This window comes from Trachemys scripta, chromosome 1 (genome assembly GCF_013100865.1).
Source record: "Trachemys scripta elegans isolate TJP31775 chromosome 1, CAS_Tse_1.0, whole genome shotgun sequence".
NCBI lineage: Eukaryota > Metazoa > Chordata > Testudines > Emydidae > Trachemys > Trachemys scripta.
The window spans coordinates 260,075,913-260,148,001 of record NC_048298.1 but is presented as its reverse complement, the minus strand read 5'-3'; the positions used below and the strand labels follow the sequence as shown (position 1 = coordinate 260,148,001).

Sequence of the window (72,089 nt, the reverse complement as noted above, 5' to 3'; positions counted from 1 at the left end):
ACAAATCAAGACAAAATCAAGACAAAAATATTGCTAGACACAAATAAACATAACCACCCAAAAAGCAACACAACCAGCAGATACAATAACTCCATACACACATAGCCCCTCTTATTTCCTATCAACACAAATCTCCCTAAAGACTAACAGATTTATTTGGGCTTATGCTTTCGTGGGTAAAATAACATCTGAAGAAGTAGGTTTTTTACCCACGAAAGCTTATGCCCAAATAAATCTGTTAGGCTTTAAGGTGCCAACGGACTCCTTGGTGCCACAGCTACCCCTACAAATCTCCCTGCACAATCCCCCACACACAAACACAGCTCAACACAAATCTTCCAATACAACACACACACTGTCCCACCATGACTCATACTTACCATAAAACCACGAACTTCAGAAGTAAAGCCACGGGTCATCACTAGTCTAGTATAACTGCCGTGCATATGTGGTCAGGATCTTACCTTGCTGATTTTTGATACCCTATAGTTTTGTCTTTATGGTATGTATGAGTGATGCTGAAACAACATATGCTATATTCATATAAGGCATATTGTTTTAATTATGCAGAAAAATTGTGCAAAGTCCTCAACAACATTTCTTTCACTACCATAGGGACTTTGGTTTTGCCATAGCAATACAGAGCATTGGTCTAACAAATTTGGTATCCTGACTAAAAATAGTGATACTTAAAATGAAAAAAAAAAAAGCCCCAATAATAGAAAGTCCAATTATTCAATACTTCATATAAGAAGGGGAAGAATTTCATGAACACTTTATGTCCCCACTTTCTTGTCCTTTCTGTCCAGGCAAAGAGAATGCAAAATGGGTGAGAAATGTTATCATTCTCATATGGTAGTATGTTTTATTCATGTTATACAGTGTAAATGACTAAACAGGGTGGTAGGCAGTAGAGAATCAAGCCTTAGAAACATGTGTTATTGGATGAATCGTGGAACCTTTTCAGTTTATACTGACATAGTGATGTACAGTACAAGTACAGGCTGATTTAAAATATTTATATTTAGTATTACACAGTAATTGTCTAAAAACTGTAGTATTGTGGTAAGCTAAAATGCTTTAGGCCACTAATACTGTAGACTTAGTTTTTCCTCTTTTCTCTCCATGAAAACAAAACAGTAGCAGCAAATAAAAACAAATTAAAATTGGTTAAGGTCTGGTGAGTTACTAATTTATTAATACAAACTTTGAAACATTTGAAAAGTGAAAGTGCCAAAGGCACAGCTGAATGTATGGATTTATAAGACCAGTAAGTATTTTTATTATTAGTTTTAAATGTAACTGCCAATAAACATGCATCATAACAATTAATTAGAGTTACAGTGACTTAATGATGACAATTCAGCAGCATGGAAATAATCATGTTGAGGAAACAAATTCAGCCAGCCATGCTATCAAAGCAACAGAAAGCCTCTTTTACCTCCCAGGAACATGCCCTTAACCTTTCTCAAAAATCTATCAAATAAAATCTTTCGCAGTCTGTTGTTAGTTTGTTTCCCCCCAGCTCCAATAGAAAGGAGGGAATGTCCAGCATTTATGAGACTAGCCCATGACTTCAGAGACCCAGGTTTGATTCCTTGCTCTGCCACAGCTTTCTTGTGTGACCTCAGACAAGAGTCTAGGCTAGAGACACAAAGCTTTGAGATGTAATTCGCAGCTCAGATAGCTGTACAAGTGCTAACTGTGGTCGAACTAACACCTCACAATAGCGGTGTGGCCACAGGGCCACCCAGAGGGGGGGGCAAGTGGGGCAATTTGCCCCAGGCCCTACAGGGGCCCCCACGAGAATATAGTATTCTATGGTATTGCAACTTTTTTTTAATGGAAGGGGGCCCCGAAATTGCTTTGCCCCAGGCCCCCTGAATCCTCTGGGCGGCCCTGTGTGGCCATGGCAGCTTGGGCTAGTTCCCTGGATACATATTTGGGCAGTAAGTCTGAGCAGCTGCCACACTACTTTTAGTCACTAACTTGAGTACAGATACATGAGTGCAGTGCATGGGGAGCACTAGGTACCTAAGAATGGGGTTCACAGAAGCAGACATGCTGAGCAGAGAGCCACCAAGACTAGTCAGTAGGAAATGATAAGAAAAGGGCTCAGCCTGACACCTCAGGGACTTGGGTTTCTGACTCCGGGGCAGAAAGATTCTCCCTTGTGAGGCTGTGAACCCTCTCCTGAAGACAGGGCTGACATACCTTTCTTGCAAAAACAAAGAAACAAGCACGGTGGTGCTCAATTTTAATAAGGATGGAAGAATTTGGCCCTATTCTATTAAAAATGAAAATAATACAGAAGCTAAATATCAGTCCCTTATAAATACTTTAAAAAGATAGCACCTCATTTTGCACTTCTTAACCAAGCAAAACTCTCCTTTAGATCAGAAATTGAGGATTAAGCGCATATAATGGATATATTTCAGTGTGACACAGTGGAGGGTGGTAAATAAGTTTCATGACATACCATAAACAACAGGAATGTCTAATAAAGTGGGTGTAGTGGGTAGAGAAGATTAAGATTGTGAGTTTAGTTAGGAACACTTGTGGAAAAGTGCACTACCACATTTTTTCACACTTCAGTTCCTTTAAATTGAAATTGCCCTGCATAGTAATTCAAAATATGCACCTGGGGCTTAAACTACAGTTGCTGAACTTTCATTATTGTTGGACATTAAATTTGGATTTCCTTGTTTCTGTGTGATCTAAATTTCATTGTTAACATTGTATCATTTAGTATGTGTGTGTAGGGTTAAAATTATTATTTATGTACTGAAAAATTGTGTGTAGGGCTAGCGTGAGGTCAACAATGTACCTCCACCCATGGATCACCTGATCAGGCTACATAGAGGTAAAAACTACAGAGCCTTGTCTCCACTAGGGCTCTACAGTGGAATAGCTAATGTATATTAATTATCTTACTGGGGTTTTTTAAACCAAGAAATTTATATTTGCAGTGAAGATGCAGCTAAAATGTAAGTGGACTAGCAAGCAGCTCCATGTTTGAGAGGTCAGTCATAGATCTAATTTCTCAAGAACAATAGAAACAACATATGACCCTGAAATAAATTAACCCAATGATCAGATTCTACAAAGAAATGTGTATATATCCATGTGAAAGGTTGTATTGCAGTTAATGGACTACTGTATAAGTAAAATTATGCATGTGCATAATTTTTGTATGTTTGGACCCTTTGTCTTTCGATCACATTTAAATAATTTCAGAACAGCATCATCAACAATTATTCATTAATATAATTATAATATAAGAATGTATTTCAAAAAGCTGGCTTTAAAGAACTGGATTCAAAAATAATAATTTTAGTGCTAATAATAGTGTTAACAAATATTTCCTTCTAATTTCATTCTAGTCTTCTAGGGGATAATATAATGTTCCATTCCTGTGTCTTCTGGGAATTTTTCCTTAAAGTATTCTCTTAATGAAAAAAAAATCACTGATTTCCCTGGAGATCATTTCATAGAAATACAATGAATTAATATTATGCATACTATTATTATTTATTTAGGGCTAGATTATGACTAGACCTAACACAACCTTTCATGGGACTAAGGGGCCATAAACCACCATTCCCTAAACTCCCTAGTTAGGATTACTTGGATCCTGGGGCTTGGTCTTGAGGATGAGGGGGAGGCAGAGAAGGGCAGAGCCTTGTCTTTTATCCCTCCTACATGCCAGTCAGCAGAACTTCCTCCAAAATTCCCACCCTTTCCTCCACATGAATGGAGAGTTTACTCATGAGTTAGATAAGCAGAGGTCTTAGCAAATCTCTTGCAGGCATCATGGCAGAAGTGGGTCTACAGGAGGGATTTGTATGAGAAAGAAGAGAGTGAGGTTTTGTAAATGCATTCCATACAGACAGAGCAGCATGGAAGAAATATATTTATACATTTCTCGTGCTTTTCTTTTCTATTCCCATGGGAAGTCCTACATTTCTAGTAGTAAAATTTTATCTTTGGGAAAAGACATGTATCTAACTTTTTGATCTACTCGGTAATATCTGACCTCAAGAGGTAGTTTATGCTATTAAATATTATTTTCTTAGCAGCATTGCTGTTTTGTGATGTTAAAAAACATTGCAGTGTGGAACAATACATGGAGAACATCTGCAAAAGAAGATGCATTTTAAATGGTTTTGTGAATATATGCCCTGCGGGTCAGACATAACTGTAGAAATCTCTTTGAAAGAAACCTGTGGTGACAGCTGAGGGAGCACACTAATTTAATAACAGTTGATGAATTAAGAAACTGTATTATTTTTTAAAATCACTTAGGAAGTCTCCTCTCAATCCCCTTGGTTCCTTGGTTGATTCTTCTGGACAGCATGTCAAAAAGATTTGGAAACACACAGCCTGTACAAAGCACTGTGTCTGGTTTAGCCTCTTTTTCACTTTCTAACAAGAATTACATCAAAGCTTTGTATTTCTGTTCCAGTATATGCTGTCCATATAAGATGTAATCCCTTGTGGGGAAAATGTGGACGATGACAGGAGTCTTTGAAAAATTGCTCATTTTAACTGAATATGTAATCTTTTGAAACCTGTAATTTTTCAGCAGATGTCTTATTACAGGAAAAATAATGTTTTAATGATATAAAAGACAAAGATTCCCTAATGATGATGATCCTCTATTTTACATTTAGGTATAATAGACCTCTCTAAAGCCTCTATGATTTTCAGTATAAAAGATAGCTCTGAGGTTGGTAATTTAGTCTGGGTAGAGCAGCATGTTCCAATAAAGATTAAGGTAGATGGTATTTGCTCTCTTTCTGGTAACTGGAGGGAGGGGGGAGTGTTGTTATTTTTATCCCAATGTTTGTAAGAATTGAAAACTCCAGGTACTTTACATTCTTCTCTACTTTTCCAAAAGTTGTGAGTTATAAATCTCTCATAAGGCTTTTCACTTTCTGGTAAAGGTGATTCCAGGGCCTGGATTACTTGATATGGAAGTAGTATTATCTAGTGGTTAGAGCACAGGACTGGGAACCATCCAGACTCAGCCAAGGAGGTGCATCTAGGCAAAATGGAGGTGATATTAGTGGAAAGGGGAAGGCTCTGGCAAAAGTGATTCCTGCCACATTTTTGAGGGACAGCAGGGGTCATCCACCATTTGTCCATGATTTGGGGTTTCATGATTTGGGGTTGCTTGTGTACCTCCAACTGTTTCTGAAAACTCAGGTGGAGTTAGTGGCCATATTTTTTTCCACTTCATAAAATTAAGCAATTTCATCTTTTTCTATTGGACCTGGATCTCATCAGTGTTGTCTTTGACTTTTTGATTTCTAGAATGGATTATTGCAAGAAACTCTTCATGAGGCGATCAAACACTAAGGTGAGTAAGGTGGCTGCTATCTCATTGAGGGATGTAAAAAATAGGGAATGTCATTATATATACCTTCTTAAACAGGAGGTGTTTATTACAGAAAACAGGAACAACTAGAGACACAAACAAATGTTTCTATGAAGTTTGAGTTACAACTTTGTCTCCAGTGTTTACCAGAGACGATACTCTGTCTGGACCTCTGTACTGCACACAGAGACATGTAGGGGTTCAATAGTATACTGCATGTAAATATATAATTAAAAGGAGCATGTCACACCAATTCTCAGTTGCTTTCAAGCTGTTGATATTGGCTTGAGTCATGACTATCTGAGATATGAACTACCTCCTCATCTACCCTGTTTCCCCGAAAATAAGACAGTGTCTTATATTAATTTTTGCTCCCAAAGATGTGCTAGGTCTTATTTTCAGGGGATGTCTTATTTTTCAGAAATGAAAAATGCCTTATTATCGGTGGATGCCTTATTATCGGGGAGGTCTTATTATCGGGGGATGCCTTATATTACAACGAGAGGCAAAACTGTAAGTAGGCCTTATTTTCGGAGGATGTCTTATTTTCGGGGAAACAGGGTAATAACTGTATTAATACTTAACACTTACATAACAACTGCAGCACAGAGCTGACCAAGTTCACACAGCAAAAATCAGTGGCAGAGTTGGTCTCCTGCCCCCCCCCCCCCAGCAAACATGCTATTCATTAGACCACAGCTGCTCCTTAGCTATATTCCCACCACTTCTGATGTCAGTTTGGGTGTGCAAGGTGGGGGTGGGATTTTCAAAAGCACTCAGTGTTGCCCTGAATCTCCTTCCATTGATATAAATAGGAATTCTTCCATAGGTTTCAATGGGAAGAAGTGAGGCCAATGCTGTATTTTTGAAAATCTCATCTGAAATATCCAGTATTCAGAAAATCCTAAGATAACTTCCTTTCCCTGTCCCACTTTTCTGCTCACTATCTTTACCTCAGTAGAATCAGGGAGACGAGGGTAGCATGCCCCCAAGGAAGAAAGCACCCTTGTATGGCTTCAGTCTCTTTTCAGATACAAAGGGAAATATGGTGCCCACAGCTATTACTTTAAGGCATTTTCTTTATTTCATATATAAATAGAATCATTTTTATATTCTGGTTACTCTTTGACACGCGTTCATTAGAGTATATTTAGCAACTACGTTATTTTTCATAGTATGAACGAATATAAATAGCATTGCAGTAAAATATTAATAGTGCTACAGTACTACATTACTGTAAATTAAATACTTCAAGTCTCTCAGTGAATGTAGTCTGCGAATAGGAAATAGAATCATAACACATCACAATCCTTTAAGGTACAGAGCTGCCAAATCCTCACCCTTCTGTCCCTACAATAGCTGAAATCCAATCCTCAGAGACAATCTAGTTCCTAAACAGACAACTCCCCTCCAACTATTTTTCACATCTAGATGCCATCCCTTTACTATCCGTAGTCTCCATCCCTAATCTCCCTCTTTGCCCATTTCTCTAATCTGAGTTAATGTTCCTTGAGCCTACCCTGCCATTATTATAATGTGCTATTTACATAGCACTCACAGTGATCTAGGCACTTTGCAAACATGCAAGAGGACAACGGACATGCCCCAAAGAACTTCCAACCTAAAAAGACAAAATGTAGATGACAGGAATTAAAACATAAAATCAAACATAAAATCAAAGCATAAAAAAGTGATTAGGTTCAGTAGTGGCTTGTTAGGTCTATACCTTTGCTCAGTGTTGTTTTTGTTCTTCCTATTTATAATTTTGCATTTAAACAATAGGGAACATAAACCATATTTTTGGGGTGATTTAAACTTCTGAAGTTTCTATTTAAAATGCTTTTGGTTTTTATCGTGGTCGCCACCTAATCCCAACTATTATAAGACAACCAAAGGCATGCAGCTGGATTGGTACTGTGGGCTGTTAAAAATTCACAGATGAGTAGGATCACTTATGCCAGGACTGTGAGGATCTGCTGCTACTGTAGTAGCTTCTTCTGATAGCAGCAGACAGTTCCTTCTAACTGTTTCAGGATTGGACTTATAAAGGGACTGTCTCCACTACCTGGTCTTATTCATTCTTCTCTCCAAGGCTGGCGGTGGCAGAGGATGTGGGTACCCAGTGCCTGGAGCAGCTTCTAGCAATGGAGGAGGATCTCCTATTCTTCCGTTTCTTCCTGCTCAATGCCAAGAGCATTGCACAGGAGAAAGAAAAGCAACTATGGCAATTATTATCTGGATGATATTTTTCTTGGGAAAAGAGATAATCAGAGCTGGGTAGGAAGGAGAGCACATTTTCTATTCTTTAAGTGATCTCAACCAAAAAAAAGTAGGTTTGACCTGAATATGTGGAATAACATGCATGAGGCCAATTCAGATTTCTTTTTTCCTGTAATGGTTTATGAGTCTCTGATGGGGTGTGCAAACCCCTACTGGTCAGAGAAGGATAATGAGCTGCTGTGGACTCAATCAGTCCCTCCCTGCTTCCACTGTAAGACCTGTAAATTTGGAGGTAGGTAATTAAAAAGCACACTGGCAGCTCAGTTGGATCCTGAATGGGAATGAGAGCAGATTTGCAGCTCATATATCGTGTGAGAAACCCAGGTAGAGCTAGGACTTGATGGGAATCTGGTCAGCCAGAGTCTCCCTGAGAAAAGGTATTCCTGACACAGACTGTTGATTTGTTACCAGGAACCTGTTGGTGGGTGTTAAGTCAAGCTCCTGCATTGGGACCAGTCTGAAAGGAAGGGTCTGGAAACTGAGCCCAATGTGGCTGGAAATTCTTTTGGTTTGTGTTTATGCTGTACTTTGACTTGGGGAATCTGCTATCAGTGAATTGCCCGGAGGAATAAGCACATCTGTAGCTGAAGTGTGCTTAAGACCATTGGGGAAACTGAGGCACGACTGCTGCAGTGCTCCACCACACCATGAGGAGGCATGCAAGGATGACCCCTCCTCCACAGTTTCTCATATAGTAACACTGATATTGTGTCCATTATGTTCAAGTTGCACGCTGCATAACAGAAATTTGCTAATAATATATGAAACAATAGGATTTTCAAGTCAAGTGCCCAATTTATTCATGGATTCGGAACCACGTTAAATATGAATGTTAAAATGGAAATTTCAAAAATTTGACAGAGAACAGTTTAGTAACATGGATAAAGGTTATCTTTCCATGTACTTGTTTCATGAAAGGGACACTTGTAATTTCTACACAGCTTAGAAATGAGAACAAAGAATTAAAGATGAAAAGACATGAAAACAGCAGTAATATCTGGAAATTAAAGGATAAATTATATTTCTTATTTTAAGACAAAAATTTTTAGACATAAGGCTAAGTTGAAGTTGGTATTTAATATCATTACATATTTCTTCGTGTCCCCTAGCCTAGAGGATGCATAAGTCCATTCTCTGACCCATGTTTAAAACTTGAATTGTGCAAAATATTTACTAAAAGTTAAATATTTTTTCTTCCATCCACCATTGTAGTTGGAAAGGAGGCTCTAAGGCGTTGTTTTCTGTCTGTACTAGTATCTGCCTACTGTGTGTGTACACGCACGTGTGTATGTGTGTCTATCCATTTGTGCATTAATCTTGCTGATGATTCTGGTGTACTCACTGCTCAGTTCTTACTCTCCAGCAGCTATTACACAGGTGCACATCAGTCATGCCTCACACAAAAGCTGTTGGGGTATACAAGCTGCCTGTTATGCCAGCAGTATAAGCTTCAGAACAGGGAACTTGAAAAGAAATTCCATTTCTGGCACCAGTTCTGGATTGTGTATAGGACACAGAAAGTGGGGAGAGGAGATGCACTATGAGACCAAACACTGTCCAGGAGGCACTTATGATGGTGGATAGTGTGAGTGGTACTAGAGTATAATGTTATTGGGTGTCATCCGATGACATTATTACAGGTAACCTTATAAGTTCTGTTTAGTTTAACTGACTGTATGACCAATTAGATCTTGGAGAATTGTTTGTGGGTGCAACTCTGTTTAGGAGTGGAATATTTTATTAGTAAAAATAGTTTCTCTGACTGAATAATTGCTGGAGCACAGAGCTGCTGCTACAGTTTAGTTTCTGACAGACTATAGACTGCAAATAAATTAATGTTTCATAACCAGCACTCATGTCGGAGGTGATCTTCAGCTTCAGAAAAATCAGATAGATGAAACTACCCTCCCCAAGAACAATAGGGAATAATCGCATCACCAAATAATCAATTGGTGGGTCAGACAGCTAGTCACAGTGTGACCTGTGGAATGCTAACCTGTAACACACAGAAGCAGGGAAACTGGGGTGCAGCATGGAGGGAGAAGGGTGTCCTGGCTCAGGGGGTTAGAAAATACCGGGTTTTAGAAGAAAGGGGACCCCAGCTAACATGATAATGATTTTTTAACACCTCAGACATTTAAAACAACCACCACCAGGAACTATCTGAGGGGAAAGGTTTCTTTCTGTGGATAGCCTGGGTTTGGAATCTCACATGAGAGTTCAGAGCCAGGGATTACTATTGCAATATATACAAAATTTGGTTTCATTTCTACAGCTAAGCTAAGAATGCCTCATTATGTACTGTGTGTTATGTTTGAGAACCAAAGACTAATTACGGGCAGTTGGCCAAGTTTTTAGTTTGACCAGCTGATATCTACCCAGGTTTTCACACCCTGACTGACATTGTTAATCAGACCTAATTTTCTAGTGTAGACCAGGCCTCAGAGTGCCTTAGCTGTGAGTTGAGACAGGTCTGAATAAAGGAGAGAACATTTATGGGCATTTTCAAACATGTACAGCAGTAGAGCATTGTGGGGATGTATCTTTCCCTTTAATGTTGAACAATGGAAAGCATCCCAAACTCTAAATTGTGTGTATACCATTTTAGGATATAGCTGGATGCTTTTCTGGGGCTTGTTAATGTTAATCAGTAATCAGCCTCTTCACAGGCCCCGTCTTGTACAATGTGTTATCTATTTTCTACAATCTGAAACTTCTCGCCACTGAAAACGTGCAGTATAAATACATGCATCATTGACAGAGGAGGATGAAGATCTCATAGACATTGCTATAATTGGCAATGATTTTTTCCTGTATGGAAAACTTTGCAACTTTGCATGTCAACTTTGCACAAGAACTATTGTTTGAGGATTTATATTAATAATGTAAACTGAAATGTTGGGAAGCAATGAGAATTTATATGGACTTCTACTGAAGCAGGTATTTAGCTGGCCATCTGGAAAGTGCCAGAGTCCAAATGGTTAAAATAATTACAGAGAATGAAGCCATAAAAAGTTAATGAAACATCTGTTACATTGGTTTAAAACACAGACACAAGCAAAGAATTAGCAACAAAATGCTGTTTATCCTTACATGTTAAAAGCATACAGTGAACTTCAACAGGCAATTTGCAGATATGAATATCAGTGAGGATCACCATTTGGTACACATATTGTTATTTGAAAATGTATCCCTATTAGCATTTGAAAATTTCCATCCTATATCCGAAATGTTTTATGGCATGTATTATGGGTTTCGGAAACTGAATAGATTTATTGCACAGGTTTATGTAGTTTTATGTTAACACTGTGGGTTGAATCTTTTGCCAGTTTTCTACAAAGGAGTTACTGTGCAAAGACTGAAGAGTACATGCAGTAGTTTATCTCTACTTTGGAGGGGGGATGAAACAATAAAGGATAAAATGCCAAGTTTTCTATGAAGAAAAGACTATTGGAAGAGGATTTCTACCATCCCTAGCTTTATGCTTTTGTTACTTTCACACATCCTGTAATGACTTACCATCATGTAGGGTGTTTATTTGCTTTCATAAGTATAACATTACGACCCAACACACCTCAATTTTATCTTTTTCTTGTTCCTGTTGACACTCCCCCACACAACCCAATGGCCATACACCACACTAGGAAAGGACAACTTTGCCTTTGACTGAGATTGAGCAGGTGGTTTAGGTCCCATAAATTCTTTACACTTTAGTACTTCTTCGTGGTTGAAGGATTCTTTTCTCCTTGGGGACAAGCTGCTTGTAACACTCACATAACAGGAGAATTCCTTAAAAGAAGATTTATTAAAAACAAATAGGAAAAAGTAAATAAAACTAAAACTGGCTGATAATTTTGCATCAGAATGTTTTCTAATGGAAAAATGTGATTTCTGAGGGCATGGCTACACTTGCAGATGCAGAGCACTTTGACTTAAACAAGCCTTCGGAGAGAGTAGTAGGGAAAGCACTGCAGTCTGTCCACACTGACAGCTTCAAGCGCACTGGCATGGCCACATTTGCAGCACCTGCAGTGGCATTGGGAGTGGTGCATTATGGGCAGCTATCCCCGCATGCAAGTGACTGCAATGTGCTTTTCAAATGGGGAGGGGAGGTGGAGTGTGACAGGGAGTGTGTTGTGTGTATGTGGGGGGAAAGAGAGTGAGGTTTTCGGGGGCTGAGAGCATGTCAGCATGCTGTCTTGTAAGTTCAGTCAGCAGTAGAACCCTATTCTCCCCCCCCACCTCTCTCTCTCTTACACGGCATTACCACACTAATGGTTGCTTTGTCTCGAAGCAGATAAGCATGCCGGCTATCAGAAATGGTGCTTTGAAAAGGCATATCCGCATTCCTGCAGCGATTCAAAAACAATGACAAGAGTGGCCAATTGACTTAAGGGGATTATGGGACATTACCAGAGGCCGATCAGAGCGCAGTAATGCAACACCTCATTCACACTGATGCCCAGGCATCATAGCCAAGGTGCAGCAAACATTATTCCACTCACCGAGATGGAGTACCAGGAGTGCAATAGCTGAGGAGTCAGAGCACTCTACGTGCCTTGCCAGTATGGACGGGTCGGGAGTTAGAGCACCTGGGGCTGCTTTAATGCGCTTTAACTCGCAAGTGTATCTAAGCCCTGAAAAACTGTAAGTTTCCACAGGCACATTTTGATTTTCCCAAAATTTTTTGATTTTTTTTCTTAGGAAAATTAAAATAAAATATTTTGTATCAGGTCAGGTCAATTTGATATTAATCTGATAATCTCCTTCAGCTACCATGGAGCCTGATGGGATTTGTTGTACAGTGCCTCATGCCCCCATTTTTCCTCTTAGCTAAAGTCCCTGGTTGGACTACATCTCCCATGATACATGACAGGCAGATACTGTTCCCTGTGGAAATAAGCCAAAATGAAAAGTTTTAATTCTGTTAGACAAACTATAATGAAACTATAGTTTCAATTTGGGAATGTCTGAACATTCCATTTAGAACTTTGGATTTTTTTGTTCCATGAAATACATTTTATGTTTTTACTTTTCATCCTGATTTGAGATGAAAAAAAGTCAAAATATTAAATATCTTGCTTGGCACAAATTTTGATTGCGGACCAGCTCTAATTTAAACAAAAATAATGGTTTGCTTAGCATATCTAAACTAAACTAGATAAAATTGTATGCTTTTGGAGACAAGGACCATCTTTTTCTACTGTGTATAACACAATGCACAATGGTGTCATGGTTCATGACGGGGTTCTAGGCAGTTGCTCATGTAAGAGAAATAGCATATATGGGAATACAGACATTATATAAATTACAGTTATTTTATTTCTTACATAGGCTTCTTTTGATAGAGAAAAGTCAATTTAGAACCTATCAACATGAAGAATCCAGAAGAGATTAGCTGTTTGATTTATAATGTAGTTTGCATATAGAGAAAAAATACGGTATATTATCTTGTTGTGAGAAGAATGAGGCACTGATAATATGATGTACACACTTATTTTATTTTCTGATGGCTGAACATACAGTGGAGGGTTGTTGCCAGCATCTTTGCAATAATCTGTTTTTATAAAATTTTGGGGAGGTCAAACTTTCCATGAACTGGTGACATTGTGTTATCTCAAGACTTTTTCACCTGGATGAGTCCATGTTAGCTTGCTCAAAAGTGGTCTCATGTTCTATATTTTTGATATTTTTTGGGGGGGGAGGGAGGATGAGTCATATAGTTAATCTCTGTGGTATGTAAACCTCAAATATATTTTAAATTACTGGATTAAATGGGACTTTTCCAAATTAATGATAACCAAGGATGACCTAATATGAACTTGACAAGATAAAATGGCATGGCTTTAAGGTAGGCCTCTGACCTAGGCCAACAAAATAAGGCAATGCGTCCAACAAAGTGGGCATTCACCCACGAAAGCTTATACTCCAATATATCTGTTAGTTTTAAAGGTGCCACAGGACTCTCTGTTGCTTAAGGCAAAGAAGGTTAATCTTTTGGATTAACAAGCTAGCTGAGGGAAGACTGACATTCAGATACAGAATTCCTAAGATCAATCACCTTGGGAAGTCACATCATCAACAACCAAGTCATTGCAGTCTTTGACCTGTCTCCCCCGTACCTGCAAAAGACCTGCTAGCAAGAAACATTGAGCCAGCAACATCATTGTCTGACTTCTTAGTCCCAGTTCCTCCTCTCTGACAGTTAGAGTCTGCAACCCCCCTGTTATTTTATATGTTTTCCCCATTTTTTCTATTGTTGTTATGCTTTTATTAGGTGAAAGATATCCCAGTCTTATTTCTTTAATTTTACAGTTGTGAAAGTATGGTTGTGTGCATGCATAACTACCTATAATGTCCACAAGGGAAACATGCCAAAAAGAAAGCTCCCCAGGTTTAAACTGCCCTAAGTATAATCTCATAAAATTATTCATTATAGCATGATGTGTGCCATATGTTTAAACTGCCATTTGTACATTTTTTTTTTAGAAAAGAATTGTCAAACTTCTGTTTATAAAACCTCTGTTAAATTTTCTATTATCACATTTCTGTTGGGGGGCAGGGAGGAAAGGATTAGCTGCCACACAAGAATAGAAAGCTAAGGAGGACACTTCATAATTGGTTGGGGTGGTTAGAGTTAGGGTTTCAGTATTAAAAATATGTCACCAGTTCCAAATTATAGATCTAATCAACATTAGTACCTTATTTAATTGAAGTTGATAACCAAATGGACAGCCACCTCCTATATCCCTTTTTAGGATTTATAAGGATTTTGGCAATTTAGGCAATTATTTGACTATTTAATTCCAATCCAATTATGAGGCTAGTTTGTTGGTTTGCTTTTGATTTGATAGCTGGAGTATTTTATTCTTAATTATTAACTATAACAATAATTATTAGTAATAAGTATAAATATTAATAATAGTTTTGCTTTGGTGATATGTTTTCTTGACTTTTTTAATTAACAGTTTTAATAAAATTTATCAAGAGATACTGAATCACATTTCTTTCCATAAGTAACATGGAAAAAAAATCTTCCACTGAATTAGATACTGCCTCTTGGGGAGGATTACCTTTGGAGTAACTCCTCGCTTAACGTTGTAGTCATGTTCCTGAAAAATGTGACTTTAAATGAAATGATGTTAAGTGAATCCAATTTCCCCATAGAATTAATGTAAATGGTGAAGCCGTGGGGGGTGGGGAATAGGTTTCAGGGAATTTTTTTCACCAGACAAAAAACTATATATTATATAGATATACACACAGTATATGTTTTAAACAAACAATTTAATACTGTTCACAGCTACAATGATTGTGAAGCTTGGTTGAGGTGGTGAAGTTAGAGGGTGGAAGAGGGAGGGATATTTCCGAGGGAATGCCTTGCTGCTAAATGATGAACTAGCACTGGGCTGAGCCCTCAAGGGTACACACAGAGACAGACACACAACTTGTGTGTGGGAGAGAGAGAGAGAGATGCACACTACCCCTTTAAGTAAGCTGATCCACTCTTAAGTGCATTGTCTTTTTAAGCATATCAGGAAGTTGAGACAGCAGCTGCTGCCCCAAGCTCTCTATGTCTCTCTCCGTCCGTGTCCCCTCCCTGCTCTATATGGAGAAAGGGTAAGCGGGGCAGAGGAGCAGGGAGGAGGGGGACACCCTGACATTAGCCCCCACCCCACCCCCCTTGCTCAGAAAGCAGGAGTCTCTGGGAGCAGCTCCAAGGCAGAAGGCAGGAGCAGCACATGGCAGTGGGGGGACGGACAGCTGAACTGCCGGCAATTGATAGCCTGCTGGGCAGCTGCAGCACAGGGAACTTAGGGGAGCAGGGAGATGATAGGGGGAGCTAATAGGGGGGCTGCCAGTCCACCCTGGTTACAAGCCCCCACCAGCTAGCTGCAACGGGCTGCTCTTCCTGCAAGCAGTGAACAAAGAAGGCAGCTGCCAAATGACGATAGAAGGTAGCATTGCACAACTTTAAAGTCGTCCCGGTTAACGTTTTGTTATTATGTTGCTGATCAATTAGGGAACATGCTAATTGATCAGCAACATAATAACAAAACGTTAACCGGGACGACGTTAAGTGAGGAGTTACTGTACCAATGGGTGCAGCTGCTGCATTTTAAGTGCAGACAAGTATTAAGAAACCAGGGGGTTATTTTGATACAAGCTAAAGTAAAGACCCTGATTTTGTTGTCCAATGTAGGCCGAAATCCAATTGAAACCAAAGGAAGTTTAATTCAATCCTGCAAACATCCAAGTAGGTTTACTCCCTTTAAGTAGTCCCACAGAGGGGCTGCAAGGCTGAGTGGTAAGTGAGGGCTGCAGAATCAAACATAAATGGTTAAACTTGCTTTCTGTTAAGTCATCCTTGTAAACGTACACTGCTTAGTCTTTTTGAAACTAAAGATGTACCTAATTGTCTCTCTCCCCCTGACATAGTGCAGTCCACCCGGCACTTCTGTTGGTGTAACTTATGTCACTCAAGGAGGTGTTTTTTCCACACCTCCGAGCGACATAGGTTATACCAACAAAAGACATGGCCTACACCTATATATGGGAAACAGTGAAACTGAGTCACCAAGTCCCAGATTGTTAAAGGTATTTTGCCCCTGATTCCAATTGATTTCAATGTGAGTTAAGTGCCTAAATGCCTTTGAGGATCTGGGCCCAAGTGCTGTCAAATGCACAGAGTAACCAAACTGAAAAAAATATATATATTTTTTGCTAGTTTATTTTAGTTATACAATCTTAAATTTCACTTATAACTAGTAGGTACACATTTTTCAGAGAAAAATATGATTTGCGACTTGACAAATCCCTTTAAGCCTCTGAAGAATCTCATTGTGAATTAGTTGATTCTAGAAGACTGATACAATTCTGTCTGAGCTGAGCACTTGTACATTTATTAAAAAAAATACTATGTCTTGTCTCCTGACAAATCTGATTCCTGTGCACTCACTCAAGATTACAGCAAGGGTCAGTATGTTGATGGCTAGATTACAGACCCCTCTCCTTCCTCCCGCAAGTAATAAAAGCAGGGGAGGGAATACTATCTCCTACTGTGTAATTAGTCCTCAGACATGATTCTCATATCTCAAAGGAATTTCATTAGTGCCACAATTTACCTATTAGGATATTATTCAAAAGCTGCATTGGAGTCACAACACATAACACTGTCAGAAGCAGCATACACCGCAGAGCTGACTGAATTGCCTTATGATTCTTACCACTTTAATTTCTTCATGATGTCAGATACAGACTGAATTTATCTAAATTTGTCCGATCTAGAAGCAAGGGCTTTCCTCTAGATACTGCCTATATTTCCATAATGTTTCAAAGATTGAATGTTATATTTCATGTAAATACTTGTTTGTTTGTTTGTTTGAAAATTTTTAAATTCGCATAAATCAAGCACCTTTGGTCACTGACTGCTTAATGATCTGACTTTTTCACAAATGCAATATAAGTATCTTGGAAAATATGTGGAGCCTCAAACACCGGAGGAAAAAGTGAGATCATTAGTGTTTTAAAAATACATATACAATTGCTGCACCAGTCTGTCAGGAAAACATATTTCATGAATTCAGTGAATAAATAAATGGCTCACTCCCTAAAAGATTGATAGTTTCAGCATTTTAGTTGGTGAGTATGGTTTCTGTTTCCTTCCTTAACCCTATATTCAAAAAGCCTATGTTCTGTGTCTAGAAAAAGAACACTCTTCTATTTTCTCCTCAAAATGCTTCCAGATCTATGTGATTGATATTAGCATTTTTAGCTGTGTCATGTTATGGTTTACATGGTCCATGTTGTAGAAAATTAACCAAGCCAGAGAAAGCTTTAGTTACCTTAGCAAAATATGGCATAGACATCTGGATAATCATTGCTGTGAAACTAACATAGAATGTTAAATTCATGGTTGGGCCTGATCCAAAGTCTGCTGCAGTCAATGGAGGTCTTTCGATTAGGCCAAAAGTCTAAAATTAACAAACGTTGAAAGCATTTCTGAAAGGGATGACTTACATAGATATTTCTATGTGTAAATAATAAATATTTTGTACATATTGTGGACATGATTGACTAAATATAACAGCATGAAGTCTGAACTGCAAGAACCCCTTATTGGCATCAAAAGAATGGGCGAGGCAACATTGTGACAGATGATGTGGAAAAATCTGAAGTATTCAATGCTTTTTTTGCCTTGGTCTTCACATACAAGGTCAGCTCACAGACTGCTTCACTGGGTAACACAGTATGGGGAGGAGGTGAGCAGCCCTCAGTAGTGAAAGAACAGGTTAAGGAATATTTAGAAAAGCTGGACATGCACAAGTCCATGGGTCCAGATCTAATGCATCCAAGGGTGCTGAGGGAGCTGGCTGATGGGATTGCAGAGCCATTGGCCATTATCTATGAAAACTCCTGGCGATTGGGGGGAGGTCCCAGACGTTTCGAAAAAGGCAAATACAGTGACCATATTTAAAAAAGGGAAGAAAGAGAACCCAGGGAACTACAGACTGGTCAGCCTCACTTCCGTCCCTGGAAAAATCATGGAGCAGGTATTCAAGGAATCCATTTTGAAGCACTTGGAGGAGAGGAAGGTGATCAGGAACAGTCAACATGGATTCACCAAGGGCAAGCCATGCCTGACCAACCTGATTGCATTCTAAGATGAGATAACAGGCTCTGTGGATATGGGGAAAGCGGTGGATGTGATATATCTGGACTTTAGCAAAGCTTTTGATAGGGTCTCCCACAGTATTCTTGCCAGCAAGTTAAAAAAGTATTGATTGGATAAATGGACTATAAGGTGGATAGAAAGCTGGCTAGATTGTTGGACTCAATGGGTAGCGATCAATGGCTCAATGTCTAGTTGGCAACTAGTATCAAGTGGAGTGCCCCAGGGGTCAGTCCTGGGGCTGGTTTTGTTCAACATCTTTATTAATGATCTGGATTATGGGATTAATTGCACCCTCAGGAAGTTCGCAGATGACACTAAATTGGGGGGAGAAGTAGATATGCTGCAGGGTAGGGATAGGGTCCAGAGTGACCTAGAAAAATTGGAGGATTGGGCCAAAAGAAATCTGATGAGGTTCAATAAGAACAAATGCAGAGTCCTACACTTAGGAAGGAAGAATCCCATGAACCGCTATAGGCTGGGGACTGACTGGCTAAGCAGTTCTGTGAAAAGGACCTGGGGATTACAGTGGACAAGAAGCTGGATATGTGTCAGCAGCGTGCCCTTGTTGCCAAGAAGGCCAACAGCATATTGGGCTGTATTAGTAGGAGCATTGCCATCAGATCAAGGGAAGTGATTATTCCCCTCTATTCAATACTGGTGAGGCCACACCTGGAGTATTGTGTCCAGTTTTGGTTCCCCCACTACAGAAGGGATGTGGATAAATTGGACAGTTTCTAGCAGAGGGCAACAAAAATTATTAGGGGGTTGGGGCACATGACTTATGAGGCACTGCTAAGGGAACTGGGGTTATTTAATCTGCAGAAGAGGCGAGTGAGGGGGGATTTGATAACAGCCTTCAACTACCTGAAGGGGGGTTCCAAAGAGGATGGAGCTAGGCTGTTCTCAGTGGTGGCAGATGACAGAACAAGAAGCAATGATCTCAAGTTGCAGTGGGGGAGGTCTAGGTTGGATATTAGGAAACACTATTTCACTAGGAGAGTGGTGAAGCACTGGAATGGGTTACCTAGGGAGGTAGTGGAATCTCCATCTGTAGAGGCTTTTAAGGCCCAACTTAACAAAGCTTTGGCTGGCATGGTTTAGTTAGTGTTGGGCCTGCTTTGAGCAGGGGATTGGACTAGATGAACTGCTCAGGTCTCTTCCAAGCCTAATATTCTATGATTCTATGATTCTATGAAATGGGAGCACTGATGGTTCTTAGGCCCATGATGTGCAATTATTACAGGACCTACTAAGCATGAGTCAGCCTTAATTATATTACATGACACAGTATAAAGATAGCTATCCTGAGCACAGAATCTCCCGTTGGGGAGTTCTATATTCATGAATGGCTAATGCAGGGGGGGGCAACCTGTGGCTCCGGAGCCACATGCAGCTCTTCAGAAATTAATATGCGGCTCCTTGTCTAGGCACCGACTCTGGGGCTGGAGTTACAGGCGCCAACTTTCCAATGTGCTGGGGGGTGCTCATTGCTCAACCCCTAGCTCTGCCACAGGAACTGCCTCCACTCCACCCCTTCCCGCCTCCTCCCCCAAGCCTCCTGCATGCCACAAAACAGCTGATTGGGAGGTGTGGTGCTGATCGGCAGGGCTGTCGGTGGATGGGAGGCACTGGGAGCCGGGGGGGGAAGGGAGGGAGGGAGCTGATGGGGGGCTGCTGATGTATTAGGGTGGCTCTTTGACAATGTACATTGATAAATTCTGCCTCCTTCTCCGGCTCAGGTTGGCCACCCCAGGCTAATGGATAGGGATTTTTTTTTCAAATGCATCTCTTTTAGTTGTATGTTATTTAAAGATATGTATCTAATCCATGAGACAATTAAAGACTTCATGCCTCGTTCACCACTCCCTAGCCCCTAGAGTAGTCATTTACATATATGCAAAGTGGGTATAAAATGCTATCCTTCTGATTTGTTAATGTTTTACACCCACCTGGAAATCATCAGGTGCAAAGCAGGTGACAGTCAGATTCTTCGTCCATAAATGCATCATATCTCTTCATTCTCAATTTAAATCTGGATCTCAACCTGATGAGAAATAGTGCCACCATGTAAATCTACAGTATCTCGGGTACTGATACTTATCTGAACCTTAGGCCTTTTCTTAATCAGATTCAAGATTAAGCTATTTAATAATATTTAAACCAAAATGTGTATCCCTTATGAAAATGCCATATTAGCTTCGGACTTAAAACAATGTGAAAATGCTGTGCCGGCTCTTATCCAAAACAAAAATTGAGATTTAGTTTTATGAGCTGACAAAACCCAATTTTATTGCTAATTTAAAATGCTAATTTATGGTAACAGTTAAGATGATAGATTTTATCATATATAAGGGGTTCCAGTCCTCTATTTGCTTGAAAATTATCAGAGGTACTTCTGTAATCTAAATGGTAAATTAACTACATCTGCCAGATTTGTAAGATTCCTAAAGCAAATGACCTCAAATACAAACCAATCTAGATAAGTGTATCTGCAATGAGACTAGGCTAAAATAAAGATAAACCAAGATTTGTTATGCAGTTCCCTTCTAAAATAATAATGATAACAAAGCCAAGGCTTCCCTCTCCCCCCATCTTTGTTCCTTCCTAAAAGCACGAATTACAAGTAAGTGGTTTAAAATGTTGACTCGGGCCTGGATGCACAAAAGGAGTTACGTGCCTAAGTTCCAGTTTTGGCTCCAATGCAATGCACAAAACTCCCGCCTAACCCCTGTAGGTGCCTGAATTCACTCAGTACCTAAGTTTTCAGAGTAAAGGTTCCTTCTGCACCTAAATTTCTGCCTCTGGGCATGCATATTTTTGCCTCATTCTGGGCATCTGGGTATCTGTCTCACATCTAAGCCCCAGAGAAATTCACAAACCAGGGAAGAATAGGTGTTTGGCTGCATGATGGATTGGATTTGGTTGGCATGCTTAGAGACCACCTATTGGACTGCGTCCCATTCAAAATTTTGCCTGGGGTGGAAATGGTGGTGGCAGTACTCACCTTATAACTTTTAGCCTGGTGATTAGAGCATTTGCCTGGGATGTGTAAAACCCAGGTTCATTTCACCCCCTCTACGAGAAGTGGAGAAAAATTTCAATAGGCGCCTCCTACCTCTTAGGGGAGTTCTCTAACCACTGAGTAATGGGATATTCTGATGTAGGTTTCCCACAATGTCTCCTGTCGGAGCTGTTCCCCTATGGATAAATAATCAAGTGATTGAAGCAGGGGGAGTGCTCCTACAATCTTCCACCTCTGACGTGGGTGCACTAACCATTGGACCATAGATTCTCTCTCTCTCTCTCTTTCTTTCTGTCTGGCCCATGACTTTTCCACTCTGAATAGGTACTTAAATAGTCACTGGGCCAGACAGAGAGAGAGAGTGTGTGAGAATGATTCTGTAGGCCAGTAGTGAGGGCACCCATGCAGGTCCAGTCCCCCTGCTCCAATCACTCTTTCATTATTTATCCAGAGTACAACAGCTTCACCGGCAGAGATTGAGGAGCCACACATCAGACTATGCCATAGTTCAGTGATCACTTGAATAAGAGGTGAGAGATTTGTATTCAAATTCTTTCTCTTTGGGCAGAAGGGGTGAATTGAAGCTAGGTTTCCCAGACCCCAGGCAAGTTCTCTAACCAGTGGGATAAATGTTATAAGGCAAGCAGTGGCCTCCACCTCCTGCTTCTTTCCAAACAGCATAGGTGCCTTACTCCAAAGAGGATTCCTGCCTGTGAATCATAAGCAGATATAGATGCCTCCCTCCATCCTGGTCTTAAGCACCTATCTCTCTGAGGAGGCAGAATTAGTACACTGCCCTGCTGTCAGCACCTCCCACTGGCTAGCTTACGCTGGCTTTTCAGGATTGCAGTCTATGGTGCCTATCTCTCCCCATTCATTGTATAGGAGCCTAACTCGGGCTTTGTGAATTGCAGTGATTTTCCACATGCCTAAATGTAAGGTGTTGTGATGCTCAGCATAACTTCTTTTGTGAATCCAAGTTTCTGGCACTTCTGTATTGCAACACAAACCCTAGGTGCACATTTCAGGAGTTGTATCATGCATATATATTTGCACCCTATTCTTGAGTGACCCTATGAAAAGAAGTCATTTCAACTAAAGAACAATTGTCCATCACATCATACCATCAAGAACCTGAACAATATATGATGTTTTCATTCCTTTCTTGTTCTTGAGGTTAACTGGTTTCTATCAAGTTGTGGCTGTTTCAGAAATTGCTCTGTTATATTAAAAAGCCAAGGCTGACTGTTAGCAGATGAGCAGGAAAGAGAATGTCATGCTGTATCTTTTCAGTATGGCAATTAACTTCCCAGTATTGATTCCAGTGGGTAGCTAATGTTATCGTCAATTTCTGATTCAGAGCAAGAAGGATTTAACATCTGTTACTGGGGCATGATCAAGAGTATCACAAACCTAGAGCACCATTAAGGGACAAATCCTTTGAAGCAGCACACAGCCTCAGTAGCTGATCCCTCTTCTCTGCCCCTAGTCCACCCTGATGGAACCACACAGTGAGCCCTCACAGACCTGCAAGGAATGTACAAACCTCGTGGAGCCTCTCCAAACTCTGCAAATTCCTGTATACTGGGACAACAAAAGGGGAAATAAAAAAGTGATGCCTCTTTAGAGAATGTCACATTCTATCTCGTCATCTTGAAGGCAAATGTTTCCCCACCCGATAATGGTGTGTTTAGCATCTCTACAAGACTAGCAAGTCATGTTGGTGTGCATGAGAAAGTGCATTGTGATTAATTTTCCTCATTTCACTATTATTTTCCCCTCTGAAACATTAGTTTTCTCTGTAGGAAATGCCTCTCTCCATTCATATACCAGGAAGTCCTCTGGCACAGACGTTTGGCCTTCCCAGTCAGCCTCATCTCTTCATTTTCTCATTCTTCCCAGGTAACAGATCTCTAGGTAGGTGTCACACAACACCTGCTGTTATGGAAGGATCAATTTTTGGCTTTTATTTCATGTAGAGGTAGGCCTTGCCAAATCCTCAGATTGCTATCATACCAAACACCGCTGATCTTGGGGAAAGCTTGGTTTCAGGTCTGGAACTTGTGGCTTGGATACATTCCTGTAAAAAGTGTGAACTCATATTCAGTTTGGAAATCCCTTACAAAAAAGGTCAAGCAACCACGTTAAAAGAGAAGAATGGATTGAAAATATTTGATCAGTCACATTCAATGAGCCACTAGACTAACAGTAATTTTATGGTTGAGTCTTTTCTGTTCAGAAGCTTGCAGGGACATCATTGTAGGTAATATATGCGTGTGCCATTATTTAAGAGGCTGTCAGGACACCTGTAGTAGGAAGAAAAGGGAAGAAAACATGAATTTGATTTTTATGTATGTTAAAAGATAAGAGGCAGATTAAAATAAGTATCTGCAAGAGACTGATGTAAGCTGTGTTTCTTGAGAGAACAGGCCCCTCTTGTTATTTAATACATTTTGTGTGCCAAACTGTCAGAAAAAAAATAACAGTGTCAGGTGCCTTGAGGTGCCCTAACAACATAACACTTATATACCTGCCAACTGCACCAATATGTCTGCAGATGTACTGTTCTTGCACTCAATTATTAACTACAGAACTGACATGAGAAAAAATGAATCCACTTTGTTTCAGACTGTCAGATATGCTGCACTTTCTAGCCTCCAATGTGTTGTCTCAGTGAAACATACATAAACCATTTAACTTTGCCTGCCTCGTGTGGAGGAGAACATGCCACAACAAGAGGACACTCCATCAGACCCCATCCAATTCCCCAGAAGAGATGCATTTCTGATTGCTGTGATGGAAACATTCCAGAGAATCTTCAGGCACAGGTTTTTCACCTATCATTTTTTTCTAGCTAGTTTTGTATTTATTTATTTGTTTTTAATCAGGAAGGGTTGTGGATGACATATGCTTTACTCCAGTGATCCTTGGATGCTACAACAGCTACGTGGGGCCATTACACACCTCTCTAAATGAGCGCATCTCTGAGGCTGCCCTAATTTATGCAGGGATTGAACTAGCCCCCAGCAGACCTAGGCAGGGAGGAAGATCAAAGTTAGTCTAAAGCTCCCCTCCCCCCAGCTGTGGTGAGTGGAGCACTGACACAACTGAGTATCTGAGTTGCCATGACATAAATTGTACTCAACATTTTTCTGATGCTTTCAGTCTACAGTGAAAGAGCCTATTTTCCAGCATAGTTGTCCTCCACATTCTGCTAAGAAATCTTTAGCAGCTAAATAAAGTGTCATCTATGCATGTGGCACTTGTCTGTAGTCTGAAAGCATTTCCCTCAAACAGAAGCCTCAGGGCCTGATTCTCCACTGCTCTGCACCATAGCAATCAGAAGGCAGCATTATACACCCACGTTGCACTGGTGTAAATGACCATATAAGGGCAGAGAAGAATTAGGCCCAATTTGTTCCTTATTGCTTCTTTCCCTCCCCTCCCCTCACCCCTGCTCTGACTTTGAAATCTCTGATAGTCCGGAGGTTTGATGGAAAAATATGAGTGTGAGGGAACTAATCCACCTATTCAAACTTATTTTTTAATAGAGTACTATATATCTAGGCCCTGATCCAAAGTCCACAAAAGTCAATTCCATAAAGTTCATTAGATTTTTAATCAGACCCTTAATGATATTATTACAGCTATCAGTACCTCTTACTACAATATGTTTTGTGACAGAATTTAGTTGTCAGTTTTCTATAATGATTTCTTTTGAGTGAAATGATGATAATATGACTGTAGCTGTAGTCTAACCAATCACTGTTCCTCACTCTCCTAGAACGCACTGTGGATGAACCTAAACTATGATAGGTTTTAGTCATAGCCAGAGCAAACAGCACTTATTGTCTGGCTACTGCAGTTTGATTCTTGGGAGCCAACTAGTTTTACTGTCATGGCAACATGATGATATCAACAAAATGTTGTTACGGAAGTTTGATCAGATAACAGAAAGGATACAGGGCCAGATCCTCGCCTTGTGTAAATCTGTATAGTACCACTGAAGTCAATAGCACTATGCAAACTTAAGAGCCAAGAAAATATAGTTTTCTATCGGATATTGCGTTCCTTCAGAAACTCATATATAAGAAATGTGGAGAACTCACAGCTAGGCAAGAAAACTGCAGTAGGATAAATTAAAGGAAAGGAATCTTTTTTATTTATGTATTTATTTATTTGGCTCTGAATTTATCAAGTCTACAGTTGTTAGTTTTAATCATTATATTTAGAAATCTATTAATTGATTCAGCCTTTCAATAGCTGTGCAATTGGAAATCAGAAAAAAAAAAATTCATGTGTAGTTGATTTACAAAAGATTTGTTTAAAAAGGAGGAGAAATGCAAGTCAGATTTTCAGTTTGGCACTGTGTCAGCCGTGCACAGAAACTGAATGGCCTTATTGCACAGTGAACAAGATGCTTCTGTCCACATGACAACAGAGAGAAGCTTCGTGTTTGACTCCTGAACAGATCTAAACTTGTGCATGCAGGTCTTGCTGTCTTGCTCTTTTTTAAAAAAGACTTTTAAGAAAATGACATTTTTTTTAAAAAAAAAGCTTTATTTCCATTTTTGTTTATAGTGAGCAGTTTTGATTTGCTTGAAAGGCACCCAAGAATTATTTCTTGTTGTGAACTGAAAAAGAATACAAAACTGTACAGAATAAATAGTTAATATAAATCTAGCTAGACTTTGTTGTAAAATAAAGCTGCAGGGCTCCACACTCTAAGCCACTTTTACCTCTTAACAGGAGAAGTGTCTTTTTGCTGTTAATGTGTAGCAAAATGTAGAGAATTGATACAAACAACAACAAAATATTCCCCCCCCCCCAATATCTGGAAGTTACTGGCCATAGTGTACTTATTTCTGTATTTCAGCCAGGAATATTCAAAGCCGCCACAGGAGCCAGTCATATAAAAGAAATCAAACTCATTAGGTGCACTAATGTATTTACAGCTGATTCTCAGTAGCTTTCAGAATTGCCCTGGCTTATGAGTTGAAACACCAGTGATGCACAACATTTTATAGCAGCAGAACAAGAGAAGATTGTCCAAATTTGAGTAAAACAGTCAGATAGGGAAAGTAGCAGAAAGCTTTGTTGATATCTCTTAAAGTGTTGGTAATTATCTTTATACATATATTTTCCATCCACATACTGTAATAATATGATAAATTAAGTCCCACGTAAAAGATACTTAAATGTTTGCAGGCACTGGATGCCTATACAATTAAATATCTTTTTTTTCTTTTTTTTTTCTTTTTAACTGACATTTAATATGACAAAGCTTCATTTCCTTTTGTATTTATTATAAGGGTATGGTAAGTGCAGTTGTAGACAATGTTCACATATGTAGTGCATGTACTAATACCTAACCAATACATATTAACCTTTATAACTATATAATCATGTACTTAAAAATGTAGTCCAATTAAATTGAGAGAAAAGAAAGAAATACAAATAACATAAAAGGTTTATCCTAGGTTAGGTACAGAATGGGGAGTGCCATACAGACCTTTTAACACCCCACCTCCCCCAAGGAATATGGCAGTCTTCCTCCCACAGTTCAATCACACAGAGATCATGTTTCAATTGGGGTAAGACATATTGCCTGCAAACTTCCGCATGGCTTCCCACAGTGATCCCTGAGTTTTTTGTTAGGATTACTGCTGTGCTTTAGTCCTGATGGATGATACATTATTATAAGGCACTTTTATTTACAATGTTCTGACTTAATATAGAATTACAGATTTTCTGTCCCAGTCCAAAGTTATATCATTTTATGTTTGCTGTTCCAGAACTTCCAGGTAGTCTGGCTCAGCATGTAAGTTAGCTTTGAGCTCAAAATACTCATTTTTAGTCTGCTCAAGCAAAACCTTTCTTGGTCTGGAGTACATTAATGTCTCCATTAACTTTAGCTCCTCATGTGTTCCAGGATAATGTACTTCCATGTCAGGCTGGAGCTGGACAATATTTTTCCTTAGATACTCAGTGATCCCTAGCTGCTGGAGTTCTCTTTCTTTCTCAAGAATGTTTCTGTATAAGGAGCTGGCATCCTGAAAGGTCAGAAATTCAGCTGATTGGTCTGTACATTTGTATTTGACATTTGAACCTGTGAGAGGAGAATTGTTCTCTCTTTCCAGAAGATTTCTGCGGAGATGTCTGGAGTCATTCATATCCTTTTCATTTCCTTCCTCCTGTTGTTCTGTCTGTTTGGGGCTGAAGGATGGACTTCGATAAACTTGAACCATGGGACTGATCATGCGTTGCTCATAGAGAGTTGGTGCTGGACGCTCAGTTGTGTGGTGTGTTGTTTTGTGACCATACATGCTGTACTGGAGATGAACTGGGCTACTGTCCCTCATGTGTTCATCTGCCTGTTTCTTTTTGTGTCTTCTCCGCCGATGCAGAACAAGGACAACTATTCCTGCTGCACAAAATACAATCGTAATAAACACAATTAGGAGCCCTAGGATTAAAACAGAAAGTGGGACAGCATCTGTAAGTGATCGAAGAATAGTGTCTGCAGTATTGGTGGTTGTAGAAGAAGTTGTCACAACTATAAAGCTAGCATGGGTTGGCAGGGCTGGGCTATTTATTAGTCCTGGGCATAAGACTTCACTGTTCAGAGATTTCAATTCTTTTTTTGCTAGGTGCCCTGGGGATTTACAGAAAATGTCACCCATCATGATGTTCTTACTCAACTTTTGTATCCATTGCTGCAGCCCAACTGAATCACAAGTACAGTCCCAAGGGTTGTCCTCAAGTTCAATTTGTACCAACAAATCCAGTTCATCCAAGACAGTGCTCACAGGCAAATGGGTAAACTGGTTTGTTTTAAGGTTTAGCCTGGCTAGTGGCACCCCTGAGAAAACATGGGGTGGTAAAGTTTGAAGAAGGTTGTTGTTTAAATATAACACCTTAAGTTTTGGCATCATGTTAAATGTCCCTGGCAAAACTTCCTTGATGGCATTGTATTCAAGATACAAATACTCAAGGTGCTGAAGACCAAGGAAGAGACTCTGACTTAACTTTGTAAGATGATTGCCATTTAGATATAGCTTCTGCAATCTTGTTAGATTCATAAATGATCCTTCTTCAAGGATTTCAATACGATTGTTTCCCAAGTGAAGCATTTCCAGGCTAGCATAGTCCACCAGATCTGATTTCAGCAATGTTTGAATAATGTTTCCAGCTAGAATAAGCTTTCTAGGGTTTGGAGGAGGGGGACCTAAATCAGACAAGCTTTCAATATTTCGCTCCTGGCAGTGAATTAGAACTCCTGACAGGATATGGCTGGTGCAGTGACAGGGTACAGGACAGTATATTCCTGGAAGCTGAGTAGCTGGCTTTGTGGCATGAAGCACTAAACCTGGTTCCTTGGTAGGAGCTTTCAGGACAGGGATCACCTTGGCTGGTAGGTGGCTATCACTTATAGAGGTGGTTACTACCAAGGGCAAGGACCCTGAAGGATCTTCAAGTTCATTTATAGGGTGAGTGGGACAGAGCAATTCTTTTTTTAATCTTCTTAGGATGCTGCCTTTGATAACTGGAGGGCTGTTGCACACAACATCACCTATTATAGACTGGGGAGGCATGTTTTCAAGCCATATCTTCAGCTGCAGTAAGTCACAATTACAGGCCCATTTGTTGTCTTCCAGCTGAAGGTCCAGTATTCGACCAATATGCTCTAAAAAGCCAACATATGGCAGTGTCTGTAACTGGTTTCCACGAAGATCTAAGTGGGTCAACGGTACAAAGCGAAATATGTTAGAAGGGAGAAACTCAATGGCATTGTCATTTAAAATAAGCACTTTAAGTCTGTTGAGTTTGCTAAAGGCACTTGCTTCAATCACGGTGATGAAATTGTTGTCTGCTTGAAGAAACTCCAGATTTTCAAGTCCCTGAAAAGTATCCTCTTTAAGTATTTCTAATGAATTGTGATTGATATGAAGTTGCTTAAGAAGACTGAGACCATTAAAAGCTCCAGGTTCAATATCTGCAATATTATTAAATCCAACATGTAGTGAGATAGCATTGATGAGGCCAGCAAAATCATTCATGTGTAACGTGGTCAAGCCATTGTTCAGCAGATTAAGATGGAAAGGCTGTGATGGTGGGACATTTATTTGTGATAACATTTTGATACCTCTTTCTTCACAGTTTATAATCAAGATATCATCCTTTTCTTCACAAGAACACAGATTTTCACAAGATCCTCTCGCTGAAGACAAAGAAGTCTGAGATTGTAGTAAATCCGAGGCAACCACAACTGAACATAACATAAAAATCCAGAGCTTCATTGTTGCCAGTAGGTCCTGTAAAATAAAAATGAATTGAGTTTATCATTTCAGATTTGAAAAAAAAAAAATACTTGAAAGTTCCCCAAACTTACCTAAAAAATTTATCCTTAAAAAAAGATATTGTGTTCTATCAAATATTTTAGTGATTCTTTAAGAAATGCAACACATGATTAGTTCTAACCATTAAATATAGCATGAAGGTCATAACACAGAAGCACTTCAGTATTTTTATGTTGCAACAACACAGCATGCAGGGCTCATGAAAATTATGTTCTTATTTATGGAGTGCCATATATGTACATGGTGCTTTGTAGGAAAACAAACAAGCAAACCAAAAGACATTTTCACCTTTGATAGGCATGCAGTGTTGCAGTTTTTAGGAAATTGCAACAGATAGATATTAACAGTCTATATGACTGAACAGTTTCATAATAAACCAATCTCGGTTCAGTTCCAACAATCTATTATCTGTCAAATGTTTATTCAGCCAGCATGTGGAGGGCTTTTTCTTTGCCTGTTTCTGCAACTTATCTGTAAATTGAAATGGAACTTCCTCTGCAATGCTAATACCCCAAAATTGAGAACAATTAGTGATTTTTCCCTTTGTTTAAATATGTATGTGCTGTATTTATATTTTAAATATAGCTGTGGGTAGATACACATACACACCCTACCCACACATTCATATCTTTAGGGAGATTATACATGAACATGTTTTATTGATATATGTATAATATATTTGTGCATTCAATATGTAAACTAAGTTTACTAGCAATAAAAGAATAAGAGTGAAGTATAAATAGAAAGAAATAGGTTGGCAATATACAATATATTGAATTGGACATTTTTCCTCTTAATAATTAATATTAGTATCATTCTAAAATGCACACAGCAAGAGATTTGTCATTAACAATTAGCAATGATGGATGACATCATCTGCACTGTGTAATTTAAGCTATTACTTTGCAAACCATTGGTCTCAAACTTTAGGATGCATGAAAAATGTATCAGAACTGTCCAACTATTAAATCAGGAACAGAAACTGGTGAACATTATATATTTTCAATTAAGTATCTGTTTGGCACAGGTCTCACTGAGATGAGATTAGTTTGTTACTGTTCATATGAGGGTTCTGTGTATTTCTTTTTTTATAGTAAGGTTGTCTTATTACCAAAGAGCAAAGATATTTATTTTTGCATTAGATGAAGTCACATGTCTGTTTACAATCTATTATTAAAGTAAATACTTCCACATTTGCAACAAGAAAAGGATGATTTGAAACACATTTCATGCAAGAATTTCCCTTCACTGCACTATTTATTCCAGAACTGAACAATATTGCTTGAAGAAACCTGTGTCATAAAGGTCACTTGATCTTTTTAAGTGAGCTATTGAAACAGGCTTTGGAGTGCAGAATGTCATCACACAATTAACCAGCAGAATTGCTGCTTTATGAGGAAGTTGAAATATTCTATGTAATTATGCTTATGGACATTCTCAGAATTTGGTCATGTATTTTGGCATCACATCAGCAATTATAATTTAAATGCATATCTTATTCGTACTGCACTACTCATTCAGACTTCAGTTAGTCTTCTCATCTAGACTTCTTTTGCAACTTGATGAGAGGACTTCCAGAGGAGGAACTCAGATACCATCCTTGTGAATGCTACTGAAATGCTTATAAGTCAGTAAGCACTAGTTTGTGCACATTGAGTAATACCTTTTTCCACAGTTGTCCCATTGATTTCAGTGGAGAAAGGTGCTTCCCACCATGAGTAAAGGTGACAGAATCTGTTACTAAACTTATTTGATTCATGCATCTTTTTCAGTAGAAACAAAACATATTTTGCTGGATCACAGAGTAGTTCTTGAACATAGTCTATTCTAGTTAGCTGGTTAAATTTAACTTGCATAGTGTCTGAGCCTCTGGTTTTCCATAAAGTATTGGGAAAGACACAATATGCAGAAATCTTATTCCAAAGTATTCAGATTAATGCCAGCATGATATTGTGTTAAAGAAAACTGTATTCATTCACTAGCATTCTTTTCAGTAACCTAAGGTGAAAAATGAAGCTTCTGGTAACAATTACCCATAACAAACCTATTGTTTTGCTAATTAGCCTTTATTTTCTGTAACTAGTTTCTGTATAAGGACACAAGCATAGTTGTGCATTGTTTTTAAATTGTAGTTTTTATGAGGGCCCAGAGCAAAATTAAGTGAAATAAATCAAAATATATTAATCTGAAATGCATGTTGCATTTTAATACATATTGCAAAAATGATTTTTTTTAAATGAAAGACCTCTCATCATTTTTTTAAAGATGAAAGTAAGAACATTTGTAACCAATTGGAAAACATTCCTATTTTAATCATTATCATACTTTTTTGGGTAACGTTGCAAAAATTCTCTCTCTCTCTCTCTTTCTCTCATGCGCACACACACACACACACACACACAAACACACACAGTAGAAAGACACTGGGAACTTCTAAATATTTTGTAAGTATTGGGTGAGAACTGATTGGCATTTCTTTTTAAATTTTCAGTCTGTGCACGCGGAGCAAGTAAATCTAGCCTTAAATGGGCTCCACTCTTCTTTTAAAATAGCAAATACTTTTATGTAACAGATAATTAACATTGTGTTGAAAGAACTCACAGTAAAGATTGAATATACATTTCATTTTAAAATACTTGACTAATTATTATCCTGTTTCATTTAGTGAAGTGTTATAAGAAATGTCAGGTGGTAACTTAGTTTTAATAACTGCTTACCGTAATTGTTCTTTCACAGTTTTTATTAAAAAAGACTAGTGAATTCCAGAGTCTTTCCTACCAGGCAAATTTGCAGCATATATAGAAGTAGTGAGTTATGAGTCCCTTAAGGCAAATTTGCAATATGCTTGAGAAGCAATGAAATAATAAAATCTTCTTTTAAAAAAATTAGTGTCTTTTTTATTTGATCTTACTCTTAATACAAATATGTGTAAAGTGAGTGATGAAGTATTCCAAAGCCTCAGGTTAAGCAAGGGGAATATGCAGTGTATAAAATCCTTCAAGCCTGCTTGTTAATTCTGGATACAAGCACAGCTGGATGATGTATTTTAAGAGTAACGTCATACTTCAGAAAAGCACTTCTTTAATCCATGCTACAGTGCATGTTACAATCTAAAACTACTCTCTCTTTGCCTGCTGAGCAACTACATTTATTGAAAACTGTTCAGTGAAAAAGGTACCCAGAAAAATGCTTGAAATATCAGTGGGTAAATCTATACAGATTTCTATCATTTAACTGTAAAGTTAACCAAAGTAATACAGGAAAATAAAATCAATTGGTGCTAAACAGACAGAGAAAAAATGAGGAAATTCACTTCAGATAATTAGCTAACTGGAAGCTTTCTTACCTGTACAGAGGCAACACTCCCTGACACGATCAATAATGCACAATTTGAGTAGATGTTCACATGCAATTCAGGTTCTCTTTAAAAAAAAAAGTACACTTTCTTCCAAATTTTCACTTTGCTGCAAGCTTTTGTACAGCTCCAGCTGCCTTAAGCTAAAAGTCCATGTCAAAAAACTAAGTATAGAGCATTTCACTGGAATAATAATAATAATAATAATACATAAAATCTCTCAGGCAGAGTGCACTCTAGACCATCCTGAAAGCAGTTGTCCCTTTTCCTCAATTAAAATTCACAGCATACTTCCCATCTATGCTGACTTTTCTGCATATAGTTAACCATTTGCAAGCTTTTGGATGCTGTAAATAAACAAGATGTTCAGCAGAGCTTAAACTGATCCCTCTTGGTTTGTTAGATTTTTAGATCCAAGCTGCTTCTGCTTCTGTGTTCTCTCTCTTCTTTCTAGTCTTTCTTGTTACCTCAGTTTGTTATTAGTCAGATTGCCAGGGGCTGGGAGGTAGGCGTAAATAAAAAGACTTCTTGGCTTTTGACTCAGCCTTTAAGCCCTTCCCCTTCCCCATCAGAGAGCTTTAATCTGCCAGTGTCATTTAATGCAAGATACAGCTCCACCTTGGGACAGCTCAGCTCCACCTCCTCCTGCAATTTGTCTCACCTCCTCTTTTTCCTTTTCTAATTGAACCTTCTGAAAATAAAATCCAGCTAAATCTTCTGTAGATCACTTAAGATCTATTAATGGCTGATTTTGCAAGACAATAAATCTCTGCCACAGCTCCTGCAGCTTTTTCTGTTTGCAGACATACAGTAAATGTATGTCTTTCTGATATATATTTTAAATGCTGAAAATACCCCCAAACCAAATGCATGTTTCCCACCCAACAATAGCTATCATAAGGAAAAATCTTATCTTCCTCTGGAACAAAATGCCTGTGATAATCATATGAAGGATTTATAAAAGTGTAAAGCTGCACATTAGATCTTTACTCCAATTCACACAATGTGGTGGGTTAAATAGTTGAGAGAGGCGTGTGTGTGTCTGTGTGTCTGTGTGTCTGTGTGTATACAGTGGCTTTAGAGATTTTACTTTTGCAGCAAAAGAATTTTATGGTACATTGATGTTTATCTTCATAGAGTGATTGCAGTGAGTGCACTTTAAAAATTCCCCTCCTTCTCTAGTGGAGAGAGTTTCAGCTTGATTTTAATTGACTGTTTTCCAGATGTTAGGATAATATATTGGTATTAATGTACATGGTGTTGTATTCTTTTTGGCATGAAACGATGTGTTTACAAAAAAATGACTTTTTTTTCTTTAAATCAAGCTAATATTGAGATAATATTTACATTTGTGTTCTAAACATGTAATTATTAATAATTGTTTATTACGTGGAAGAATACAAGGATTGTATGTCCCAGAATTATCAGCCAGATTCTGACATCCTTATTCATGCTGAGTATTGCATTACTCTATGAGTAGCCTTATTGACTTTGTAAGGGCTATTTGTGGAGTCAAGTACTATGCCATGTGACTAGGATTATCAGAATCTTGTCCAGTTTTTGTAAGTGTACATTAATTTTATGTTCAGCATAGTAGTTCTTAATTATTTCATTCCCTACATATAAAATACTGTTAATTTTTTTAAAAAAAATGTTTCAGAATAATTAGAGATAAATAATTCATCACAAATAATGTATTCAATAGACTTTAATCCTTTTTTCTGCTTACAGAATATCCATAAACTGATCTCACTTTATGCAAATGTATGTCTTACTTGACAACATTTGACAAACATTTTGAGAACCTTATTTAAATCACTAGATTGATTGAAAATGATTTTCTGTGAATATACCAGGGTCCTTGACTAGTTGTAACTGGTCAAACAAGTTAATGATATTATTTCTGAGTTGCATTCCTGGTATGAATACTTGTGCATAAAAACATTAATGTTTGTTTTTTGATTGTTCAAGACAGTAAAACAAATAAAAGTGTTCACAGAAATCAACCACATTAATTTAAAAATTAGGCAGAGTAATCATGGAATGTTTGTGTAGTCTCTGCCAGTTCTAAAATTAATGGGCCAGTTCAGCCATGCCAGTTGGCTTTGTAAAAATATTGCCATTGATTCCTTCCCCCCTCCCCTCCAAAAAAAAAATTAAGATTTATTACCTGGTAAGTGATTTGTATTAACTAAGGTCTTGCTCTTGCAACTGCTTCTGAATGGACAGACCCCTGAACTTATGTGGCGGTCAAGGTCTACTGATGTATTGGTTGCAGTAAAATTTAAGTATTTCCCTATGTCTCTGTTATCTAGTAATCAAAGAAAATAATTACAACTAATGTGACTAGTGATCCTGCACTCGGGTATATGTTGATGAATTCCTATGTCAATACAGAAGTCCATTGACTTCAGTGGGATTCTATGCAGTTGCAAATATCTGACCATATAGTTCCGACCACAGGACAGCATCTGAACACCTAATTTTAATTTATATAATTTAAGTTAACAAAAGGTCTAAATGAGAGAGGATAAAATCGATTGTCTTGCAAGAAAAAATTACCTGTCCCAAGAAACTTAATTTTTAAAGCACCTAATTGCAAAATGTAATTGAGAGATGCTCTCCCTAAACAGAGCTGCTCTTCAAACATTCACCTTATCAATCACTTTGACTGTTCTAAAGTTTGTAAAGCTGCACTAAAATATCCACAACTGTCAGCCTCATTTATTTCCCAAAGGGCCTAAAGGTTTTATGGCACTCACTGCTTTTCACAAAGTACAGTATCTTCTCCATATTAGAAATAAGTACACAATATCCTTCTTACCATACATACATTCTATGTATTTTTTTTCCAGGGCCAGATAATTCTCTCCATTATTATATGTACACATAAATAGGTAAGCTATAATACCTGGAGAGGTCCAACTTCAATCCATGAAAACAGGGATATCCAGAATTAAGGCCTTTTATTTCATTCTTTGCCCAGCTGTTATGAGTCATTCTTAGTTATATCATATGTTGTATGTGACACTGCACATTGACAGCTGCTAGATTTAGGCATTTCATATAAGTTTAATAAAACATTACTTGACTCTGAATTGCATGATTTGTGAATTTCAATATCATCAAAATATGGCAGATCTGAATTTCAATATCATCAAAATATGGCAGAAGTTCAGCTGGGATTCTCTATTTCCCTCTTAATTCTCTGTTACTTAATGGTACCCTCACTCCAATTTCACAAATATTGAAAGTGGCTCCTTTGAAGGGTAGATAGAAGTCCTTAGAAAATAATATCAATCTTTTGCACTTCCTCTCATCCAAAGCATGAGAGTGCCATCTCCAAAATACTTCCAAGGACTTTGCCAAATTGAGAGATATTGGATTCAAACTCGAGAACCAGATTCAAAGTTATATTGGACCCTGTAACATTACTTTACTATAGATATTTGTCTATAGTTTGTAAATTTTTTTATTACAGTGTTTAAAAACACAAGAGAGTGTGACAAGGGAGATGGAAATCTATCACTGAAATAACTGGTTCTTCAGTTAATGGTGATAATGGCTCCTCTGTTCATTTACTGTTTCAATAGACATGTAAAAGACTCTCCCATTATTCATATTTCATCCACACTTATCAATATGCATTTAACCAGCCATTAATCTGCATATGGAATGCTTGAGCTAAATACTGCCTCTTACCATATCTGCAACACCAAGCCCTAGGTTTTTCTGCAGTGTATAAGATCTGCTTGTATTGTTGGGCTCTGAAGGGCTGCCTTTTTCTACATTTCCAGTGAGGAAAGGGAAATTACTTACCTCTGTAACTGGAGTTCCTAGAGATGTATGGTCCCTATCTGTATTCCTATGAGGGGTATGCATGCATGCCATGCACCTGAGACCAGAGAATTCTTGTAAGTAGTGTCCGTTTTTCCACACCTGTGCCCTTGCTCTTCTCATGCACCACACCAACGGCCTCTTCAGTTCCTTCTCCTACCATGAATCAGACTTGATCCAACATGCTCCGAAACAGAGGGGAAGGAGTGGTGGTGGGTGGTGGTGGAATACAGATAGGGACCATGCATCTTGAGGAACTCCAGTTACAAAGTAAGTAACTTGACTTTCTTCTTTGACTGCTGGTCCCTATGTGTACTCCACTGTCTGTGACTGACAAGAAATACTCAGGAGGAGAAGGCTACAAGGATGCAGGTGGTATGTCTGCTTGTAGAACTACTCTCCCAAATGGTGCATCAGTGGAGGAAGGCTGGACCAAGGCATGTCTCATAAATGTGTGGATGAAATTCCATATTGCTGCCTTACAAATATCAAGCAGGGATATCTCTTTAAGTGATGCTACTGAGTCTGCTTGCAGTCTTGTAGAGTGAGCCCTCAAGCAGTCTCTGTGCGAGGGAGGAACTGACAAAGTTGGATACTGCCAGAGATCCACTTAGAGATTCTCTGAAAGGAAATAGGTTGTCCTTGGACTAATTCTCCTATGGCAACAAGCAGGTGAGTATTGTGTTTCTGATCTATTTTGTTCTCTGTAGGTAAAATGTCAATGCTTGTCTGACATCAAGGAAATGAAGCCTCTTCTCTTTGCTAGAAGCATGCAGCCTCAGAGAAGTACAGTTAAATGGATAGTCTGATTATTTTTAAATTCTGTAACTACCTAAGGGATGAATTTCAGGTGGAGTCATAGCAAGACCTTGTTTTATGCACTATGTATATGGTGGGTCTGCCATTAGGGCCCCAACTACACCCACCTGTGTGGCTGAGGTGATGGCAATGAGGAAGGGGACCTTCACTGTCAGGTGAAACATCGGACAACTCGCTAGTGGTTTGAAGGATGTCTTGATGTATATCAAAAGTACAAAATTAAGGTCCCAGGGAGCAGTTCACTTTGTCACCAGTGGAAAGGTTCTAAGTAAACCTTTTAAGAACCTAGATGTGGCTGGGTGAGTAAAGACAAAGTAGCCATCCATTGGTAGGTGATATGCACTGATTGCCACCAGATGAACCTGTGGTGAACTAAGGGAAAGACCTGCTATCTAAGGAGAAGGATGTAATCCGAGATAGCAGGAATACCTACCCACTATCTCTTGAGACATATGATGTCACTGTGCTCAGATAGAGAAACTTTTTCACTTGGCTAGATAACATTTGCTGTTGGAGTCTCATCTAATATTAAAAATGACTTGCACAACTTCAGAAAAGGAAATAATCCATTTACCACATATCCTTTGCTGTCATAACTCCTAAATAAACTTTAGCGCCTTAATCTATTAATAAAACATGATGCAGAAGCTGTAAATAACTTTTTTGGATATGGAGAAAGTCAAACTGTTCTTTTTGTGCCTAAAAGTGAACATGCTGTCTACAGAGGTGATTATATTGTATTTATGTTGTTCTGAGAGAAAATTCTACTAGCATTTCCTTCATTTAAACCAATTTTGTCCTTTTAAAACTCTACAGTGAATTTGAAACTGATATTTTGCTGCTCTTTTCCACTCACAGATGGAGAACTTCCAGTTCTGCATGATGTAGGAAGAGCATAATATTAAAGTCAAGATTTGCCATGCAACTCCGAGAGGATCTTTTTGCCTATAGATTATAATGCTGATGTGAATGAATCTTTTACAGTCCTTTATAATCTGTGGCATTCTTTCCTCTGTTTGTTTGGTATTATTTCCCACCCCACTTTCCCTGCAGTTGCTGAAATGAGCTTTGGTACATTTGAATATTATGGGTCTAAACTTCAGAGATCTGCTGAGAACACAAGTCAGCAGATGGTGTACAAAGGTGGCTTAAACCTTAAAGCAAACTGGGTTACAGCTTGAGGGCTTCTGTAATTTACACTCACTATAATTGGCTCCAAGAAGCATCCAAACAATGTCCCCTTTGTTCCAGACAGCTCTTTTCCCGCCCTATTGCACTGGCATCAGAGGCAAATAGTATAAGAGCTGCTTCATTGACAATAAGCCTCTCCACCCTTATAATGAAGCCATACCCAGTAAAAATGGTGTTAAATTACACCATTACAGATTACATAAGCAATGTGGGGGGAGGAATAGCTCAGTGGTTTGAGCATTAGCCTCCTAAAGCCAGGGTTGTGAGTTCAATCCTTGAGGGGGCCACTTAGGAGTCTGGGATAAAATCAGTACTTGCTCCTGCTAGTAAAGGCAGGGGTGGCTGATTTTTCAGGGTCCCTTCCAGCTCTATGAGATAGGTATATCTCCATATATTATTATTAAAGCAGCCATTCCACACTGGCAGGTGAAATCCTCAGCTAATTGCAGTCATTAGTGAAACACCCAGTGCTTTCAAAATTTCACCAGAAGAAGCTTAACACCTATTTCCTCTAGACTTTCAGTCAATGACACTATAATTATATTTTCACAGAATTTAAATTAAAAATACATTTGTTATGTTATTCTTCCAGTATCTCTAGTTGTATTTGTTTTTCTTGGATTAAAATCTTATCTTCTGTTACATGTTATAACCAGCCAATAATTACTCACCCAACACCGACTCTTACACTGTGGCTATAAGTATTCCATTTGAAATAACACCAGGCTTTCTAGTGGCATTTTGGTTCTTCTGAGTGGATTTTCAAAGCCAATGGGAGTTGGGTGCCACAGTGCTTTAGGACCCTTTGAAAATACCAGCCTCTAGTTCCAGTCCTGGGAACAACCCATAAGTTTGGAAATGCATGAAAATGAAATGTAACCTTTAAAATACTTAACAGACTGTCTATGGTCCAGGCCTTCATTCTATACACAGGCAACACTTTCATTGATTCCAAGAATTTGCCTTCAGTTTATGCATAATGCATTCATTTTTTAACATTGGTAGGTGAATTTCCCCTATTGGACACAATTTAGCCTCTACATGTTGATTAAATTCATTATCATAGCCATGAAAATACATACCTGTGTACAATCTAATTATCCATTGCATGTTGCTGTTGTTCCACAGATGTAACTAACACAAGTTGTACCTGGCAACATGGGGAAAAATAATTTGAACACCTTCCAGAAAAAAATCAACAAATAAACAGCTTGTGTGGAACATCATTCGATTATGCAAATAGGTACAGCATTGCATTACCTTCTTTTGTTATGTGCACATAAGGTGAAATTCCCACCTCCACCAAGGCCTGTTACAAGGCTAATGCACTAGTTAAGTTCCACTTAAGCCCTGTTTTAAGCATGGGTTGGCCTTGGCGGGAAGGATAGTTCAGTGGTTTGAGCATTGGCCTGGTAAACCCAGGATTGTAAGTTCAATCCTTGAGAGAGGTCCACTTGGGGATCTGGGACAAAATCAGTACTTGGTCCTAGTAGTGAAGGCAGGGGGCTGGACTTTTCAAGGTCCCTTCCAGTTCTAGGAGATGGGATATCTCCATTATTTTTTTTTCTTCTGCAGTAGAGTGAATATCACCTATAGAGGCATAGAACCTGGAAAATATGGTTTTGTTATACTACACTGTAAATGCACTAGTGTAGTATACATGGTTGTATTTTACAAACAGTTATTTTCAAATGTTTAAATAGCAATCTAATTAGCATCTGGAAGGAAACATGCTGAAGTTTATTAAGGAGTTGTAACAGAGAAAGATATGTGGATAGATGGATTATAATGATTCCTTTAATTTTGAAAATCCTAACAATGGCTTTCAGAATGGTAATATTATTATGGTTTATGGTTCCTGTTATACAAGGTAAATGCCAGGAATTTAATTCTATGTATCTAGCTAAATTTCTCTCTCCATTCAAAGTTCTTAGATGCTTATACAATCCCCATTACCATAGTATCTGAATGTCTCAGAAACTGGTTTGTATTTATACTCAGAACATGCCCGTGAGACAGGGAAATGCTATCATCTCCATTTTACAGAAGGGGAATTGAGATACAGAGAAACATGGGCTTGGGTGCACAACAGAAGTTCGGTGCATCCTCATTACAGGATCACTGCATTGCATAAAACTCCTGCTGAACCCTGTAGTTGCCTAAACTTATTAAGTCCCTAAGACTCAGGGTTCCTCAGTGCCTAAGTTTCTGCCTCTGAGCATGTGTACATTGCCTCACTCTAGGTGTCCCTGTGCCCATCTCTTGCCTAAATTCCAGAGAGACTCACAAACCAGGGGAAGATCTGCACTCAGCTAAGTTGCATATTGGGTCTGAGACAGTAGATGGTCTCTGAGCAGTCCTACTGGATCGGGTCCTGTGGTGGTGGTGCTGCCATCACTTACTTTATAATTTTTATCCTAGTAGTTAGAGAACTTGCCTGAAATGTGAGAGACCCAGGTTCAATCCCCCCTTTCTTTTGAGAGGGGGAAAAATGTTTCCCACCTCCAACCGCTAAGCTATGGGATATTCTGATGTGGGGCTCCCTTACGCTCTCACCTGTTGAAGCTGTTCAACTGTGGATCAATAATGAAAAAGTGGCAGGAGTAGAGGGACTGGACCCACAGTCTACCACCTCCCATTTGGGTGCCCCAACCACTGGATTGCTCAGCGTCACGATGCCTAACTTCTTCTGTGCATCCAGCCTTAAGTGACTTAGCCAAAGTCATATAGTAAATCTATGTCAAATCAGGGAATTAAATACAGGTATACCAAGTCTCAGGTTAACTCCCTAGCCTCTGGACCAACTTTCCTCTGTATATAGTGGGTAAAATTATCAAAGTGCCCAACAGACTTAGAGGCCTAATCCAAATTTTCAAAGGTGATGTAGGCACTTATGGCTGCCTGAAAGGCTCCTGATTGCCTAAATCACTTTTGAAAATGGATCTTAGACGCCTAACTTGCAAAGATGCTTTTGAAAATTTTGCCCAGAGTGCTTTTAACTTTGTTTCCCATATTGCTATATAGTGTGTCACCCCACACCACTGATGGCTTGCATTCCATTGGCTAGTGAAGTAACAAATGTATGTGTGTATATGCATGTGTGTGAATGTAATAATAAAATCAATGCTAATCTCAGATACCATAGGGACCATTGTATTCTATTTATACTGTAAAACTTTAGGTCCTAATCCTGTAAACACATATCTGAATAATTTTATTATTGAATTTTATTATTTATTATACATTAAAGTGAAGCATAAGTGTTTGCACAGTCAGATCGCTAGTGATAATTTTAGGTAATTATTTCATGGTTACTATACTTATTCCCTTGTTATTATAAGGATAATTTCTATTTCATATTCCTTAAATTTTGCATATTATTACTTTTAAGAATTTTGCCTTCTAGTTTTATATTTTTTGTTCTGTTAAATTCACCATAGAAACTGTATTCCTATACTCTGGGGGGTGGGGAACTGGACACCTAATTTCACAAAGATAATGCAATGAGTGATGTAACACGCAAACAAATGAACCCTCAATAATGGCTATCAAATTGTAACCCACATGTATCAATTTTGAACTTGTTTAAATGGAATGCTCTCTATAGGACAGGCCAGTCATGTTCATGGAGTTTATGCACCTAAATCCTGAAGCACTGTTTTGAATATTTCCCTCATTGTGTCTATATATGTTTTTTTCACAGAGCAAGAAGGGTCCAGTAAAGGAATTAAATCTACTTGATCTAGGGTTCAGCTCAACAACAACAAAATGTCCTGCTGCCAGAGTGAGGATCCCACATAAAGCTGAATGTTCCAATTTTTTTGGCTTCTAGTTTAGTCTGCAACAGTCATTTATTTTTAGAACTGAGCTTTTAAAAGGGTTATGGATATGTTTGATATAAATGTTGATGATCATGGACAAACAGATATATTTATGCAAAGTAGAGCTTTAAAGAAAAATCGAAAGAAATATATAAGATTTCCAAGGGCAAGTTTACAAAATTAAGTTGGCCTAAGTTACGTCAATGTGCAGCCACCGCAGTAATTGAATCAGTTTTACACATCTACACTACGCTGCTTGTGTTGGCAGTGCACATCCCCACTGAGAGCGATCTATTTAACTGCCAGTGTGGGACATTGTTGGATAGTTTCTGAAAGGCAGCAACAGGTGATGTAAGCAATACAGTGTCCACACTGACGCTGCATCAGCCTAACTATATCAACTTAAGCATTATGTCTCTCACAGAGGTGGAGTTATTTAAATCAGCATATAGGGCGGGAGCTACTTTTTAGAGTAGACACTTACAGAGTTAGGTTGACATAAGCTGCCTACTCTGCAGTGTAGAACAGGCCTAAGGTACATTAAAGAACAGTGTGAAAAACTTCCACAGGATTTGCCTGTATTGAAAATAGTGGAACCTAAGAAAAGCAGTAGGTGTGATATATCTTGATTTTAGTAAGGCTTTTGGCACTGTTCTACCTGATAACTAGGAAAATGTGTTGTGGATGAAATTACTATAAGGTTGGTGAACAACTGGTTGAAAAAACACATTCAGAGAGTAGTTATCAATGGTTTGCTGTCAAACTGGGAGGGTGTATTCAGTGGGGTCACACAGGGGTCAGTCCTGGGTTTGGTGCTATTCAATATTTTCATTTTTGACTTGTATAATGATAATATCTATGATAATAGAATCTGCAAATGACACCAAGCTAGGAGAGGTTGCAAGCACTTTAGAGGACAGAATTAGAATTCAAAACAAGCTTGACAAATTGGAGAATTGGGTCTGAATTCCACAAGATTAAATTCAATAAAGATAAGTGTAAAGTACTTCACTTAGGATGGAAAAATCAAATGCACAGCTACAAAATGGGGAATAACGTACTAGGTGTTATTACTGCTCAAAAAAAGAACTTCTGGGAGTTACAGTGGTTCAGAAGTTGAGTATGAGTCAACAGTGTGACGCAGCTGTGAAAAATGCTAATATTCTAAGGTGTATTAACAGGAGTGTCTTATGTAAGACATGGGAAGTAATTGTTCTGCTGTGCTTGGAACTGGTAGGCTTCAGCTGGAGTACTGGTCCAATTCTGGGCACCACACTTTAGGATGTGAACAAATTGGAGAGAAACCAGGGGAGAGCAACAAAAATGATACAAGGTTTGGAAAACCTGATCTGTGAGGGACGGTTAAGAATACAGACGTGTTTAGTATTGAGAAAAGAAGCTGAGAAATGGGGGGGGGGGGGGAGGAGGGAGGCTGTTACAAAAGAGGACATCGATCAAATATTCTTCATGTCCACTGAAGGTAGGACAAGAAGTGATGAGCTTAATATACAGCAACAAAGGTTTAAGTTAGATATTAGGAAAATCTTTCTAACTGTAAGGATAGTTAAACTCTGGACTAGGCTTCCAAGCAGGGCCGGCTCCAGGCACCAGCTTGCCACGCAGGTGCTTGGGGCGGCCACTCCAGAGAGGGGCGGCACATCCAACTATTCGGCGGCAATTCGGCGGACAGTCCCTCCCTCCCGCTCGGAGCGAAGGACCTCCTGCCGAATTGCCGCCGCAGATCGGGATCGCAGCTTTTTTTTTTTTTTGCACCGCTTGGGGCGGCAAAAACCCTGGTGCCAGCCCTGCTTCCAAGGGAGGTTGTGGACTCTCTTTCATTGAAGGTTTTTAAGAACATGTTGGACAGACACTGAAAGTGTCAGTGATGATCTAGGTTTGTAGGGCTTGTAGAGTATCAACACAATTTATTTATTTTGAGGCAGCCAGGATCAACTTAACTGTTGCATCCCAAGGTTTATCTCCTGAAGCCCTCTTTCCCCAGGTATGCAGAAAGAGCAGCCAGAATTTGACCTTTAAAGGGACACAGTTGACTGGAAAGTCGTTATAAGTATTATGCTTGCCACAATTTACCCCACGAGTTTTGACAGTTTCATCTTACTTTCTTTGTTATTTCTCTCACCTGTTACTATGTGAAAAAAAAAACCAAGCAATGGAGATTACCTAACTGACAAGGCAACATGTGTAACTCACATTTTAAAAAATAATAACTATGTCCTTATCTCCCCACAAAAATGTATAATTTTAACTATACAGGTATAGTTAAAGTTATACAACCCCACAGGGTTGATGAAGCTTTACCGGTATAAGACATCTTTATGCCACTAGGAGTATGTTCACACAAAGGGTTTTACCAATATAACTATTATGGTAAAATAATCATACCCCCCTAACCAATATAGTTACACCAATACAACAACTCTGTGTGGGCCAGGCTTATGACAATGGGTGCCAGTCATCCCAGTCACTTTGCTTTTACGTTGTATCTCTTGCTCACCCTTCCTCAGTCTTTGTTTTCTTAGGCCACAGACTCCATATGGGAAAACCCCTGCACTTGTGTGGAGCCCCACTGATTTGAATGGGTCTTTGTGTGGGCCGCAGGGTGTGTTCACACGGAATCTGTTGCAGGAATGGGGCCTGAGACAATAAGCTGTTTGGGGTTTAGATTTTGTCATTCTCTGTGTTTGGAGACCACCTAGCTCATGGTGGGCACTGCCACACTCCAAATAACAACACTACGGCATGCGGGCAGTGGAGCTACCACACAGCTCTGCAAATGCACTAGTCTCTTTTGGTCCTCATGATCTTAGGTGTATCTTATAACAACGGTAGGTAAAAAAAATTCAGACTGAACTGTACTTTTCAGCGTAGAGTGCCATGGTTGCTTATTTTGGATCTAAATAAGGAAATAAAACATCCATCTGTAAGGCTTTGACTTTTTTTTCCTGCAGACTTTGTTGGTGCAAATGTTGCATGATTTTTTTGCTGAAACTGGCCTTATGTTTTTAGCTGATTTTTTAAAATATCTCATACAAGTCTATTGTTTTGTTAGTTTGTGACAAATGAGTTGGAAAAAATGCTGAGATTTTTTTTTTTAGGTTTTCAAAAGCATGAAATTATTCTCCACACTTTAATGTAGATCTATAGTATGTTGTCTATTTTTGCTTTAAATGTTTGTTATAAAACATATTTGTTTTGGTCATGACAATTAATAGTTCACTTTTTCAAAATACAATGTATTAGCTTCTGCTGCAAAAAAGAAACCTTTATGCTCTCTCTCTCTCGCTCTCTCTCTTTAGGTATAATTTAATATAAATTAGGAATATTTTATATATAGTCTCTCTCTTTCTTTAATATATATATATGTATATAAGAGAGAGACTATATATAAAATATTCCTAATTTATATTTAGGAATAGTATTTAGTTCTCCTTTCTGAAATAGATCTATGTGATCAGAAGTTTATAGTGATTTCATACTGTGTTTATTATTATATAGCAGCACATTGACCTTCTGTTTAATAAAGACCATAGTAATAATTCCCCAAATAATTCCTATAATGTAAGTTTTAGGGGGGGAAAAGCCCATGCTATCTTGATTTAAAAATTATCAGTGATGGAAAGTCCACCACAACCCATGATAAATTGTTCCAATAGCTAGTTACTCTCACTGTTGAAAATTTATACCTAATTTCCAGCCTGAATTTCTCTAGCTTCTACTGCTTCGTAAACTGCCAGAAGCAAAGAATAACCATTTTAATATGGCTTAATGTAAATGTGTACATCTAGGAACAAATAATGTAGTCCATAATTGCAAATTGGGGGATTCTGTCTTGGGAAGCAGTGAATCTGAAAACAGATTTGGGGGTCATGCCGGAAAATCATCTGAACATGAACTCTCAGTGTGAGAGGCTGTGGCCAAAAGAACTAATGTGATCCAGGGATTCATAAACAGGCAAATCTCAAGTAGGAGTAGAGAGGTTATTTTACCTGTGTATTTGGCACTGGTGCTACTGCTGCTGGAACATTGTGGTTAGTGCTGGCGCCTACAATTCAAGAAGAATGTTGAAAAATTGGCGAGGGTTCAGAGAAGAGCCACAAGAATGATTAAAATATTAGAAAACATGCCTTATAGTGATAAAATCAAGTAGGTCAATCTATTTATCTTAACAAAGAGAATGTTAAGGGGTGCCTTGATTGCAATCTATAAGTACCTGTGTGGGGAACAAATATTTAATAATGGCCTTTTCAATCTAGCAGAGAAAGGTATTACACAAGGAAGTCAGACTAGATGATCATAATAATGGTGCCTCCTGGCTTCAGAATTTATGAATGTTGATTAGACAAAATGCTCTTATCTCCAGCAGGGTGTCTAGATATCTGTTAATTACACTGGGCTAAACTTTCCCCTCTGCTCTGTGAGCAGAGGGAAGATAGTCCAGGTTGTTTATTTCAAGGAGAATTAAAGGAGAGATGAACAACATCAATGTCTTTTCCCCACACTAAGTAGAACCCTCATTGTGTGTGGTTTATGGGAACCAGGTTCTATAGCTATGTAGGAGGTGAAGCTAAGTGTTATAAGGAGCAAGGTCAGAGATAAATGGGAGTTAAAGGACAATGTTTGATGTTTGCAGTACCATATTCCCTCTTCCTAACCCTATGGGAATACCCCTGTAAGAGCTCACTGAATGGCTAAACTTTATCTACTGCTGCACATACCCAAACTTCAATATAACCTTCCTCTCTGCAACCTAAGGAGGCCAAACCCCTTAGAGCAGGATTTGGACTGCCAGGGAGGTGTTCACTTAGGGAACAAAGTAAGGGAAATGAGAAGAGGATGAAAAGTCAAGCCCAAGAAAGACAGAAGTTGGGTTTATGTTTATATGCTTAGTTTGGGAGTTTGTTAGGGGATGCTGGGGAGAGCCCTGAATGAAGGAGTAATCTAGAGACATGGTGGGGGAGAAGGTATGAGAGAAGCTGTAGTAGAAAGCAGCAAGGAATTGAACTGAGTAGATATTGTCTGCAAGTTATAGGAACCCTGATCTGGAACCCAGTGTAGTGGGCGGGCCTGGCTTTCCCTACCAGCCACAGGTATAGTGGCATGAGGCAGATCATTAATCTAGAGAGGAGAAAAAAATAAAAAAAGGAAGAGGATAGCACAAAATATACTGACACCTTCTTTGCTGAAGGATCTTCCCTCCCAAGCTGGAATACAGAGGTACAGAAGACTAAGTCACTGGAGTTGCTGTTACAGTTCCAGGAGACAGCCAAACAGTCAAAGCAGATTCAGGCATTCCTGCTACAGATCTAGAAGAACCAGCAGAGGCTGTGGGTGACACATATGCATATGCAGGAGCAACTGTGAAGGCTGGAAGAACAGAAACAGTATTTTCTTTGGATCCTTCAAACAGAAATCAGAGATCACAGGGATGAAGTAAGAAAAAGGAGCCATGGGGCCAAAGGTGCGGCCAATGGTATGCTATGTCTGTGGGCAAGAGGTGCACTTAACGAGGGTGCGTCTTTATATGAGCTGTGCCAAACAAGTTAGCCCAGGAGAGCAGAGCATGAGAAAAACTGCAGAGGCGTGGCTTACTGCCAAGACTGGGTCAAAAGGTTATTTGTTTTTGGCTCAGAAAAGCTGGCCATATAAAAAGGCACTGCCCTCTTAGGATACTGCAGGTCTGCAAAAAGAGATGTGGTGTCCATAATGATGCAGAAAGAAAAGGAGTGTCCTGTGGCATGAATACCCATGAAGCAGACAAAGTGGAAGTGGTGGAGATGAAAGAGGGTCTTCTAGCCACTCAGCTGTTTGGCTGCTTGGCAGAGGGCTGAGAGGAAATAGAGGGAAGGATGGCTCTCACTAAGACAAACAGATTGATGGAAGGATGAAACTAAGGCTAAACAGTCAATGATGGGTACTCAACCCCAATGCAAAGTGTGATGGGGAAGGAAGTAGGAGAAGCTAGTAGCTTTGGAACAGGCCTTGCAAGCAGCTTTCTGGGACCAGCAGTTACAGTGGGAGAAATACTGGGACACCTCAGATGACAAGGGCCAACCACTCATTATTGTGAGTGAGCATGAGGAGGAGTGAGACATCTTGTGGGCCTGGCTCTAGCAACTCCAAGACAGTTAGCATCTGTACTCACATGGTCTACAGTCATGATGGGGAGGGTATGTAATTTGGTTTGTACCCCATACAGGGCATGAATGGGTCAATATGGGCCTGAGAAGCTAGTTAACATAACAACTGTCCCTGGACAGTGGACCAGGCTTAACTGAGAATGCAGCCCAACTGTGAAGTGGCTGAGAGAGGACTATAAACAGAGGAAGTAGAGAGCAGAAGGGGGCTCAGGTAGAAAGTAAGGAGATCTTGGACTAAAGCGAGAGGAGTAAGCCCTGGAATCCTAGCCTGAGTAGAGATGTCTGGCAAGCAGACAGGGGAGGTATAGCGTAGCCACTGTGGTAGAGCAGGCTTTGGTGGTAGGTCTTGAAGGAAGAACAGCATTTGGACATCCAAAAAGAGAAGTTTGGGAGGTGTTCAGTTAGGAAACAAAGTGAAGGAAAATAGAGGAGGAATAAGCCCCGAGGATGACAGAAATTGAGTTTATGTTTATACATTTAGTTTGGGAGTTTGTTAGGGGATCCCAAGGAAGACCTCTGAGTGTCCCAGCCCTGAGAGAATGGTTAACCTAGAGAATGGAAGCAAACTTTTTGTTGGAAATAATTTATTTTCAATTAAATACCTGCTATTAAGGGCTAGATTGTCTTGCATAATGTGCCTCTGGAACAAGAATAAGAAGCAATAAGAGGTTGTGGGGGAGAAGGCCTGAGAAAGGCTATACTAGGAGGAAGTCTGGGAGGCAGCAGCAAGGATTGAACTGAGGAGCCATGGCTCCTAGCTATAGGAGCCCTGGGCTGGAATGCAGTGTAGTGAAGTGCTCAGATTCCCCTACTACCCGTAGATATAGTGGTGTAGGGTGGGAGAAGCGGACAAGGATAATGGAGAGTCCTGAGAAGAGGGAGGTATAATTAAGGGACCAAGAGTCAAAGCCAAAGACCTCATACAAGGTCTTGGACTTTGGCTTGTTGGATTCTGTTCCCTTAGAAGAGGTGGACTTAAATCATGGCCTGACCAGAAGGCTAAGTCACAGAAAGAGGTAGACCACCAGAGTACCAAGGTACTACATGAGGAGGGACTTGATACTCCACGCCCAGCTACAAGGAGGCATTTTAGTGGTGATCTGACCATTTCACAGTTTTCTGGCCCTTATGTGGGTTTATTCTATATATACATATACATAGTACAATCTGAAATGCTGAAATTTTCTTTGATTATTTAAAAAAAGTCATTATCAAAACTTATTCAACATCCTCCACAAAATTCACATATGTGGTTTCTGTGTGTTTGTAACATATAGTAAACAAGCCATATATCAGTCAGTGGGTAAAACCTCATTTGTGCAAATTAAGAATTCAGTATTTTGTATCTGCTTTCTATAAGCAGCCACTCTTAAAATGAAAGAAGAACAGGAGTACTTGTTGCATCCGAAGAAGTGGGCTGTAGTCCACGAAAGCTTATGCTCTAATAAATTTGTTAGTCTCTAAGGTGCAACAAGTACTCCTGTTCTTCTTTTTGCGGATACAGACTAACACGGCTGCTACTCTGAAACCTCTTAAAATGAAACAACCTCTTCATTGGAAATAATTTACTATCAAAATTAAATACCTGCTATTAAGGGTTAAATTGTCTTGCACAATGTGCCTCTGGTCCAGGAATAAGAAGCAGTAAGAACACACCTTACAGCCCTACATGGGATGGATTAACTGGACCTTTAGCCCAGGCACCTCAAAGTAAGTGCTATGTGCCCACTTACTCTCCCTGTGGAGTGAATGGACAGGGAGGGGCAGGGAATGGGTTGAAACTTGGCTCCAGGCCCACTCCTTTTTGCCAGCACAGCAAAGCTAATATTAGGCTGTTGTATAGGCCAGAAGCAAATTACCACCCCCTAGAGTGCACAAAAATCTGGGGGAGGAATTGTTATTCAGAGGCGTGTCTCTGAGTCATAATACCAGCCAGGCTTCTCCTGGGATAGTGCACTTTATACACCACTCCTTTCTCAGGCCTGTAATTACAATCACAGTTTAGCCCTAATTACTAACTTAATCACGACAATTTGACAAATCTGAAGCATATGAAAGCACCTTCTTTCAAAATATATTTTTGATCATGTTACTTTACTCTGCATAGTAAATATAACTATGTGTTTTTTTAATTATTTGAAAGATTCAGGGATTACCTCAGTGCAGTGAGAAATTCAGTAAGAAAAAGTTCCCCATCCGATGTACATTTGATATTGTGATTTCAAGATCCTTGGGTGGTTGAATGTACACAGTTCTCCCCTCCACCCCCATCCCACCATCAACAATAATGTTCATTCAATAATGGTTATAAAGAGGAATTAGTCTATCCGCTTAGTAGACCACATCATAAATCCATTGCATTTAACTCAACAAATCACCAGCTCCAGTTCAGAAGCACACAGCTAAATTAGCCTGAAGTTTGAATTACCTCAACCCAATAGAAGATGGTCTCTTAAATCATGGTTAATGACACTTGGTGACAATGCAAGAAAGGCTAGTTTATTTCTCACAGCATTACTTTACCTGGTGTGTGGTTAATACAAAGATACAATATGTGCTAATCATTCTTTAACCTTAACAAATATCAACCACTCCATCTTATTGACCAAATAAAACCACAGAAACTTTCTTTATTTGCTAACACAAATGATTCAGTGGAAAGAGAGATTTAAAAATAGCCAGGAGTCAATATGATCAAGTGAATTTTTTTCAGTAGCCGTTCTCATCTCTCACTGAGGATACAGTGGTCTGGAGGCATATCACTTGGATGGGGTAACCTTTCTTGGAGAAATCCAGAAGGGTTACACCAACTATTATGGAATAAGGTGCCAATAACCAACTGTATCTAGGAGAAAGGAAACTCTTATTTCAACCCGGGGCACACAAGATTTGCTTTGCCTCTGTAGGCACATCTGTCTAGGAGAAGGAAAACGCCAATTTCAAATACAAGCAGTCCAAACTTGTTAGCCATGGAAGGCAAGGGCACTAGAATGGAACTGCAGATATTTGTTCCTAGCAGGCCATCAAACGATGACATGGTATTCCCATGAGCTGAATAGGGGTGATTGGCCTAACAAGTCATTATATCTGAAACTTATTTGCTATAGAAACAGTACAGCAAGCTACACTTACTTATATGGATTTCGACCCAGGCCTATCAAGATTAGCAAATGGAAATTGTCATGGATTTTGAATAATGGCTAAACATGCATTGTGAGCTGGAATGTTAGAACTCTTTTAGCTCCAGGCCAGACTGAGCTTGTAGCAGAGACATTGAGAAAGTTACAAGTTTCCCTTGCTGCCATACAGGAGACACATTGTCTGGGTACCTGAGAGTTCACAGTTGGAAATTGTATTTTCTTTTATTCAGGTGAACAAAAGAAGCACAGGGGTGGCGTTACTATAGCAGTAAACAATGGAACAATTATGTCAGTGAACAGCTGGAAACCTGTGTCTGAGCAGACTGTACTAGCAGGGTTTGCTACTGCCTATAGTGCACTATACATAACTGCGATCTGCTGTTATGTACGCACAGAAGCAGCAGAAGAGAAGGATGGATTTTATCAACAGTGGGATAACATTGTGGATGAGATTCTTGATCATGATGTGATTTTGATACTGCAAGATATGAATGCAGAGGTTGGTAGAGAACATGGTATGAAAATTAATAGTGTTGAACACACAACTTTGTGATGGCAAACAGTAATATGGAAAGTTTAAGAATTTGCTGTGAAAGGTGCAATCTGATTATTGTCTGTATTTGGTTCCTCACAAAGACATGCACAATGTCACATGGAACTTACAAGATGGTCAAACCAAAAAACAGATTGACCACTTTATTATAAGTATTAGTCATAGAAGGACACTGTTGATGTTAGAGTCTACAGTAGTGGAAATTGTGACAAAACTACTAATGGGAAAGATTAAGTTAAAGAAAAAGATTGGTGCAGCTAGAGTCAGATTTAATCTTGATAAATTAAAGAAGAGCTCTGTGATGGAGGTGATGCGTGGAGGGCATTTCAGGCCATTAATTTACAATGATGAAAAAAAATCTCTCTACAGACCAGATGGGAAATATTAAAGAAAGCAATATAAAAAACAGTGGAGGAAGTTTTTGGAAGGTGTAAGAAAATAAGGAAAATCTGGACAAGCAACAAACAAAATCATTAGACGAAAATAGTAAACAAGCCAAAACTGCTGGGAAAACGGAAATGTGAAAAGTGTAAAGTGTAAAAGCATTGTGAAAAGTGTTGTAGAAATCACAAAAAGATGGACAAGCAAAAGTTCTGGAAAGAAGCAGCTCAACGGCTAGAGGAGGCATCAAGAAAACAATATATGGAAACAATATACAAAAAAAGATGAGGTTGTACGGAAACACAATCAGGCCAACAATGCACATGTTAAGAGAGGCTTCTGGTGAACTGACAACAAATCCCAAAGAGATGCTGCAAGAGTGGTAAGAGCATTTTGACAAAGTGCTAACCTCTATAGTTCACCCAGATGCAAGCATTCTAGATGTGCTAGATGATCAGGTCAGCTTACAAGGCAGAATGGATATCCGCATTGAACCACCATCAAAAGAATAAACTGAGCAATGAATCAGTTAAAAAATGGAAAAGTTGTAGGAATAGGTATAGATATAATAGGTAAGCTGCTAAAAGTCGGTAGGACAAGTGCTATGAAAGCATTAGGAAAAATATATAAGAAGGTATAGGAGCAAGAGGATGTATCCGGTGACTGGCTAAAGGAAATAGTTTTATCAGTTTTCAGGAAAGGAGATTCTTCCAGTCTGAATAATTATAGAAGAGTGATGCTGGCAAACTGGGTGCCAGCTCTTGCCAAGGCTTTAATCCTCAGCTGAGCACTGTCAAATTCATTCTGGAAACCAGTCTGTTTCACTTAGGGTGACCAGATGCCCCATTTTTAAAGGGACAGTCCCATTTTTGTGGACTTTTTCTTATATAGGCGCCAATTACACCCTCCCCCTGTCCCGTTTTTTCACAGTTGCTATCTGGGCACCCTAGTTTTACTTGTGTTTTAGTATGGTTAAAATGGGTATAGAACTTATAAAAATGTGCTTAGTGTTTAGACTTTATGAAAGGTTTGTAAGTTGCTGCATGCATTAAACTCACTTATAATATCTTTATCACATGCTATATGGTAATATTTAATTTTTTGCTCTAACTGTAAAAATGTTTGCTCTGGAACTGTGAACCTATAAGGAGAAAGAGGTGCCACAAGTACTCCTGTTCTTTTTGCGAATACAGACTAACACGGCTGCTACTCTGAAACCCATGAGGAGAAAAGTCTCCTGCCCATCAAGAAGGGGTATCAAAACTAAATGGGCCATTATGGGACATCACAATACAAAGACTTTGTTAATTGCCCCTTCATACCCATGAAGAGGCTATTTGCAAAAGGGCTCATCTCATCAGCTTGAATCTGGAAGGAATAAATATAATTAACTAGAATTTTTTTCATCTGTTTTGCTGTTTGGACTCTGACAGCCCAGAGCTACAACACAGAAGGAAAGATCCCCAGTGTCAACCTAGATTAGCCCTAAAAGACATTCAGAATTGACAGATTACTACAATTCTGTCACTTTTTGGAACCATAGATTATAACTCATTTGTGTATAAATGTTTGCCTGCTTTTACCTGTAAATAACTCTTTCATTTCTTTTTTGTTTAGTTAATAAATCCTTAGTTAGTTTGCTATAGGATTGGATACAAGCATCTGGTATGAGATCTATAGTACCAATTAGGGTAAGTGACTGGCCCCTTGGGAGTGGGAGCAACCTAAATTTTAGTGTGATTTTTGGTGTAAGTAACCAACTGTCATTAAGTCCAGCTTGCCTGGGCGGCGTGATAGACCGGAATGCCCGAGGGGACTGTCTGTGACTCCATGGTAAGATTATTTTTGTGCTTCAGGAGTTTACACCTGTTATTGGGGTGGTGAAATCTAATTATAGAACTTACAACCATTTCGGGTCTCTGCGCTGCTTCTTGACAGTCCATCCTGAGGATGTCACTCACAGTCATGAACCACTGCAGTCACTATGGCAAGAGGCATAAATTTATCTGGAAAAATCATGATGAAACTAAGGGTATGTCTACACTGCAATAAAAAAAAAATCCCTACAGCACTGAGTCTCAGAGCCTGGATCAGTTGACTTGGGCTTGCAGGGCTTGGGCTGTAGGGTTCAAAACCAAGCCATGTGACCCCCAATTTGATGACTCAAACACCAGGGGCCATGCTGCAGGTCTTTTATTGAAGTGTAGCTATATCCCAATTGTCAACAGATTAAGGTCAGTTTTAGAGGAAGTAGTAGGCAAGTGTGGCACTCTGTACCTCAAAGCAGCACCCCAGAGCCCCCATATTCACCACTGCCATATAATTATGATATGTTTTGTACGAAGTGTGCATTGTGAGGCATCCTTTTAAGAGTTTTGATCTGTTGAACATTAATATCCTGCTGGATTGTAATGCTATCATTATATGTGAAGCTATAACATTTTGCTATGTGTGTGTTACTGAAATATGTTGTGAGGTTTGGAACACCGACAACTAGCCTTTCAGGTACAACAATCAAGTAACCAGGTGTACTGATTGCCCATTAAAGAGAATCCACTTTCCCATCAGCCATGCCACAAAACTTCTCAGAGAGAGCACAGAGACAATGGAAAATGCTTGAGCAATGGGGGTGGACCTCCATGTCAGAAGCATACATCCAGCAAGCTGGAAGAAACTACAAAACAGGAGAAGTGACATCGTGACTGGGCCTCACTCCCCCCACAACACAACACCTAGAAGAAACATCTGGAGGACAAAGACTATGAACTGGGAAGGATGGTCCCAGGCTGGAAAGCAGCTCCAGACTGTGTCTTGAGGAACTATACCATCTGTCAGGGTGAGACACTACTTGATTCAAATCCTGTTTAGTTTATAGAACTCAGACTACACATTTATTTTTGTTTCTTACATAACCAACTTTGGTCTCTATGCTTGTTACTTATAATCACTTAAAATCTATCTTTCTGTAGTTAATAAATCTGTTTTATATTTTACCTAAGACAGTGTGATTTGGTTGTAGTGCTTGGGCAATCTCAGCTCAGTTTACAAAGGCTAGTGTGTGTTCTCTCCACATTGAGAGCGGGGTGAACTGGGTAATGAATTTACATTGGTTAGGCTTCTGACCAGAGCAAAATGGTACAGTTCTGGGGTATAAGGCTGGGGTAATTGTGGGGAACTGACTTGAGCCTCTCTATTCATCAGTGGCTGGGAGAAGCATTCATGTAACTCACTTGTGTGTGTCCCAGCTTGTGAATGGCTGTGTAAGTGCAGTGCTGACAGAGGTTTTTGGCTTAGCAACAGCATCACAGTGTGAGAGGCAACCCAGGTTGGTGGGTAAGGGTGGCTCAGCAGTCCCACAGACCAGGTTGCACCCTGAGAACCCTGTCACAGCAAAGAACTGTGAGGCCAAATATACACTCTGACAGTTGATGGGAAAAAAGTGAGAATGGGGATTAAGTTTCTGTTTCAATTATCTTAATTAAGGCATTCGATTCTGTTTGGAGAGGGAAGCATTATGGAAAGGAATAAAATCATATGCTATTCCAGATAAGATAACTGCAATTATGAAAATTATGTGTGAAGACTCTTGTAGTGCTGTAGCAATTGGAGAAAATTTAAACAAGTGGTTCAAATCAAAGTTTGGTGTAAGATAAGGAGGCATGGAATCACTTTTGATTTTCATAAAGTTCTTAAATTGGGCATTAAAATGGTAAACAAGTTGGAGGACATGACATTGGATGATCTGGAATTAAGCTTTTTAGCTTATGCTGATGATAACATGCAACTTGGCAGACACATTTGAATTAATTATGATACTCTTCTCTATCTTGAAATATTGGTGTAGTCGACTTTGACTTGCAATAAGTGCCAAGAAGATGTAGTGACATGTCTTGGAAAAGGGACAGTAGATGCTGTTGGAATGCTGCAGTGAAGTCATAGAACAAGTAAAATTTTATGCGTGCCTAGGAAACTTGATCAGTACCAGTGATTCCATCAAGTATGGATGTAATGCTTTAGCTACAAGTGCTGCACAGAAGTTGATGAAATTATGAATGGATAACATTATGGTTGATGCCAAAGTGAAAATTTATCAAACCGGTGTACTAACAATAATACACTATGGTCTAGAAGCAGCTGCATTAAATGAAACAGACATCAAAAAGATGAAGGAAGTAGGGATAAGAATTCTTCAGAAGATGACAGGCATAAAGTGGAATGATTTTAAGGCAGATGAAGAAGTTAGAAGGAGAGTGTGATAAGGTATCAGGGTATGGGATTGGCTGTAATCAAAAATATTATGTTGGTGAGAACTCTGATGATATGATGCCAAAGAAAATAATAACAAAGGGTATGTCTTCACTACCTGCCAGATCGGCAGGTAGCGATCGATCTATCAGGTATTGATTTATCGCATCTCATGTAGACGTGATAAATCGATCCCCGAACGTGCTTCCCGTTGACTCCGGAACTCCACCAGGGCGAGAGGTGGAAGCGGAGTCTACGGGGGAGCCGTGGCCATCGATCTCGCGCCGTAAGGATGGGAGGTAAGTCGATCTAAGATACGTCGACTTCAGCTACGCTATTCTCGTAGCTGAAGTTGCGTATCTTAGATCGATCCCCTCCCCAGTGTAGACCAGCCCAAAGAAAAGATGGTGGGGCATTGCAGGGAGATGACCAGGCAGGGTTTAATGGAGGAACAAGCCACGGGCTATGGATGGCAAGACTATGGATGCTTCGGGATGAGAAGTAATAGTTCTCAAACTGCGGTGCATGGGCCAGAATGGTCCATTGAGCCCTTTCTTATGGCCCGCAGAATGAAATGTTTTCTGAGGTGTTGGCTGAGACATTGTAAGTGAGATATCTTCTCACAGAAGTTTTCTTCAGATATAGTGTATTCATTTTGCTGATTATGTCTTAACCTGAATGTGTGCAATTCCACACAACATAATATTGCATCTTTTCAGAGATGTATACAGTGCAAACAGACATTTATAAAATTTTGGCCGGAGTGGAAAATATTATTTAATCATCCTGATATCTTGGGGACTATCATATCAGTAGTATAAGCATCTAAGGTTTGATACTAACCAGTCATTGTGGTGTTAGGTAGAGGAAGGTAGCTCACTCAATATCATCCATGAACAGTTGGTGTTGATATATGTAAAAAGCATTACATAGTTTGTCAACTCTATGGGACCCTGGAGCTCCATTTAATACATTTCTAACATCTATATCCTGTCCAAAGAAAGTGAGTTCTCCTCCAGCTCCACTGCTTCTTTCACCAACCCAGAATAACTGATGTAGTCTTTATCTTTATAGAAATATAAAATATAAGGGGGAAAAATAAGATCTTCTTTTACATATCTGTTCTACTCTGCAAATCAGACAGCTAGTGCTGGAATGACATTAATTCAGGCTCTCTAAAACTGACCAATTGAATTCCTGATATTTATTATATTTTTTAAGCAGGAAATACTTTATTTTGATATTTCAGTTATTGAAAACTCACTCGCAAAAAGCCTTTGGTGTGTGTGTGTGTGTGTGTGTGTGTTTATATAATTCATATTTTTCCAATGATCAAAATACTTGTTACCCAGTAGGTACCATATTTCTCCTTTGGGGTTGCTAGAACTTCTGTATTAAATTAATTGAACTTTAGCTACTATGGAGACCAAACTTTCTCCCCTAAAATAATAAAGCAGAAACCTATTGCTTAATAATGTTTAAAATACAAAAAGATGTAAATGAGGAAGGCTAAGGGACTGATCTTACTGGCAAAATGCGTGTTGACTTCAACGGAAATAGAATCACTTCTCTTGAGCATGGACATATACATTCTTTTTATTGTCATTTACCTTCCAGTGTTAAAACAAATATTTTTTTTCTCTAAAATATATAGCCCATTACACTAGAGCTGCAATTTAATTTTGCACATGGCCAGAAAAACCTTGAACTTTGATTGTCTGATGATCATCAAGTATTTATTTTTTGTACAGTTAATAACAAACATCACATATTTTTCCATCCCTGAGTAGGATGGACCAGGGGACTACTGCTGTATTACAGTTTGAAAGATATATGTTAACCATTCTGTTTCACACATTCTTTTTTCCCCCTTTGAAGTTAACAGCCTTATGCCAATTTTCCATTCTAACTAAATGTGAATTGTGATTTTATAGCTTGTGTTTATTGTCACTTTCTTTTTTAATTGTAGGATCAGCAACTGTTCAAGTGGTTTTAGATGAATACACTCATATATTATTTAGACAGGTAGTAAATTATGGTAAATAAGCATGTATGGTTCAATTTTAGCATTATGCAGCAGAGCAAAATATTGAAATACAGTATGGCTTATTCAAATCTAGACAAATATGTTATGTATGTAGATGGCTATGTCTCTGTGACTGCGTTGGCTTTGTTTTTTTTTCTATATATTGTCCACCTGTTTGCCATTCATTTGCAGAATGACACAGACAGAGGTTTATGTGATACTAAGGGCCAAACAGAGCTAACATTGAAGTCAATGAAAAGACTCCCATTGATTTCAGTGGAAATTGGATCTGTCCCTAAGGAGCTAATAGAATGTATATTAATCATGATTAAAAAAAAAAACAAAAAACAAAAAAACAAAAACATTTCATTAATTAGTAAATTATGAACCCACTTCTTCATTGATAAAAAAATGTTTTTATATCAGTCAAACATTTTTTAAAATCATGTATATGTTTACTTGATTGGAAAATGTGCCTATAATTACACCTTTCCTTGTATAAAATATGCTGCACATGGATGACTTTCAAAATAATCATGTTATTATTTAAGGCCTTAGTATTGCAAAGACTTATGCAGGTGATGAACTCCAGGCATCGTTAGTAGCAGCACAGGAGCCAGCTAACAGCTGGAAACAGAGAAGTTTGAGTGGAGCTCTGTTAGAAGAGAAGAGATACAAGCACTGTTTCTGTGGGGAGCGAGTGATTTCTTGGGAGGGTGTTTGTTGTTTGCTGGTTGGTTTGTTTTCAGTTTGCAAAGCGTGGTAGTGGGAAATGTGTTGTGAGAGAAGCAGAGCCTTTGATCACAGCTGAACCTTAGGGGGCAGGGCTGCTCAGGCAGCAGGCCTACAAAGTGAGGCAGCCAGCTGATAAGCCAGTGCCATAGGAATCAATAAAGAGAGCTGAAAATCAGGGAGTTTGAGTGGGAGTTTGTAAGTGGAGTTTGGAGGAGAGTGCCATTTTGTTTTGTATTTTTCTTGATAGCATGTTATGAGGGAAGGCTATGGCAGCTACAGAGGCAGCAGTGGAAGTGACCCAAATACTGTAAAAGACAATGACAATGAATGGATGTGGAAACTGCAGGATGTAATTCTTCTGATGCGGGATACTTGAAAGGTGCTTCCTTTGTATGAAGTATCACCTAATGGAAGCCAAGGTTTGGAGATGGAGCTACAAACTGTAGTTGAGTTTAGAAGGAAATTTGAACAGATGATGGGGGAAAGAGAAGTGACTGAAGGGAAAACTCAAAACTTGCAGATACATGCTGGACAAGAGAACTGAGAGGGTATACTGCTGGATGAAGAAAGTGACCTGTGGAAGCATGTGACTAAGAGAACAAGGAAGAGGAAAAGACCAGCTAGCGAAGGAGAAACAGATCTGTGGAACAAGTATGCTGACTTGAAAAATGAAGGGGAGAGGCAATGAGGCAATAGGAAATGAGAAGGCAAGGAAAAAGAGAAGAGTGGCTAGTCCTGCAAGAAGAGGATAGAAGATAACTCACAGAAAATTGCAAGTGAGAACAGAAGACAAGAAGACTTGTAGCCAGAAAGAATACTAGAAAGGGGAAGACCTGAGAATCTCCCTAACACCAGGAAGAGGCCAGTCTGCATCACTGGGGACTCCCTATTAAGAGTGACAGACAACCCTGTCACCAGACCTGACCTGGAGAACAGAAAATTGTGTTGTCTGCCAGGAGCTAAGATATAGGATGTGGATCTGAGTCTGAAGAGGATCTTAATGGTAATAAGAAAGAATCCATTGACTGTCCTCCACATGGTGACAAATGATACTGCTAGATTCTCACTGGGATACATCAAGGAAAACTATGCCAGGCTAAGGAAGATGCTTAATGAAATTGACAGGTGGTCTTCAGTGGGATTCTACCTATCCCTAGAGGAGGAGAGTGAAGGTGACACAAGATTACAATTATCAACAGATGGTTTAGGCAAAGGAGTGATTTTGGATGTTCAACCGCTTGGAAGGCATTCACGGACAAATGACTGTTCTCATGGGATGGACTCCATCTGAGTAGGGAGGGTAATTAACTTCTGGGATGGAAGTAGGCACAAGTGATGAAAAGAGCTTTAAACTAGCAAAATTTCCTTTGCCTTCCACTGCAGCATGGGGCATGGATCACTTGCTCATTTGGATTGGCTAAATGCTGGATTCTATGTAATTTGAAGTTTTTAAATCAAGGTTTGAGGACTTCAGTAACTCACTCAGAAGTTATGGCCCTATTGAAGGAGTAGGTGGGTGAAGTTCTGTGGTCTGCAATGTTCAGGAAGTCAGATTATATCATCATGATGGTCCCCTCTGTCATTAAAATTTGAGTCTGAGTAATGTCATTGATGTTAATGGGTTTTCCCCACTAGTGTAAAATCAAGCATATGCTTAATCCTTTCCAGGATGAGGGTGTATGAGTCTGGTACCCTGTACTGTATGGAAGTTTGGAGTACGCAGGAAGAGGTCCAGACCTTGCTTTCCTTTTAGATCTATAGCTTATACCATCTTATATCAATAGCACATTGAAATCCAAAACTCATTAACAACCATACATAGGTCTGATCCAATTCCCATTGAAATCAAAGGGAGCCCTTCCACAACCTTTAATGGGTCCTGGATCCAGCTGTATTGCACTTAAAAATAATAAAGCCACCTTGCCCCCCCCCCCCCCAAAAAAAAAAAAACACACACACACACAAATCAAATGCTTACATTAATGAGCACAGTTATGAGTAATCCTGTTATTTTTTGCTATTATAAGTAAGAATTGACCATTGTGAGTAAGATCACATAATCTAAGCCTATATTAGATAAGAGTCCCAATCCTGCATACACCATGATAGCAAAATTTCCTTTAATTGAATGTGAGTTACATGTGACTAAAAACTATAGAGGCATTTACATGTTCAAGTTTTCCCCTTGATACTAATTTACATTAATCTAAAACTGAATTAGACTTGCACCTCAAAGGAAGAATAGGCCTTAATATGTTGGTACATAATGTTCTTAAGGATGTTAAGTAATATTCAACATACAAAATTCTCTTTCTGCCTCTTATGTAATATAATGGGAGGAGAGGCCTCATGGATATCCCGGGGAGGAATACACCTTATAATTATAGATCAGTGAGATAACATGTACCAATGGTGTGATGGCTTATTTACCCCCCCCCCCCCAAAAAAAAACAAAACACCAAAAAAATACACCTGTTGATGTTTTCTTTTTGTTTTTTACGGAAGCATTATAGTAAAAATCTTCTCATGGCCTTCACAGACTCCACTGCACCTATAACTGAGTTTTATTTTCTCAAGGTAGGTAGCACCCAAAAAATAAGTGGTCATACCAAGAAATTAGATACATTTTGAAACTGAAAGTATCCAATTGCACTAAAAAATTTTACAGAAAGAATATTCTATTTGTTTGGATATTTTCTAATCTCTGGTAAAGTGTTTTTTTTTTCCCCTTGAAAACATTTTGAAAGTGTATGTGAATACCTTACACAGACTTTATGGCCTTTAAAATAAGTATTTTTAAGAAAAAAAGCTTTTTAAAAGTTGCATGCATTTAAAAATGTACATGTATTGTCTTGTGTGAAAATGAAACTACAGTGCATGCAGAAAAAGACAGCTCTAAATTCATAGTTCAACATCACCCTCTCCTGGTAGAATTTCTGAACTGAAGAGTCAGCAAAATATGTGTATTTCTTGAAATTATACACTGGGTTCTGACATGAAAATATCTGCAAGTCATTTTGTATTAGTTAATGGCTATATTTTACAACTAAAATAGTTTGTTACTTTGGCGTGCACCTATGTGTTACATTCTTATCTTACTGGCAGATAGAGAAACTGTAGTTTTGAACATTAACTTTAACTTCCTGTCATATAAACTCATCTTACTTTTAAGCTACCCTTTTATTACACGATTTAGTACAAAGATAACTACACTTTGAACAGTCAGAACATAAAACCTTGTCAATGATGTGCTGTAATAATTTAATAGGTATTTCACAAAATATTTAGTTTTTTACCCTTGTCCTGATAAATCCTTTAGAGGAAGAGGGTATTAGGAGAAGGGTGCTGTCAGAGAAAAAGAGAGGCAATTAGGAATTTATTGCTCACCTTTAAAGAAAAAAGATAGGGAAGAAATATTTTTGGTGTTCTTGAGTATTTAAAAATACTTATTTTAAAGGGCATAAACTCTGTGTAAGGTGTACACATACGCTTCTTTGCATTTTACCATGCCTAGCACCATAGGACCCTAAAATTGACTGTGGCCTTTGGCAATATTTCAATATAAATCACAGTAATAATAAAATAAATACTTCAATTATAATACTGTGAGTGACATCAGAGTAAGAGCAGTAAAAACTCTGATGTCACTGAAGACCATAACAGAAGAGGTTCAATAAGGGTAATTTGAAATCTGTTTCTGTTAGCATCCTTACTTCAATGATTCAAAAAAACAATAATTGTAGGAAAGAGAAAATTAAAAATAGATGACCTCTGGTGTGAAAATGAGGCTAAATGTATTTTCATGCCTTTGCAGCTCTTTACATCAGCCAAGTGACAACTCCTCAGCTGAATTGTAGACTTATATTCGCTCCAGGGACAGCTGTCATCCTCTCTGTGGCTCTCAATAAAAAAAAATCTTATTTCAGAAAATGAATAACAGATTATATTCAGAATCAACTACAAGTGAATGTCTAATACAGTGTGGAATTGCTAATATATTGGCCCCATTGAAACCAATGTGAGTTTTTCATTCACTTCAGTGGGGCCAGGATTTCACCCATGATGTACATATTGACATGTGTTTTTATCTCTGTGGCATATCTGAGTTTTGGGATTCTCATTCTGAGTTATAAGTATTTAGATTTTTCTCAGAATGACAGTAATCTGATTAAGTAACAGTGTTTGCCTGCCAGATCCTACCCAGTTGCCAGGTGATTTTTTTTTCTTTTAGATATCTTTAGATTTAAATACGAATTTTAAAAGCCATCTTTTATGAAAAGGTGGCCTAAGAATCAATTGCATATACAACCCAGCAGCAGAAAATAATATATACGATAATGATTCAGCCAGCCAACCATATCATAGCAATAAAATGGCCTCTTCAGTCCCTCGCTCCCCATCTCACTGCCCCCTAGAATGTACTCTTAACCTTTTCCATGGATCCTGTCAAAAGAATGACTTTTGCAGCTAGCCCTGAGAGGAAATCAAATTTGGGCTATTTTGGACTGAACACTGGTCTACACTAATGTTGTAAATCGATATAAGTTATGCTAGCTCTGTTATGTAAATTACGTAACTGAAGTTGACGTAACTTAGGTCGACTTACAACTGTGTCTACACTGAGCTATGCTGATGGGAGATGCTCTCCTGTTGACATATCTTCTGCCTCTCAGGGAGGTGGATCACTCTCCCATCGACTTAGCTTGTCTTCACAGGACCCGCTAAATCATCGCTGCTGCATCAACTGCAGTGTTGCTAATTTAGCCCGTAGTGTAGTCATGGCCTTAGAGAGCATATTCCAGGGTCCTGGGTATCTCACAGAAACAAGGTCCTTCCCTTAATCCTTCTGGGAAAGTATTTTGCTGAGTCACTCCAGAAGCAGAGTATAAGAGAGATGGCCATAGCCTCAAGCAGAGTGTGCTTTGGTTCAGACAGCCAGGTGCCAAAGGAAGGAATCCTAGGAGCTGTCACTGATATTTAAAATGTAATGTCACAAGATTACTTTTTAAGTCAATGATCCTTGCACATCTCATTGTAAAGTACCAGCATTAAAATCTACTTTTTTGTTTGAGGGGAGGGTTTGTACTTTCGGGTTTCCCATTATTCTTAGTTATACTTCTATATAAATCCCCATATTATTCCTTCTAGTGAAGAGCGCATCCAGAGTGACTTTGTAGCTCTTGTGCACTCTAGAGAAGATCTCCAGTTCTGGGGAAGTGACCATATGAAGCGTATAATCAGCAGGTTGACATATTGTGATTCCACGAGGGCTAACTAATTCAACATAGGAGGGAAAAGGTAGGCTTAAAATACTTCACACACACACCAATACATACACAGATATCCAGCAATGGCTCTCTGTGGGTGTGACATGCTGATGAAGCTCTTGTTGGGGTTAAGGATTCCATCTTCCAACTTTTTCTATACTTTACTAAAGCTCTTTTGTGAACAGGGGCTGCTAACAGGGAGTTTCACAAGGGAGTTCTCCAGGTGAAGGAGGAGCAATACAGCACCCTTTTGGGCTGACAGGGGGCTGCAGACGGGAGTTTGACAGAGGGAGGCTTACGATGGTTAGGAAGACCCGCAACACCTGTGCCAGCACTTCTACTGTCTCCTCCACCTGTGCCTGTAGCCAGACAGAGTGCCTAAGCATGGATGCCTCTACCCAGATCCTGGTGTGGTTTTGCAAAGACTGTAACTTGCAATTTCCACTTACTGATATCCAGGCTGGGGGGACCATCCAATGTGAGAGGTGCCTGCTGGTGGAATCTCTCAGGCAGCAGGTGGGAGAGCTACAGGAGGAGGTGGCTAGGTTGAGGAGCATCCGTATCCACGAGCAATTCCTCGACAGTGTCCATGTGGAGACAGCTGAGGTAGCTGTCCCAGTACACAGGACTGCTGATACACCACTGGTGGAGGAGAAGATGGCTCAGGGTGGACACTGGCAGCTGGTTACTTCTGGCAGCAGGCAGTGCTCCACCCTTGCTCTGAACCCTCCTGCCGTGGTTATAGGTAACCGTTATGCTCTTCTTGATACAGGAAAGAAGGAATCACTCCCTACAGTAAAAGAGGAGAAGCCTCGTACCCCTAAGGCTGGAAAGTCTGCTGCCACCACTGCGAATAGGAAACGTAGGGTAGTGGTGGTCGGAGACTCTCTGCTGAGGGGGACGGAGGCGCCCATCTGTCGCCCTGACATTTCATCTCGGGAGGTATGCTGCCTGCCGGGGGCCCGTATCCGAGACGTTACGGAGACATTGTCGAGGATTATCCAGCCCTCTGACTACTACCCCATGCTACTCATCCATGTGGGCACAAATGATACTGCGCGGTGTGACACTGAGCGGATCAAGAGTGACTACAGGGCTTTGGGAGTACGGGTGAAGGAGTTTGGAGCGCAGGTGGTATTCTCTTCAATTCTTCCTGTCAAAGGTAGGGGCCCGGGCAGAGACAGATGCATCATGGAGGTGAATGCCTGGCTGAGAAGATGGTGTCGCCAGGAGGGCTTTGGCTTCCTAGACCACGGGATGCTAGGCAGAGATGGCGTTCACCTTTCGAGGAGAGGAAAGACCCTATTCGGACACAGACTGGCTAACCTAGTGAGGAGGGCTTTAAACTAGGTTCGACGGGGACAGGTGAGCAAAGCCCACAGGTAAGTGGGGAACATGGAGACCGGGGAGATGGGTCGGAAACAAGAGGGAGTGTGGGCTATATTGGCAGAGAGAAAGGAGAGTCAGGACAAAACTGGGAGGAAAGATCAAACCAGTATCTTAGATGCCTATATACAAATGCGAGAAGTATGGGGAATAAGCAGGAAGAACTGGAAGTGCTAATAAATAAATACAACTATGACATTGTTGGCATCACTGAAACTTGGTGGGATAATACACATGATTGGAATGTTGGTGTGGATGGGTACAGCTTGCTCAGGAAGGATAGACAGGGGAAAAAGGGAGGAGGTGTTGCCTTATATATTAAAAATGTACACACTTGGACTGAGGTAGAGATGGACATAGGAGACGGAAGTGTTGAGAGTCTCTGGGTTAGGCTTAAAGGGGCAAAAAACAAGGGAGATGTCATGCTAGGAGTCTACTACAGGCCACCTAACCAGGTGGAAGAGGTGGATGAGGCTTTTTTCAAGCAACTAACAAAATCATCCAAAGCCCAAGATTTGGTGGTGATGGGGGATATATGTTGGGAAAATAACACAGCGGGGCACAGACTATCCAACAAATTCTTGGACTGCATTGGAGACAACTTTTTATTTCAGAAGGTTGAAAAAGCTACTAGGGGGGAAGCTGTTCTAGACTTCATTTTAACAAATAGGGAGGAACTCGTTGAGAATGTGAAAGTAGAAGGCAGCCTGGGTGAAAGTGATCATGAAATCATAGAGTTTGCAATTCTAAGGAAGGGTAGAAGGGAGAACAGCAAAATAGAGACAATGGATTTCAGGAAGGCAGATTTTGGGAAGCTCAGAGAGCTGATAGGTAAGGTCCCATGGGAATCAAGACTGAGGGGAAAAACAACTGAGGAGAGTTGGCAGTTTTTCAAAGGGACACTATTAAGGGCCCAAAAGCAAGCTATTCCGCTGGTTAGGAAAGATAGAAAATGTGGCAAAAGACCACCTTGGCTTAACCACGAGATCTTGCACAATCTAAAAAATAAAAAGGAGTCATATAAAAAATGGAAACTAGGACAGATTACAAAGGATGAATATAGGCAAACAACACAGGAATGCAGGGGCAAGATTAGAAAGGCAAAGGCACAAAATGAGCTCAAACTAGCTACGGGAATAAAAGGAAACAAGAAGACTTTTTATCAATACATTAGAAGCAAGAGGAAGACCAAAGACAGGGTAGGCCCACTGCTTAGTGAAGAGGGAGAAACAGTATCAGGAAACTTGGAAATGGCAGAGATGCTTAATGACTTCTTTGTTTCGGTCTTCACCGAGAAGTCTGAAGAAATGCCTAACATAGTGAATACTAATGGGAAGGGGGTAGGTTTAGCCGATAAAATAAAAAAAGAACAAGTTAAAAATCACTTAGAAAAGTTAGATGCCTGCAAGTCACCCGGGCCTGATGAAATGCATCCTAGAATACTCAAGGAGCTAATAGAGGAGGTATCTGAGCCTCTAGCTATTATCTTTGGAAAGTCATGGGAGACGGGAGAGATTCCAGAAGACTGGAAAAGAGCAAATATAGTGCCCATCTATAAAAAGGGAAATAAAAACAACCCAGGTAACTACAGACCAGTTAGTTTAACTTCTGTGCCAGGGAAGATAATGGAGCAAGTAATTAAGGAAATCATCTGCAAACACTTGGAAGGTGGTAAGGTGATAGGGAACAGCCAGCATGGATTTGTGAAGAACAAATCATGTCAAACAAATCTGATAGCTTTCTTTGATAGGATAACGAGCCTTGTGGATAAGGGTGAAGCGGTGGATGTGGTATACCTAGACTTTAGTAAGGCATTTGATACGGTCTCGCATGATATTCTTATCGATAAACTAGGCAAATACAAATTAGATGGGGCTACTATAAGGTGGGTGCATAACTGGCTGGATAACCGTACTCAGAGAGTTGTTATTAATGGTTCCCAATCCTGTTGGAAAGGCGTAACGAGTGGGGTACCGCAGGGGTCTGTTTTGGGACCGGCTCTGTTCAATATCTTCATCAACGACTTAGATATTGGCATAGAAAGTACGCTTATTAAGTTTGCGGATGATACCAAACTGGGAGGGATTGCAACTACTTTGGAGGACAGGGTCATAATTCAAAATGATCTGGACAAATTGGAGAAATGGGCTGAGGTAAACAGGATGAAGTTTAACAAAGACAAATGCAAAGTGCTCCACTTAGGAAGGAAAAATCAATTTCACACATACAGAATGGGAAAAGACTGTCTAGGAAGGAGTACGGCAGAAAGGGATCTAGGGGTTATAGTGGACCACAAGCTAAATATGAGTCAACAGTGTGATGCTGTTGCAAAAAAAGCAAACATGATTCTGGGATGCATTAACAGGTGTGTTGTGAGCAAGACACGAGAAGTCATTCTTCCGCTCTACTCTGCTCTGGTTAGGCCTCAGCTGGAGTATTGTGTCCAGTTCTGGGCGCCGCATTTTAAAAAAGATGTGGAGAAATTGGAAAGGGTCCAAAGAAGAGCAACAAGAATGATTAAAGGTCTTGAGAACATGACCTATGAAGGAAGGCTGAAAGAACTGGGTTTGTTTAGTTTGGAAAAGAGAAGACTGAGAGGGGACATGATAGCAGTTTTCAGGTATCTAAAAGGGTGTCATAAGGAGGAGGGAGAGAACTTGTTCACCTTAGCTTCTAAGGATAGAACCAGAAACAATGGGTTTAAACTGCAGCAAGGGAGGTCTAGGTTGGACATTAGGAAAAAGTTCCTAACTGTCAGGGTGGTTAAACACTGGAACAAATTGCCTAGGGAGGGTGTGGAATCTCCGTCTCTGGAGATATTTAAGAGTAGGTTAGATAAATGTCTATCAGGGATGGTCTAGACAGTATTTGGTCCTGCCATGTGGGCAGGGGACTGGACTCGATGACCTCTCAAGGTCCCTTCCAGTCCTATAATCTATGAATCTATGAATCTTTTATTCAAATTTTGCTCATTTTGCAGGGTCAGCCTGTTGGGATAATGTAGAGTTTGCATTCTTGGTGGTTGATATGACCTAAACCTTGGTTAAGACCCCACACAAATTATTTATAGATTTCATTATGTTCTTATTAGAAAAATGTGAAATGAATTGTTAGTTATATATATATATATATATATATATATATATATATATAAAATAATGTTTGATTAATAAATATTTATTATAAGAACATTGAGAGGAATTTTTGCTTTTGTATGTGTCTGCTGATGCAGTATTTTAGATGGTAGCTAAAACAGCTTCAGTGTTGTGCAAACCACGAAACATGGTTTTTGTGTATTATTTGTAAATACCTTGGTCTGTGTAAATAGCAGGGTGAAGTAGAGTGTCATAAGGAAATTGTTAACTTCTGGTGCTCCTCCCCCTTCTAACAAGACAAGCTAACAAGTTAAAAAACCAAGGCCATAAAAACAAACCAGTCAAATTAAAACAAATGGATGAAGCCATGGGGGTTGGCAACAAATAATAGATGACAGAAGTAAGTTTTAGCAGGATATGCACAAATTTATTAGTTAGTTTAGTTTGTTGTAGATGTTAGGTTAGTTAGTTTAGGTCAGATTTATGCATGAAAATGTTTTAATTAGATAGGTACGTAGATGAGATAACTGAGTAAACAGAGTCTCCACAAAGTTACGGAACAGGGTTAAAAATAGGTGATTGACAATAAGAAAGTGGAAAAGACAGGGGAAGAACATAGCAGAGACCAGAGATCTGAGAAGAGTTGCCCTGTCCCCAGGAGAGGTAACTTAATCAATTATCTTTCTTGCCTTATCTGTTTTTACATGTTTATGTAATTCATAGGAGATAATAGCTTATTCTTAAAAAATGAAAATAAAGGCTAAAAGAAACATCTAAGCCTAAGTGGCTCTTGTTTTTCATCCAACGTTCTTCTACGGAGAGAATAATGAATGAAAGTTCAAAATGCTACAGTTTACCAAAGAGACCTCAACACGAGATAAAATATCATAATTTACCACTGAGTGGCTGTGAACTCTTACAGTTTTGACATGATGTGAAATGTTGGCAGGTGACATAATATAATATGGCAGATCATAAATGATGAAATATGACATTGGATATAAAGCTAAGATTTATAGCCCTTCAAATCTGTTTATGCTTCAGAGAAGTGTTCCCATTCCAGTAACATTGTCACTGAAAGATACATATTTCCCTTCACACTTGTGAATCATCAGTAATTGTACCACTTCCAAATCTGTCCTGTTCCTTAGGTTTTAAGTGTGCAATTTTTTTTTTGTTAAATTGTCATTCTCTGATGCTAGTTTTCCCTTTTCACTTAATATACTACAGTAAAAGCTGAATAGACTTGCAATAGAACTAGCTTAAGTTCTAATGCTTTATGGTAGGGTTTTTTTAAGGGTCTTTCCACATTCTCTATGTTGGGTTGATTATATTCATGCTAATGCACTAATATAATCTTTCACCTCTACACCGGACATATACTGTACTGTTTGTGTGCTTTCTTACATTTGGTGCACGTTAACCAAGTTAACCAGACATTTTGAATTATCTTGGTGTGTTTTACATATCCCACATTATTTATAAGAGTCCAAACTTTGCTTATTTTAGCTAGAATTCTATGGCAGTTGTTCTCAACCAGGGGTTTGCGCACCCCTGGGGGTATGCAGAGGTCATCCAGGGGGTATATCAACTCATCTAGAGGCATGCCTATTTTTACAACAGGCTACATTAAAAGCACAAGCAAAGTCAGTACAAACTAAAATTTCAGACAGACAAGTTGTATATACTGCTCTATAAACTATATACTGAAATGTAAGTACAAATTTATATTCCAATTGATTTATTTTATAATTATATGGTAAAAATGAGAAAGTAAGCAATTTCTCAGAAATAGGGTGCTGTGACACTTTTGTATTTTTATGTCTGATTTTGTAAGCAAACAGTTTTTAAATGAGTTATAACTTGGGGGTATGCAAGACAAATCAGACTCCTGAAAGGGGTAAAATAGTCTGGAAAGGTTGAGATCCACTGTTCTATGGCATTCTACAGCAGGGATCGGCAATCTTTGGCACATGGCCTGCAAGGATAAGCCCCGTCGGGCCAGTTTGTTTACCTGCAACATCCACAGGTTCGGCTGATCACAGCTTACATTGGCTGTGGTTTGCCGCTCCAGTCCAATGGGGGCTGCGGGAAGAGGCGGCCAGCACATCCCTCAGCCCACGCCACTTCCTGCAGCCCCCACTGGCCTGGAGTGGCGAACCGCGGCCAGTGGGAGGTGCGATTGGCTGAACCTGCAGACATGGCAGGTAAACAAACCAGCCCGGCCCACCAGGGGCTTACCCTGACAGGCCGCGTTCCAAAGGTTGCCGATTCCTGTTCTACAGTATCATGCTATTCCGAATCGAGGGTTTTTTCCTACATCCTACTGAATACATGCTCCTCCACCAAACTAGAGTGTGTAA

General features: G+C 39.3%; 1 protein-coding gene across 1 annotated transcript; it reads right to left on the bottom strand.

The window, feature by feature from the left end:
• Positions 1–26,219: 26,219 nt before the first annotated feature.
• Positions 26,220–33,654, bottom strand: SLITRK6 (SLIT and NTRK like family member 6). The gene is made up of 2 exons (XM_034758275.1): positions 33,064–33,654; positions 26,220–29,672 (listed from the first exon to the last, which is right to left on the bottom strand). The coding sequence occupies exon 2, from the start codon at positions 29,655–29,657 to the stop codon at positions 27,135–27,137; it is 2,523 nt and encodes an 840-aa protein (XP_034614166.1). The 5' UTR covers positions 29,658–29,672; positions 33,064–33,654; the 3' UTR covers positions 26,220–27,134.
• Positions 33,655–72,089: the final 38,435 nt, after the last annotated feature.

Excerpts from the sequence above, each read along its gene's own strand:
- SLITRK6 (XM_034758275.1), bottom strand. The coding sequence starts at position 29,657 with ATGAAGCTCTGGATTTTTATGTTATGTTCAGTTGTGGTTGCCTCGGAT.